This window comes from Solanum dulcamara, chromosome 10 (genome assembly GCF_947179165.1).
Source record: "Solanum dulcamara chromosome 10, daSolDulc1.2, whole genome shotgun sequence".
NCBI lineage: Eukaryota > Viridiplantae > Streptophyta > Magnoliopsida > Solanales > Solanaceae > Solanum > Solanum dulcamara.
Window position 1 is genome coordinate 67,040,732 of NC_077246.1, and position 72,089 is coordinate 67,112,820.

At 32.4% G+C, this 72,089-nt stretch overlaps 5 protein-coding genes and 1 pseudogene across 5 annotated transcripts; 1 reads left to right on the forward strand and 5 right to left on the reverse strand.

Moving 5' to 3' along the window:
- Window positions 1-2,593: 2,593 nt before the first annotated feature.
- On the reverse strand, window positions 2,594-3,342 carry LOC129870873 (kunitz trypsin inhibitor 5-like; annotated as a pseudogene).
- A 1,832-nt stretch (window positions 3,343-5,174) lies between these two features.
- LOC129904924 (pterocarpan synthase 1) lies at window positions 5,175-5,768 on the forward strand. Its single transcript, XM_055980338.1, has one exon. It carries the CDS (start codon window positions 5,211-5,213, stop codon window positions 5,766-5,768), a length of 558 nt encoding a protein of 185 aa, XP_055836313.1. The 5' UTR covers window positions 5,175-5,210.
- Window positions 5,769-12,713: 6,945 nt separating this feature from the next.
- Window positions 12,714-15,697, reverse strand: LOC129870683 (protein RGF1 INDUCIBLE TRANSCRIPTION FACTOR 1). The gene is made up of 4 exons (XM_055945530.1): window positions 15,630-15,697; window positions 15,224-15,496; window positions 13,069-13,224; window positions 12,714-12,965 (listed from the first exon to the last, which is right to left on the reverse strand). Exons 1-4 carry the CDS (start codon window positions 15,630-15,632, stop codon window positions 12,756-12,758), a joined length of 642 nt encoding a protein of 213 aa, XP_055801505.1. The 5' UTR covers window positions 15,633-15,697; the 3' UTR covers window positions 12,714-12,755.
- A 2,335-nt stretch (window positions 15,698-18,032) lies between these two features.
- On the reverse strand, window positions 18,033-20,730 carry LOC129871717 (uncharacterized). The gene is made up of 3 exons (XM_055946689.1): window positions 20,511-20,730; window positions 20,261-20,367; window positions 18,033-18,576 (listed from the first exon to the last, which is right to left on the reverse strand). The coding sequence occupies exons 1-2, from the start codon at window positions 20,601-20,603 to the stop codon at window positions 20,266-20,268; spliced, it is 195 nt and encodes a 64-aa protein (XP_055802664.1). The 5' UTR covers window positions 20,604-20,730; the 3' UTR covers window positions 18,033-18,576; window positions 20,261-20,265.
- Window positions 20,731-22,351: 1,621 nt separating this feature from the next.
- On the reverse strand, window positions 22,352-23,906 carry LOC129871660 (U-box domain-containing protein 21-like). The gene has a single exon (XM_055946617.1). It carries the CDS (start codon window positions 23,785-23,787, stop codon window positions 22,453-22,455), a length of 1,335 nt encoding a protein of 444 aa, XP_055802592.1. The 5' UTR covers window positions 23,788-23,906; the 3' UTR covers window positions 22,352-22,452.
- A 4,156-nt stretch (window positions 23,907-28,062) lies between these two features.
- On the reverse strand, window positions 28,063-37,723 carry LOC129870417 (histidine kinase 4). The gene is made up of 11 exons (XM_055945203.1): window positions 36,755-37,723; window positions 35,748-35,981; window positions 35,483-35,652; window positions 33,904-34,122; window positions 33,622-33,808; window positions 33,480-33,531; window positions 33,145-33,374; window positions 32,834-32,932; window positions 31,797-32,500; window positions 30,313-30,804; window positions 28,063-28,637 (listed from the first exon to the last, which is right to left on the reverse strand). The coding sequence occupies exons 1-11, from the start codon at window positions 37,085-37,087 to the stop codon at window positions 28,376-28,378; spliced, it is 2,982 nt and encodes a 993-aa protein (XP_055801178.1). The 5' UTR covers window positions 37,088-37,723; the 3' UTR covers window positions 28,063-28,375.
- Between the last annotated feature and the right edge of the window lie 34,366 nt (window positions 37,724-72,089).

The following is a 72,089-nucleotide window of genomic DNA, read 5'->3' on the forward strand; positions in this document are numbered from 1 at the left end:
TCTCCTCTATTATCTGTCCTCAAGCACTTGATCTTTTTCTCAGATTCAAGTTCCACCCGCCCTTTGAACTCTTTAAAAATAGGAAAAATATTTACCTTTCTCTTGATTAGATACACCCAACTTCTCCTGGAGTAATTATCGATAAATGACACGAAATATTTCGCTCCTCCTAGGGACTCCACTGGTGCTTGCTAGACATCAGAGTGGACCAAATCTAATATTTCTTCACTTTTAGCAGAGGAACTGCTAAACTTCAGTCTATATTGCTTACTGGTAACACAATGCTCACAAAAGGGTAGTGAAACCTTTTTGAGCCCCGGAAGAAGCTTTTGCTCAGCAAGAATCTATGGCCAAGTTTACAATGCCACATCATCGTTGATTCTTCAAATGAACTTGCTGATGCGGTTGATGTTTCTCCTTCTTGGTGTGTTTCACATTTAAGCACATATAGATTTGCAGCAAGTTTTTCCGCTTTCATCACTACAAGCGCTCCTTTTGATATTTTCATGATTCCACCATGAGTCTTATATGAACATCCATTATCATCTAATTATTCCAAAGATAATAGATTATTCCTCAAGTCTTTTAAATGTCGTACCTCCTGGATGGTGTGTACCGTATCATCATACATCTTTATTTTAATGGACCCAATACCGATAATATCCAAAGCATGATCGTCTCTCATGAACACAGATCCTCCTGAGATAGGTTTATATTGATGGAATCATTCTCTCCGGGAAGTAATGTGCCATGTTGCTCCTGTGTCCAAAATCCAAACATCAGTGAAATATTTTTTGCCTTTATTATTTTATATTATTTCACTATATAAAATATCACCATCATCCGAGGTACTTGCAACATTCCCTTGAGCATTTGATGACTTAGGGTGTTCACTCTTCTTCTTGAACGAACAATCTTTCTTGATGTGCCCTTTCTTGCCATAGTTGTGACACTTGATATTTTTCTTACTTCTTGATTTATATCTACCATGATTGTGACTCCCACTAGGGCTACGTTCTGTTGGTCTTCCTTTCACCATCGTCAAAACTTCAGCTTGCTGCGAACTTGCTTGTTTGTCTTCCTTATTTTTGGGTCAATTTTCTTCTTCTAAGACAGCAGCTGCAACTTCATCAAAAATTAGACTGTTTATATTTTTCGTCAGGTTGATGATGAGTTGATCATACGAGTCAGGCAGACTTTGAAATAGAAGCTCTGCACGTTTAGTCCTCTCTATTTTGCAGCCCATTGTTGTAAGTTGTGAAAATAGAGTATTCAAAGTATTGATGTGTTCAGTAACCGACATGGACTCTGTCATTCGAAGAGTATACAATCTTCTTTTTAAGAAGATTTTATCATTCAAAGACTTCGCCTAGTACAATCCCAAAAGAGTATCTCATATTTCCTTCGTCGCCCGTTTTTCAGCCATACTAGACAACACTTGATTAGCTAGTGTTAACCGACATGGACTCTGTCATTCGAAGAGTATACAATCTTCTTTTAAAGAAGATTTTATCATTCAAAGACTTGGCCTAGTACAATCCCGAAAGAGTATCTCATATTCCCTTCGTCGCCCGTTTTTCAGTCATACTAGACAACACTTGATTAGCTAGTGTTAAGTGTAGATCAGCAACTACGTTGCTGTCTATGTCATTCCACTTTCTGTCATCAGTAAAATCTGTGGGTCTTCCTTGAATTGCAACTAAGCAATTGTTTATTCTCAATATCGCTCTTATTTTCAATTTCTACAATGAGAAATTAATCTCATTGAATTTTTCAACGTCAAACTTTGTTGTACTCGATATTATTATTTGTTTCACACCCTTCTAGATTGTTTTTGAATATTTTTGCGAACAATCGTGACAAACTGTACCATTACCGAAATTTACTATTCACGTGAATAGTATTTTTCACCAAATTTTACTATTCACAGATAGTACTTTCGCATAAAACAGACAGAATAACCGAGGGCTCTGATACCACTGTTATGAGGAGGAAGCACCACAACTAAAGTTTGATATGATAATAAATAATAAAAATAAATTGGACACGAGAATTTTACGTGGAAACCGCTCAAACAGATAGAGGAAAAAAACCACGGGATAGAAGAATTTTATTATGATAATATGAGAGTACACTGCTCTCATATACAAGGAGAAAACAACAATAAATACTTCACTTTTGTATAAGGAATAACTCACTAAAGAAGACACTCAAGACTACAATATTTATCTTAGTGTATAACTCTTTTTGTATTCTTACTCTTTTGCATTTGTGGGATGATCTATATGAGGGCAAGAGACCCTCTATTTATAGGAAACTGAAAACGAATAAAATACGCGTTTTCGTGTAAAATACGCGCTTTCTTATCAAAAGTAGCTAAAGGAGGCAACAACTTTTGAAACGCGTAAAATACACGTTTTCTTCTTGGACGGTGCATGTGCACCTTCCTTTTTGACTTTCTTGTAGAATCATGCACCGATCTCATTGACTATGATAAGGTTCTAAAGATTAATCAAATAAACTCTCGAAAAGTAAAACATGACAAGTATTTTAAACAAGTATTTTAAACGGAGTATATTAGAAGAGGAACTAAGAAGAAAAATGAAAAGTTCAATTCTTTGGTACTAATTCAACACTTTTTTGAACCTAACAACAAGAGGTTCATCATTCAACCCAAGCCACTTCTTCCCATTCTCATTAAAAACACCAACATTCCCACACACAAACTCCAGGACAATACACAATTTTATAACTCTCATTCCCGTACCTTTCTATTTTAAACCAATTGCTTATTGTCTCAATCCCCGGCCGGCCAGTAATGCCATCACTCATGACATACTTCCGTCCCGTTCTCTCATCCGCGCCACCGACCTTCCACGCTGTGGATTGTACACAAATTGTGGCAGCAAAAAACACAATGTTTAAATCAGTAGATAAATTTATGACTTGTTGGTTGTTGTCAATAGACAAAAACCTTGTTGGAAGTCCATTTGATGATTCAAGATTTTTTTGTATGACACAAAATGGACATGGCCTGTTTTTAGCTTCTAGAGCTAGGCCACCACCAATACTATTTCCATTTTGATTGATAGGTAAAATGGTGTATTTTAAGCCAATTTGTAGCTCATGGCCATCAGTGTCTAACACTGATGTGGTGGTAATTGGTGTTGTTATGGTTGTTGGCTAGTTGTAAGGTAAGATAAAGAGAATAAAATTATTTGGAGTATGAGTAATAGGTTTAGGTAGTTTGTAGTACTCATTGTGCCTTTCTTTTTGTTCTTGGACAATTTGAGTACTAAGTGATCAACCATGTTTATATAGACTATTTGAATACAATGACTGGTCGTAGTAGATTGGAAAGTACTTCTTCATATTTAGTTAGAGATCTCAAATTCGAGTTCAGGATGTAAAATCGTCTTTTGTCTTTTATAAGAAGTGCTTTATCTTTAAAATAAAATTTTCGGATACATATGTGATTTAGTTGAGCTTCAAAACGAGGATCGGATAGCCAGTAACAAAAAGGAAAAGACTATTCTGAGTAGTTGGAGCCTTAGAGGCGGAGGTCCTTTTAGAATTGACTTCAACAAGTCTGTATTATTATCATAAATACATGAAACTACTGATATTAATTAGAACTACTCATCTAAAATTAAGGCAAACACTGCACCAAAAAATCTTTAGCGTCAATTAATTAATGTTAATAGTTTTTTTAATCAATTAATGGTAATAGTTCAATTGCTGCTAAATATATTTTTAGAGACAATTACTAATAACAATTATATTTTAGCATCGTTGTTAAAGTCTGCAGCGACATTAGATCTAATGACAATTAAATAATGTTAGTAAATGTATTGCATTTTTATTAATGTGCATATTTATTGTTGGTGATTGGTAGTTGGAAAAAGAGGTTCACGAGGGGAAAATCATAGTGTCTTTTTCTTTTTGTTATTTTGTACAATTTCTACTTCTATGGGGACCAAAAAGTGACTTGATCTCATGAAGAAAATGAAATAAAATGTCATCACCTTGACTTGCTTACAAGTGTAGATGCATGTGCATGTGACATAATGGACAAAATGAATGCTTTCAACATGAAGAAAATGTTGGTGGATTAATTTTTAAGTTGTTCTTTCTTCATTAATAAGTTGCCCCATATGCATGTGGACTGTAAATATGTGTTTTATTTTATCATGCTATATAATCTATATGTATCCACTACACAAACTTGTTTGAGTCATGATGCTACCCATATTCATCTTCTAAAAGTTTGTTATTGATTAATTGGTTTTGACTAATTAGTTGGTTTTTAAGATCTTTTACATAAATGATACTTACCACTTAGAAGAAATATTTGGACGTTCACATAGGTTCGAGGAAAGGTTGAACTCTTAGGATGTCTGATATAAACAGATAAGACTTATTTGACAATTCAAATTTGTAATTTCTATATATCATATGTAAATAAATTTATCGTTACTTTAAAGTTCTCAGTTATCCTATATATAGTTTGAACGATACATAAATGAATGTCTTAATGATCTTTATCAATCAATTTGTTAATTGTGGACCTACGCTACCTCGAAAATCCATTAGAAAAGCATTCCTCAGAAATATTTTCTACGAATTTCCCCTTGGGATTTCTAATCAATTCTCGATGGACATCACAATGTGTAAACAAAGAACAAGGACAAAAACATATTTAGTAAAATCCTATAAAACGGGGTTTGAAGAATCTTTGTATATAGACTTTACTTTTATCTGATTTTTTTTTAAAAAAAAATCTTGTGAAGTTTAAGAGACTAATTCTAAAAGACCCTCTGCTTAAATGTAGCAAAAACAATGTGAAAAGAATGATAGAATTATGTAAGTGAAAAAAAGAAAAAGAAAAATTAACCAAGTTCCTATTTAACAAGCAAAACATGATCAATTTTTAGGGGTAAATTAATTCCTTGGTGCACAAAAAGCTCATGATGCATCCTATGATGAATGTATGCCTTTTCATATGTATATGACCTATATGGTTTAGGTGGAAAAAGCAAAAAAGTGGATTAAGTAACCAAAACCTTTAAAATTATAACAAACCCCTAAAAAGGAACAGTATTAAAAGCAACACTCCCCAAAACAATCATACCTCAAAATCTTATTCCTCAATCAACTTAATTTCTCTTTTGAAAACCAAACAAATCAAATATATACCATTTGTTATAATCATGATAGCAAAAATCATTTTTTGCCTTGCAGTTTTATTAGCAATACTTTCAGTAATTCTCCTTGCAATATTCTCACCAATACCCCAACAAAACAAATCAAAAAATCCCCCTTGGCTTGATTTATCCCTTTATATTCAACAACCTCGAATTCCCGCTTCCAATCTTCCCTTCGAAAAAGCTCCAACAGACTTTGGCGCTTTAATTTTCCATCGTCTTCTAACAGAAGGTCCGGAAAACACGTCTCGTGTAGTTGGAAAAGCACAAGGTTTCATCATCCCAATTCAAGATTTCGCGAATTCCGCATTTAATATTATTTATCTTACGTTTAATTCAAAAGAATTTAGTGGGAGTCTTAGTATCGAGGCAAAAAGTTTGACAAATGATAATAACAAGTTGAATGTTGTTGGTGGTACTGGCTATTTTGCCTTTGCTCGTGGCCTAGCTATTTTTGCACAAACAAAAAGGGAAGTTATTAATAATTATAATTTAGAAGCTAGTTATTATCATATAAAGCTCCAATTGAAATACCCTAATAAATCCAAAACAATTCCAAGATGAATTATTAGCAACTTCTTGAATCATTCTTTTTTGGTTCTTTTTATTTATATATATATATATATTTTACCTTTTTGCAACTCCTTAACTAGGAATATAGGTAGTTTACAAATTCCCACATGACTATGATAGCACTCTCGATAGCTTATTGAAGCACCAACATGGATTGTGGTGCAATGGTAAGACTGCTACATCCTTAATCAGAGGTCTTCGATTCGAGCCTTGGGTATGAAAAAAATCATGTTGGGAGCACCACCCCTGAATGAGCCTGCAGTGCACGATCCGAATTTAATCGGGACTCTACGAATTTCGGACAGTGAATAGAATATCCAAAAAGAAAAAGATATCTTATCGAAGCTTTGTAACTCGTGGCTAGTTTTGCAAGAGTAGTTACATTTCGTTGGAAGGGAAGGAGAAGGTTGTTCAACTAAAGCCCAACCTCTATGATCTGAAATAAATACAAAAATATCTCTTTAACAAAAGAATATGAAAAGAGCCCATAGGTTTAGAATCTGTTTGATGGTCTAGAATTTAAGACTTATAAGTCAAAAGTCAAAAATCACAATTTGTAATTTAATAAAAAGGGCAGCCCGGTGCACTAAATCACAATTTGTAATTTAATGATTTTTGATATTCTTTAATCAAAATTTTGACTCCGTCAGTGTTTATATCACCATGTATATACCACTATGTAAATCCAGTTAGCTCATGTTGTGCACAGTGCATGAAATCTACGTGTGATATACACCGATATACAAGATATATAAAGTTATATACACATACTGAAGTGACGGCTATGCATGTAATGTACACTGATATACAGGATATACACCTGAGATATGCACATATCACAGGTGCATTTTTAGGTTTGATTATTTTCTTCGAACTAATTCAATCACCTTTAACCTTCCTCAAATTAGATATATATAATCAGCGATGTATTTCAATCCATTCAAGTTACACTCACTCATACTCGTTCAATCAAATAAAGTGAATTAACGAACCAAAGGGAGAAAATATATGTTTTTTCTTCCTTACCATGGTTAATCCGGAATTTGAAGAACTGTATCAATTTCAACATAAAAATGGGGTATATATCGATTTGATTAGGGGTGGGTGTGGATTCCTTGCCTTTGGGGATTCTCAAATACAATACTCAGAACATGGAGTGTATATATATATATATATATAATTTTCTAGAATTAACATGATGTTATAGTCCAAATAGAAAAGTGCAACCCAAAAGACTAGTCTATTAACTAAACGGAGAACCCATTTAAACTATAAATCTATTAGCAGTATTTTTCTTTTTAATCAACGAGAGAGAATTGGCAGCTAACATAAATAGGCATTAAAATAAAAAGGAAAAAGTACAAGAATGTAAATTTGGACAAATATTAAAAAAAAAGTTTTTTAATTTAGACAAAAATTATGAAATTACGTTCACTTGTAGAAGGCTCACATAAATTATTGTGTCTACTAATTGATACAATTTAGTACACAGATTTTTAAAAAATACTAAACTAACCAAAACCACCAATTTATCATTGGTTCTTTTTTAAAATGAAAAAAATATATAGAAAACACCATTAAACTTGGCATGAATTTATTTTAATCTATCAACTATTGACAACCTTAAAAACACCTCTCTACTTGATTAAATGAATTTAAAACACCCCTTTTACGTTCACTAGGGAGGTGCTTCACGTTATGCCTCCTTAGTTCATTTTGAGCCCACGCTTGCATTCCTGAAATGAAGTTATGTAGCTTGTCTTCTTCGGACATATTTTGTATGTCCAGCATCAAAGAAGAGAATTCTTTGATATAATCCCTTATAGACCCCATCTGCCTTAATCTCTTCAACCCATCTCTAGCAATCCACGACACATTGCTAGGAAGGAATTGGTCCCTCATTTCTTTCTTGAGTTTGGTCTAAGAATCGATCATAGGCCTGCTAGCACTTGCATCGTCCGCATCTCTAGTCCGCAACCACAGTTTCGCATCACCCATCAGGTATATCATGGTGATGTTCAACTTGTCCTACTCAGAGATACGATCAGTAGTGAAGTACTGCTCCTTTGTCGATCTTGAACCTGTGAAGGCCTTAGATTGGGAAATTCTAACCTTGGAGTGTTCTACGGCATGACCTGCACTCGGACTAGCAGTCATCGCCCTCCGTAGAATCGTCACTTCCAAGTTTAAGATTTCGCTAGCCTTTTTCAGATCCTCGATCTGAACCAAGGCTCCATTTCAGAACTCATCATATTCCGCCATCTTTATAGATATGATTTCACGAAACCGAGCAAGTTCTGTGTTTAACACATGAACACGACTCACCATAGACGTCGTCTCATCGTCTTTCTCAGCCATTTCCATGAATTTTTCCAGGGCAGCAACTCTGTCTTTCGTATTACCTCCGTCAGCCATCGTGCTATGAAGCGTAATCGTGTCACTCTGATACCAGTTGTAACAGGGGTGATTTTTGGTTAATTTTTTCCACCTCAAAACACCCTCGCTCGGCAGTCAGCGTCGCACAATGACTTCAGCCTACCAACGCGTTTGACACTTAGTTTGAATTTGTGACAAACACACACAAAAAATAAATAAGACACGCAGTGTTACAGGCAACTTGCCCAACCTTTATTAATCTCTCGCTCAGATTATACAAAGGAATCTCGTGTCTTAGGAAAGGCTCACAACTCTTGGTACTTGCCTTAGCCAAGCTATATGCCTATATATATACAAACTGCCAGGGAGTTTACAGCACTAAGGGGGAGGGACGTGCATGGTCATGTGCCAGCACTTATAAGGGATCATGGGGAAACATGATAGGAAACGTGCCCTGAAATTTTGGAGCTCATGGGCGAAGTCTTCAGAAAACTCCCAACTGTCGCATGTGCCCCGCACACTGCTCAACCGTCGCATGTGCCGCACACGTGCCTCGCTCGTGTGCCTTGCACCTGCCTGGTTCCTTTACCTTGGCCGATTTTCCCTTCACAGCTTTGCCCCAACACTTAGCGAAATTGCCCATGCCATCACCTTGCCAATGCCTTGCCCACACTGCCTTGCCAGCACCATGCAAATGTCTTGCCCGCACTGTCTTGCCAGCACCATTGCAGTGCTTTCCATGTCCCTCTGCCTTGGCCTCAACACACCTATGCCAATACGCATGTTTGCTGATGCCAACCCCTTGCCTGCACGCATGCCTGCCCGGTGCCATGCGCTTATCTCGCGCATGCCCGCCAGATGCCATGCTCCTGTCCATTTGGTGTCAAGCGCCTATCTCACGCATGTCTGTGCCTGATGCCATCCTCCTATCTCGCGCATTCTTACTTGGTGCCATGTGCCTAACTCACGCATTCTCTTGCCTAATGCCATGTGATTGTCTCGCGCATACCTGGTTGGTGCCATGCGCCTATCTCGCGCATGCCCTTGGCTGATGCCATGCGCTAATTTCGCGCATGCCTGCATCTGATGCCCTGCGCCTATCTCGCATCACTGACATCCGTCAAGCAGCTTGCCATCACCCAAGCGCCTTGACTTGGCTGCACACCATGCCATTGGCATGCAACTCTGCACATTGCTTGTCTCACCCGCATAGGCCCATGTCAAGGGGTAATGTACAAGTCCTTGGCACTGCCTTTACCTCCATGCGCCCAAGTCCAAACTTGAGGGTCTAACAGTGAGCTAAGGCTAACAAAGGTGGCAGACTTCTATTCTATACGTGTCTCCAACTATTTATATTTAGATATAAAATTTGGCATTTATTATTTGTGTGAATATATATAATTAGATAGAAATATTGTATACACGTGAATATATTTATTAAACATACGGATACAATGTATTCACTACTTTATGCATGAGGATTAGAGGTATTTCGATATTGAGATATTGTATATGCACATATACATTTATTATATTCACGAATAATATATCTTAATATTAATATGTGTGCGGATACCATGTATTACACTTGCGCGCGGATACAAACTGTTGGTACATTTTGTAAAATCACAAACTATTCCTATACGTTTCGTAATTACGAACTACAACTATATACAAAATTTTCTCTATTTTTTTTTTCAATTGTCCCCCTAAAATAGGTATGTTTTAAATTAGTAGTCAAAAATAACGTCTGTCGATTATTATTTTTTTGTCCTCTAAATGATAAATAGTTATTATCATGTAATTTTTAAATTACACATCTGAAACTCCAGAATATATTTTAAGATACAAACCATTTGTCTATGGAACTTTTTTCTTTTGAAAATCCAAAATATAGTTTGATTATACATTGAATAGAATTTTTGAAGATGAGTTTGAAAACTTTGCATATCCAAATATAATTTATTTTTAATTATTTATTTTTCAACTTATATTCAAATGCTAATTTCTCAATTTATTCTCAAATGCTATATATTTTTCAGTATCACATTTAATACATCCAAAATTCCAAATTGACATTTCTTGCTTTATTAAATGTAAATATTGACTGTTCTTATCTTATTAAAAGGCAAATTAAAGTGGATTTCAATGTCACTCCATATAAGGATAATATTAGATTAATATATTAATTACTAACTCCATTATTGTTTTACTATTAAAATAAACAGCACATGCTGTTTTGTACTTCTAAAACCAAAAAGAACTTCATAAAAGTAGAAAACTAATCAAACATCACAAAACCCTAATCCCAGAAATTCAGAATTTCTATTCTTTATGCACCCTTTTTGTCTGCCACTTTCAAATGAGAAGAATAAGTATGAAAAAGACATTGTTGTAATAGCACATGGATGATATGGAGGTCTAATTTATTTACACATAAACAAAATCAAATCAAATAAAATTATATGCTTTATCGATATAGAAATAGCTATAAAAAGACAACTCGATGCACAAAAAATCTTGCATTAAGTAGGGTCAAGAAAAGCTGGGTCGCAATCCAAAAAATATAACGTAAACAGTCTACCTTAATAAAGCACAAGCAATTGCTGCTCTGATTCGAATTCCTAATCTATAGGTCACAAAAGGCGATTTTACCATTATTGCTCTAAATTCCCATCTTTATCAATAACATTGTCTATGCCAAATATATCATTTTAAAAGTGTTGAAAAGAATGTAGTAAAAATAATTAAACCATTTTAGGTGATATGTTTTTCTTTTTAATACTTAAAATATGATATTTTATTGGAAATTATTTAGTCTTAATATATCATACCCTTTATAACATGACTTGTTGAGACCTTCCTTGAAAAAGATACGTAGAACTCTTATGTGTTAGTATAAGTATTCTTTATTTCTCAAGTATAAAATACTATTGCCTCTTTTTCTTTTTTAATAATCAATATTATTTTGTAATAAGATATTGACTTTAATTAAAATAGCAATCCATTCTAAAATTTTCTTGTCACCTGGCTCTCATGGAATGGGAGTAGCAAAAGGCAATGAAATTTTTATTTTATATATTGAAAAATTCATGTTATTAACAAATTAGAAAGGAGGAAAATCCCATATCATGAGATAAGAATTTCTTCCATCATGATATAAGTACGCAATTATTATTGCATTACCTCAAAATCTCACTAAATGAACGTGTTCAAAAAGATGATAATTTTATTCGATGTGTTATTTAAGAAGAATTTTGAACGCCGTATGAACTAAATAAATCAATGAGAAGCCTTAATATGAATTAAAAAATGAAAGATTTTGAAAATTATTTAATAAAACATAGTTCGATACAATTAAAATAAGGAAAAAGGCTCAAATATGTCATCGAACTTTTAGAAAAGGCTTATTTATACCATCCATTAAAAGTTTGGCTTATCTATGTCATTTCCGTTTGAGAAAAAGGTTCATCCATGCAATTATTTGTTAACTGAAAACAATTCTATTTTGCAAAATCATTTTTACACGTGGTCAATTATGATTCAGTCACGTCATTCATTAAAGTATTATTTTTTTAAAGGAAAAAGGCTCAAATATGTCATTGAACTTTGAGAAAAGACTCATCTATGTCATCAGTTAAAAGTTTAGCTCATTTATGCCATTCTAATTAACAAATAATGACATGGATGAACTTTATCACACAAAAATAACATAAATAAATATTTTTTCAAAGTTCGATGACATATTTGAATCTTTATCCTTAAAATAAAGTACACCAATAGAAAAAGATATTCAATGCGCAACAACTGCTGATAACTTGAGGGTTCCAAAAAAAAAAGTCTATGCTATAGATACACAATAAAATTGCAAAAAAGAAACCAATCTATTAATTCACACTCGATATTAGGACCAAATAATTACATGCATATCATATATTTAAATCTAGGGTCTTTTTATTTTTTAATTTAACTATGATAAATTGTATTAATGTGTTTACACCTTTGTGCTGACATTATGAGAATCATATGACAGATCCATACAAGGAAATATGGCAAGAATAGTATTATAATTAAAACTAGAATTTTTCAAACTAAAATATTTATAATACTAAAAATTTAATGATGCATATAGATATGCAAAAGGGAGAATATTAAGCCTGTCAAGACCCCATCTTTATGCTATACAACCACTAAAACTTGATATTATTCAAACAAAAAGGTGGGATCACCCCACCGGCCAATCCAACTAAAACCCAAAATTGTGGCCTATTTTTTCAAAATGATTGCCTTTCAATATATATAATTGAATATTTTTGGTATAATAGATTGACATTATTCATATCATATATGTTCATGTACATTACATCCCAACTAAAAACAATACTTAAAATATATAAAATAAAATTGAAAGATCGTCGAATCAACCACGATCACTATTTGTGGTCAATTTTCATACGTTCTTAGCTTACTTTTCTCCCAAATGAATGCCGGATGATATAATAATCGATCTTCCTATCGAAATGCTTTCTTAGTCGACAAGCATTTTTTTTACTAGTAAGATACTAGTAAGGATGTAGTTTGTGACTTTTATTAGACCGATATTTAACATATAGGAGCTCTTCTAGGAACGCCTTTCCTTTTGTGCAAATTCTTCTTTGGTTTCAAAGTTGAAATGAACCATGTTTGAATTACCTCCGATGACTCATTCAAAGAGATACAAGATTCGTTTTCATTTGAGTGATCGAATTTCGTAATTTGATTGGAGATGTAGTTCTTCTGACGTTCTTTGCAAATATTTGCATCTATAGATACCTAAAATGAATTTTCATGAAAATGAATTTCATTAATAAGCAAATAAAATTGACAAATATAAAATAAAACATTAAAAATATATGGTAAAGTAAAGAAAATTTACTTTGCAAGCAATGGAGCAAAATCGATTTGGCAAATCTTGAAGGTGTCTCCCACAAGATTCACACATTACACTTCCCTTTAACTTTGAAGTTTTGTTATCTTTAGATTGAGGACGTGGATTTAAATGTATAGCTTTTTCACCATTAATTTTATAAGTCTGCAAAATCAATAATTTTAATATAGTTAGATAATAACCAAAACAATAAAATTACTAAGAAACTTCATCACTAAATTAATTGTCGAAAACAAAATTTTATAATAATTTATTGCTAAATAAAATTAGTGACGAATTTTGATATTTTGCTACAAAATTTATATATTGCAAATTCTTATTTTTCAATAGTGATATAACAATGTAATTGCTTGAAAAAAACATATAATTTCAACAAACGAAATAACTGAAATGATTATCAACATTCATATGCCATTTAGATTAATTCCTTTCCCATTTAGATTAATTCCTTTCCGATGGGTGAATAAGCATATATAATTATTGTGTAAAATTTAGTAATAATTAATCGGTACATTATTTTGTTCCCTTTTTATTGAATAAATAATATTTATAGGTTATGTGACAATGAATTCATATTTTTTTCATGTGTAAAGGACAAAATGCAATCATTCACACTACTATTAAAATTTATTTCTTCGTTATAGTAGACAATATCCAATAAAAGATAATTTTTGCACAATATCTACATTATAATTTTTAAATTATTAAGTCCAACATAACTAATGTGTGAACCAAGGACCTCCTAACAATATATCAAACATAAAACATTATTCTTTTGATATTTAAGTTATATATACTAGTTGAGTGACCCGTATATGTTTTATTATATAACTTGTGAAAGATTCTTTCAAGTTAATAAAATATTATCCATTTATTATAATACAATTCCTAGGTTCTTATTTTGAAAAATCTTATAAATAGATAACAAACTTTAAGTAGTATAATACAAAATTAAAAATATCAAACAAAATTTAACGGTTATTTAACTAAAAATATAAAAGTTTGAAAAGAAAATTCAAATACATTTCTAATGTCATGACTATATAAGAAAATAATATTTTTTTTCTAAATATTAATTGTCCCTTTGTAATTATATAAGTAGTAACTTTCTAGTGGTAGTAAGTAGACTCTTAGTGCAGAATTAAAATGAGTTGTAATTGAGATATTGAACAAAACTTGATAAAATGGAAAAACCTAATCCATTACTAAGTTACTATACAAGAAAATTATAAATTTTATATATTAAAAAGACTTGAAAAAGATATTTAACTCTATATAATATATTTTTTAATTAACATATAATTTTTTTTGTATATTTTAGATTTTAGCTAGGGCTGTTTTGTGAGCAAATTAGATTAAGATTAAGTTTCTGTCTCCCTTTAATTAATACATATACCTATTGCTATTTTTGAATATTTGTTATATTTCCTATTAACTTTATGCTTTGCATCTAAAAAAAAAGTTAAAATAGTGAATTGTGAAAAAAAATAGCAATTCTATTTAAAATGTTTATAATATCTTATTAAGATTTGGACTTTCACCACAGAACAATATCGGTTAATTTTGAATATGTGATAGTAAGTTAATTACCATTTATTATTTATAATAAGAATTTAGATGTAATTATTCGATAACTTTTTTAAAAACTATTAGTGAACTTTTAATATGTGATAGTAAGTTAAATACCAATTTAAACCACCAATCAAAATCTATCACAGAAATTTACCATTTACCATAATTATTAACAAGACTTGATGATTCTACGAAAAATTTTAAACTATCAACAATTTTTAATATGTGATATCAAAGTAATTATCATTTTAAATCATCGATCAATATTTATCATACAAATTTACCTAGTTACCTTATAAAACTTGATTCTATAAATTTTTTTGGGGATTTTTTTTTAAAGTGTCAGTGTACGTAGAACTCAAATTCTCATTTTTACCACACACAAACCAAAAACTACTAAATCAATAGCAAAAGAACATGCATAATTTGACTAATTAATTGAACTTTTGCGTTTTTCAAAAGTTAATTTAATTAACTATTCTCTTATCAATATTACGAAGGAAAAAAATACGTTGTAAAATCTTAATCAAAATTTACGTAAATTGAATATGAAATTAAACAAAAAACATACCTGAATTTCAGAACAATTTATATGTTTCTGAATCTCATGGAGTCTAACAACGTCATGATAAACATATTTGCAGATTTGAAGCCATTCATGAAAGCAGTGCGAAGAAGAAGATACACAATGCTTGCAGAAACAGAGATTACAATCAATACAAAACATGTTCTTCTCATTTCTTCTTAATTCTCTGTGATATCCACACGATTCAAAAAACTTGATGTTGAGCAAATTCTTAATCCAATCTGCTCTATTCATCACTCGAATTTTTCCTCCAATTAGCTTCACAAAAACAACAATCCCGTCATTGAAATTGAAAATTTAAGATCTGATAACAGTTTAAAATCTGAAATAATAATGAATATTATCAAATTGAAACACATATAATATAAAAAAACTTAATTGATATACTAACCATTTTTTGTGTAGTTTTAGTGAAATGGGAGAAAAAGAGGATTATTTTTTTGGGGAGTAGAAATGGAAAAGAGAGTTTTTTCTTTATAAAAAGCAGTGGGAAAGTGAAGGAATCATGGCCGTCAGATCATTGATATGGGGCCCACTTGAGCGTAATTGTTAGGTCTCTACTGTCGGATTTTCCCCCCAATTTCGGCCACTGCTTTCGGGAGTCATGGAGGCGGCCGTCTTTGTCTTTTGAAATTTATGTTTATAATAATATAATATATATATATATATTTTGTTTTGGAGATTTTGTAGTCAACTTAAAAAGGAAAAATAATATTTGGGGATAAATATCAAAGGTCATAGTTATAAGCTAGAATAGAATTTGAATATTATGGGTTTAAAAATAATATACAAAAATATATTGAAGTAGTTATACCAATTAGTGATTTTTAATACATATACAAAACTAATGAACCTCAAATTTAACGGGAAGCAACAATTTTTTATTAATCAATTTCAATATTTTAATTTAAATGCATACTGACTTATTTGTAAATAAATTTCAAACTTCTATCATTTTATTATAATAGCTATTTTAATCGGTTAAACCAAATGAATTATTGTTTTATTAAGAAGCTAAAACATGAATAATTACTTTATGAAATGAAATCTTGACAAACAGAGTTTTGTAAGTTTTCAATATTGACTTTTTTAATCATTTGACTTAATTTTGCATGCACGTTATAACTTGTGTTACCCAAATTTACTGTTACAAGACACAATTTACAAATTGTGTTACACAATTAGAAATAAGCTTAGTAATTATTAGTCAAACTAATTTAGCATTTCAATTGAGCTAATTATTACATTTTGTAGAAAAATTACATGTTTTAAATGTCTTTGTCGTACATAAACAGATTTGAAAAAACATAGGGTAGTTCTTATTTAGATTCTTATGTAATTTAGTTAAACACATTAATCTTTAATTAATTAAAATATATATTTTTGATTCCTTTTCTAGTTAGTAAATATTCACAAATTTAACATAATTAATAGTTGTTCCATTGATTAGTTATGTGTTATGATAAATTTATGTTCTTAATTTCTATTCGACAGCAATATTGTTCTAAAAATAGTACTAGTACAAATATAATATACTTCAACATAAAGGGACTAAAAATCACACATTTCAATTAATTAAACATTAAATGTATTAGTCTAATAGTTCTCTTTTTTTTTTTCGAAATAAAATAAAGATTGTGTCTAGCATAGCTCATTTTCTGCCGTCCTAATAGGACAATTCATTATGGTACTGAATTTTAAAATGAAATTAGAAATTAATTAAGAATCTATTTTCCCTTTAAACATTTCATTTTTACTATTTGTTTTTGATTAATGGGTCATATAAAATCCAGCAAAGCAAATCTTGATAAATGATGATTTTAACCCAAGAAAAAGGGGAATGATCCTTAGCAATAACAGCTAATTTTCATGATTAGCATTTGGTATGATTTTCTTGATTGGATTTGATGGGATTTTGGCCCCTTTTTCTTTCTACATTTTTTTTTGGCTTCAGCTTTTTCTTGTTAATTAACAGTGGGGAATCTTGGTTACACAAAGTGACGAAATTTTCATCAAATTGCTTTTTTAAGTAATTATTAGTGTTTATAAAATAAACGATCAATTTATACCTTTAATGGTTTGAAAAAATGGTCCATATGTCGTACAAACTTATTGATTACGCTAAATAAAACAAATTGTTTTTGTCTATAATTTTACAGAGATTTGAATGACCAGTTGGATATCATTGAGCTCATGCCTTTTATAAATAGGGCCAGAAAAATTTGATAAATTCAAGATATATTAAGAGTTAATTATATGAACTATGGTTAATTTAGATTATTATAAATTGTGCAACTAAAAGTTTTACTCGTTGTTCCATTTATGCCGCAATCAAGCTTGTTGATAAAAACTAAAATTCAGGATATTTTTTCATATTGGTGATATGAATAAAGGGCTAAGAGCAAAAATTAAGGACATTCACCATCTTTTGTCAATTAAATATGTATAATTTACCTAAATCTCATAGTCTTAAGAGATAATTACATTATTTCTCTATTTTTTTACAAATTATAAAAATTCCTTAAAATTTATTGACTAGACTTCCAAATACATCAACAAACATCCGAATACATAGAGGAGAAATGTATCCGAGAGGATTTTTTTAAAAAAATGATAAGGAATTTTAAAATTTTTGATAAAATAAAATGTGTATTTAGATATACCATATACACCGAGTTTTTTTTCAAAGTTATTGGGTGCACGTGTACCTCCAACCCACCACGTGGGTCCCTCGCTAGTCTAGATAGGATAGGATGTATTCAAATCTTACGCCATATAAATTCCTCGGGGAAGAAGAACTAACAACATTGTTCTTTTATAACTAATGTCTTACATAAATTGCTTGAAGGAAATCATTATGCCAAGCCCAAAATAAGAAAACTACTGATAATGAACACACCATTAAATAACAATGCTTTCAATTTTGTGAAGGGGAGAACTTATTTATTACAAAGTAAATCACCTTGAGCAAAGAAAAATCCCCAAATCACCCAAAACATTAGATAACAATATCCAATTTTGGTTCAGCAGAACATTGTAGTCCTTCATTTACATATCAAAGTAGACTACTTCATAGCATCTTAGAAGAAGCAATTGATACCATTAGACGAACCAAACGTGAGTTCATAAACAAGTGACCTGAAGATTGACAGTCTGATAAAACGGTACATTGAAGTAATTAATGAGAGCTCAGAATCCAAAAAGTGCCGATCAACAGTTTCTCCTATTTATCTATCATCTGTGAGTAGTAAGCAACTGAAGCTTCTCTTTGTGGTACCTTTTCCAGTATTGCTCTCGACTGTTTTTTCTAGGACGTTGTTGTTGTTGTTGTTGTTGTACTGCAACCACATAAAGGAATATAGATAAGAATCAATGTATGAATGATCTAAAAGCTTGCTTCTGAGGAACTTACGCTTGAAAGAAAGATGATGTTGATTTCTGAAGGACATCAAGTCTTGTGGAACTATATGCTAATGTTTAGAAACCTAAAGTGTTGAGGTCAGACTCTTCTAAATTGAGACTTTAGAGCAACCATTTGCTGATATAGAAAACCAGTAAAATAAATAACCCAATTTGAACAATAGAAAGTCTAATTAATGAGACCAAGAGATTCAAATGACAACATTTTTTTATCAAGAACACCCACAGCTTGTCAACCTAAGCAAGGAACTCAAGAAGAAATTCTACCACATGCTGCAAACTGAACAAACTCCCAAACTGCTATTCTCAGTATTTCAAGAATATTACCTCTATATGCATAAAGGTAAATTACTCTGTACTGTCGTTGCTACCACTGCTTTTGCTGCTCTTAATTACTGGTTTCTTCCTTTGTATGAACAATGACATTTTTGTTATATTCCAGCTTCACACTTCCTGTGTCACTTAGAATGTAGCTGGTTTTTTCTGTTTTGGTTGAATATAGTAGTGCTTTGCAGCTTTTTGATTGAATGTACTGATGCTTTGAAACTCTATGGGGCTTTTGAGTCAACTAGGTTAACTAAGGAACTTCCCATCACTGCTTCTGATGTTTTAGTTGGTGGACAAGAATATTTATATGTATGATTAAGGTGTCAAAGACATTTTGGATTTGAGTCAACATGAATATAAAGGAAGTTTTCAAGTTGCATCTGAATGTGCTCGTTTGTATATACATGGAAGTCGAGTGTGGTTTTTCACAAAATTTCACTTATTTACGTTTTTATGGTTTCCCAACATGGCAACTGTGACTTACTTGGCCACTTGACACATGTATCCAAACTAAACTCGACTCAACACAACTGGAGGCCAAGACTGTTTAGAAGGAATATGGCTTCCATATTCTCCCACACAATCTCATATAATCAGCATTTTTCTTCAATAAACCCACGCTTCAGTTGCGTTTTGTGCATTAGGCTCCAACATGCAAGTTGTAGCTTTTTACATTTAACAACTCTACTAGAAAGAATCAAGCACGAGTATAAGGACAAGTTGGAGTTATGTACAATTTAGATAGGCCATTGAGAGAGTTATCAACTTCATCAATAAGTTCTTATTAGTGATTCCTATCCTTAGAGAATACAAATGTTCCTTTCACAAAATAGTACATCATTTCGCGTCAATTTCATGACAAATGAAATCACAGACTGGAGGTGCCTTAAATGCGTAACTTTATTAAACCATCGATATGCAATTTAAGTTATTCCATTCATATTGATACTTCATTCAAAAGGAAATCGCAAAAATGCACTCATAAGAGTACAACAAAATCAGCATCCAAGGAAGCAAAAACATTAGGTGATTTCTTTTCATCTGTCAAAAACTTGGGGACAGATTTACCCGGTACTTGTGCTGGTGGGAGAGAGCAGGTATCCTATGGAATTAATGCAGGTAAACATAAGCTGGCCCAGACGCCACGGTTATTTAAAAAAAAAAAAATTCCTCTCACTCATCTCGAACAAAAAGCTCAACATGTCATAATCCAGGACAAAGAAATATCAAAAGATTGAAAACAAAGTATCCAAAATCAATATTAATAGTAGTTACCGGGGTCATTGATTATCTGCCAGTTTCTGTTGATCTGTGCCTTCATCATTTAGGTTTCCAAACTTGTCCTTGAAAGAATCTTGCCTCTGCAACCACATCATGTGCCCCTGCCAGTCAAATTACACAAATTTTGATCTTTTAAAATCAAAAAAATTGGTGGTAGTGTATTATAAGATGGGGAATCGATCCCTCGCCAACAAGGTGAAATTTCAGTAATCAATCAACTGAGCTTACTTGAAATTGAAATTACCTGGAGAGCAGCAGCCCAGACAATGAGGAATGAAGCGAACCACAGTTTCTTGTCCTTGAGGAGTTCCTTCACTACGAATTTCCTCTTCTCCATTGATGAGTACCTCAAAACCCTTGTTACCAAAACACTATAATTTGCATATTGAAAATTGGATATACTCGAGTTGTGTTACTCAAACGGGTTAACTCTTATGTTAATTGTACTTCACACCCACAAGTTTTATATTATATTTTCACCCCAATTTTATTTTTAAAATCAAACTCTCCTCAACTTTGAACAATAATCAAACTCTCCTCTTTATCCTAATTAAAATTTTAAAATGCCTATTATACCCTTTCATTATCATTTTTTTAAGTATTCTATTTTAAAAATAAATTATAAATATCTATGTTAAAAAATAAATTATATATAATATAAAGATATATTAAATAGATGTGATATAACAAGGATAAAATAGACAATGCATGAGATAAATGGGGAGTTAGATTTTAAAAGTAAAGTTACATGTATATCCTTTATTATTTATTGGGGCAAAGACATAAATTCACCCTTGAACTTGTTCTGAAAAATCAGTTATACACTTAAACTGTCGTAGTGACCTATTACCCACCTATTTTTGTTCTAAGTGTAATTAATACCACCCCAAAACTGACAAGAAAATAAAATTAAATATAAAAATAAAATAGGCGCATTTAAATAAAAAATAAACTCAAAAAAATAATTTTTTTAACCCAGCCTCTATATTCTCCTTCTTCATGCTCCTCTTTTCTTATTCTCCTTCGGACTTTTTCTTCTTCATTTTTTTCGTATCACAATTCAATACTTTGTCACTCAATTTCCACCATTATCAAGAGACTTTTCACTAATTCCACACTAATTTGACTCATAATTAACACACCAAATCATATCAAGATGACTCACTAAAAAAGAGAATTCTTTACTCCAAATTTCACAACGTATTAGATTCTAGAAATTAGTAATTTTGTCCTCCTCATCTTTCTACTTTCACCTTCAAATTTCCAGCAAGATACTAGCAAACCCTCCAACCTTAAAAACCCCAAATATACTTGTTGCCGGTAGGTATGCATATGCATACATCCACTTGCCTTGTTTGGTTGAAAATTGAATTTTTTTTTCATCTAGGTATTCATATAAATGTGCAGATTCACATATTCACTTGTCTTATTTGGTTAAAAATTATTTTTTTTTTCATCTAGGTATTTATATAGATTTGCATATTCACACATCCACTAGCCCTTTTTGGTTTGATTTGGCTAAAAGTTACATCTTTTTATGAAATTTTTGTATTCTTGGTTGTTTGGTATTCTTTATAATCAAAAGAAATGGTCGAAAATGGAGTCCAGATGAAAAAGAAGAGAGAAAATAAAGACAAAAATGGTATCATTCTGGTGAGGAAGAAGACAGAAGATAGAGGCAAATATGGTTTGAAAAAAAAAGTGAAATAAATAAATAAATTACACGTGTAAGCTTTTACAGACCTGTCAGACGCATGCACACCACTCTAGATTGTGTGACTGATTTTGTACTTTCGAAGGTGGTATTAATTACACTTTGAACAAGAATAGGTGTGTAATAGGTCACTACGATAGTTTAAGCGTGTAACTGGCTTTTGAGACAAGTTCAAATGAATGTATGCCTTTTCATATGTATATAATTCAAAAGAAAAAATATATATATGTAAGAGTATAACAATTCTAATTTGAGAAAGTTCTCAAAGATCAAAGTCACAAGGACAATAGGCCATTTCTAACTACATAAATTTCATTTATCTTCAACATAAACTTCAATAAGTAAAAAAAAAAAAAGAATACTCCACAAAGTTATATCCAAAAGAATAGTCATAACTTTTTTATCCTTGTTCAATTTTGTACAATGATATGACACATGAATGTATACACACACTATAAACTAAACTAATGTTTCAAAATGGCCTTTTTAGGTTCTTCAAGTCCAAAGAATCAATACACTCTACCTTACCTCTATGCAAATTCAACAATTTCAACAAATCACTAGCCTTCTCCTTAGTATTATCACTACATCCAACTTGTATTAGTAGCAATAGCTTTTGAAATGCACCAACTTGAAGTGCTTCATTAATAAGCACAACATTTTCCTTTCTCTCATTCTTCACAATTAGTTTCCATAAGATTGAGACTGCAAATTCAGTTGCCAAATTTGACACTCTCAACAATTTCTTGATCAAAACAGGAATAGTTAAGGCATAATTATTAGCCCTTTTTGTCCCTTCCTCTGAGTTGCAAAGTCCAGCCAAAATTCCTAATGCTTTTTCACATATGCTCTTTTCACAATCCACAAGTGTCTCTAAAAGCAATTCCACTAACCCCAAATCAACAAATTTGGATCTTGCTTTCTCATTTGATAATTGTGATGAATTAACCATATGGTAAATAGTTAATAAAGAAGCTTTTGTGGTAGTAGGACATATTGGCTCTTTCACTAACTTCACTAAAGATTCCAAAGCTCCATCAATCTTTAATAACTCTTCTACTCTCCATGTTTCCTCCATTCTCATAATTTCTTTTAGCAAAAACACTGAATTCCTTCTGCTTGATAAACTACCACATTTCAAGAACCAAACCATGCAATTTAAAGATGATTTTGATCCAAGAATTGACTTGGACTCACCATCTAGAGGCAATAAAATTGTCAAAGTTGATAAAATTTCTTCCATTGTTTCAACTTCATAAACGGATGATTTCTCCATAAAACCAAGAAGTGTAGATGATAAAATCTTCCCTGCCCCGTTTGCAATAAAACAGCGTTTATTCCTTGTACTTTCCTTTATCATCTTCCTCATTTTCATTACCAGTTCGCAACCAGACTCTGAGCCTTGCTGCAATTTGCAGGAAGACTCGATCTTCCTAAGAATCACCGTTACCTCTGATGAGGTAACGGGAATTCTTGGAGTTGGGATCCTCTCGATCCCATGATCTTTATTCAAAACACACCATTCTTGGATCATTTTCCTCATGGTATGATTAGGAATTGGCTCAAGTGTCTTCAACACTTTTTTAGTAATGGGACATGTTTGATTCCCACTTTCAATCCATGTCTCGATGCTCACTCGATCATACGTTATCCCCGTTGATAAAGTCACAGGATCCTTCATCAAATCTAATGAAATTGGACACTTGAAATGGCTAGGAATCATCAACAACTCCATGTTTTTTTCTTCAATTTGTTTCTTTGAGTTGCTCCTCCTTGATGCTCTTCTCTTCCTCCATGTTGAAATCATTGTTTGTTACAACAAAAAGTAAAAAACTTAACTTGAACTAGAAATCTTTAGACAAATGAGTTTGGTTTTATGATTTTATTGTTTGCAAGTTATATGATAGGTAAAGAGTGTGTAGGAGTTAATGTGTATATATATGTGAGTTTGTTGATGTCACGCGGTTCAACTTCCAATATTTAATATAATTGAAGTATAGTACTATGTATTATAGTTTTAATAGTAAAAAGATATTCAAGAACGTGTGAGCTAAATTGAATATTGACTAAGAAAAATTACAAGTGTTGAATAGGAATGGGGCAAAAAAGGGGTGCTAAGGAGGTTTGTTTAGACTAGCTAGAGGTGTTTTTTTTTGTTTTGCTTTTTTGACTAGAGATGTTAGGTATAAGGAATATTGAAAATAATAAATAAAAAAGAATACAAAGGTTGGTTTAATTTTGACGGGAGAAAAGAGACAACACAAAAAACTGGTCGCTGGACTAACCTCATTCATTTGATTTTATTATTGTGTATTATATTAAGGTATTAGATTATTTTTTATAGTTAAAAAATTACTTAACTTTGCTTAAATAACACAAAAATCATGACTAAAGTATTTTGTATTACAAAATACCATTGAGCTTTGTATAAGTATTAGGGCTCGGTTCGGATCGGTTTTGAAGTTTATGGGTTTGACTTATCGGTTATCGATTTATAGACATGTCAAACCGTTATAAAACCATTTGATATTGACTTATCGGCTATTGATCATTATCGATTTAACCGTAGATTTGATACAAAAAAAACATTGAAAATTACTTAAAAACAAAGTGACAAACCAAATGAACCATGCAAATAAATTGATAAATTGTGTCTTGCTCAAAAACAAATGTAAAACATTGTATAATAATCAATAGTTTGAAACAACAAGAAATAAAAGTATGAAAACTAAATACTAAGTGAAAGACTTTATATACCAAATGGTAATAAATATAAATTATTAAGTTATTATCGGGCTATCAGGTAACCTGTTAAGAAAATACATTAAATCATTAAGAACTTATAACCCGATAATAAAAAAAAATTAAAATCATTATCGAAACTGCTAAACCAATAACCCATTATCAATAAATCAATAACTTTTTTTCGATTCGATTTATTGGTTTCGGTTCGATTTTGAACCACCCTAATAAGTATAGTAGAAAGTAGCTAAATAATTTTTTTTCTAATAAGAAAAAATTTTAATTTTGCCTATGTATCAGATAAAATATCTCATTTTTTTCTCCTAATGACTCTATGTGTTACTTAAGCAAAGTTCAAATATTCTTTTGTTATAGAAAATTAATAGTTTAACGGCTTTTGTGATATTTATTTAAAGTTGAGTGATTTTTTATTATAAAAATAATTTAGCAATTTTAGTGCAAATAAATATATTTTTATTGAAATTAAATCGAAAACAAATATATATAATGTCTATTGTTTGATTAATTTCTTTTTTGAGCTAAAAACAGTTTATCTCTCCAAGTTGTGTGACATATGACTAGTTCCATTAAAGTTCAACGTGATCTCATCGATTTTTTTTATTTTTTTATTTAAGAAATGAATAATAAAAAATATTACTCCTTCCCTTCCATTTTATTTGGCCACATTTGATTCAGTATTGAGAACTTAAGAAAAAAAGATACTTTTAAAATATATGATTGTACATACTTGGTGATATTTATATAGTTGTAAAAATATGTCATTAATCGAAGAATGAGAAGTTTAAAGTTAAAATATTTTCAAATAAGATTAACAATAATTTTGTCCCTTAGTTATTAATAAATTATAATTGCATATTTAGAATTCAGTTACTTGAAAATGTGCATCATTGATTCTTATATTCACAAATTTTCATAATTATTAACTGTTTCACTATTTAATTACTCATATAGTATGTTAAACTTATGCCATTACTCTATGTGTGAGTAGGGGTGTACATGGACCGAGTTGGTTCGGATTTTTTATAAATTAAACCAAACTATTTGTGTCGGGTTATTAAATCTATAAATCAAACCAAACCAATAAAAGTCGGTTTTTTCGATATCAATTTTTCTCGGGTTTTTTCGGATTTCTCGGATTTTTCATAGTATCTAATAAAAAACACAGAGCAGTGCTTCTTAAAAAGAGTTCTAGTACAAAATATCAACATATAAAATGGAGCCAGAACACTGTTTGAAGTTTTAACTTTATAAAATGGGATTTTTTTGTATATTATTTAGATGGGCTTCTCAAGTCCAAATCTAAATGTAAGAAAGAAAACAAAAATTATGAAAAATTTTAAAAAAATATTTATAAATTATATTTTAATAAATATTTTTATGTATAACATAATTTAAAAGTAGTATATTTATAATCGGGTCGGTTTGGGTTCGGTTTGACTTTTTTTAGTTAAAACCAAACCAACCCTATAATGGTCAGATTTTTTTTTCAAACACCAAACCAAGTCAAACCAAACCACTGGTAGGTTTTTTTTTCCGGTTTGGTTCGATTTGTCAGTTTGGTGCGGTTTATCGGTTTGCCCTGTACAGCCCTATGTGTGAGGATAATATAGTACTAAAAATAATTTAAATATAACCTATTTCCTATGTTAAAGAAACCAACAAATACACACTTTAGTTATAAAGGTAAAATATTGAATTATTATATCACAAAATCAAAACAAAAATTTATTAATAATTGAGGGACCAAAAATCCTACTCTACCTTTCAAATGTAAAAGCATGGGCGGATATAGGGGATTGACAGGGTGATCACCCAAATTTTTTGGCAAAAAATTATAATATATATATAAGGTAAAGATAGTCCTTATGCTGAAGACCTGTGAACACAAGACTTGAATTTGCCTCAATGAACACAAGACTTGAATTTGCCTCAATGATTTAGGGGCTCAAAATTTACCTTGAAATTTTATATGCAAATTTTATGCACTATATTTTTATTTTTTAGACTTGCTTAATAAAAATCCTAAATTCACACCACTGTATAAAAGGTACCAATATTTTTTTACTAAATAAAAAAGGTACATAAATGAAACATATGGAAAACAAAAGTTTATATGAAAAGAATAAAAATTCAAAGGAAGCAAACGTGTATACGCTTCATTTGGTCTACACGGACTCGTAAAATTTGGTTGTTGCAAGGCTTGCAGCGAACCTAACGCGCAAGCTATGAAATAGTAAGGTCAAATATACTAGTAATATTTAACAACTATTTTCTCCGTCTCAAATTATATTGTGATACTTTTTTATAATTTCTTTATTGATATTTGAATTATCGTAACATTATCGTAATTGAGGTTCTTGTAATCTTCAAAAAAAACTATTACAGATAAAATGAAAATAAAATAATAATTTTATCTTAAATTTTTAAGATAACAAATAATTTAAGATAACTATTTTTAGATTCTACAAAAGATAATTTGAAACGAAAATTGTATATGATTAATGAGTAATCATATAATTGTTATGTTATTTTCTGTGAAGGGTCCCAGCAATAAGGAATTTACAGAAATTCATTCATCAGTTTTACGCGTAACAACGTGAGGAACAGATTACCAAGTAAAGGAAAAGGAACACATTGTCAATATATTTTCCTTTTTTTCCCCTCTGACCAATATATTTATGAATTTTCAGTTCTGTGATGAAAGTGTGAAAAATATTTATATAATTTAAAATATACGTATATAGAAAATTAGGAATAGATTTCTATAATAAATGTTACTGTAATTGATAACCTGATTAACAATTTGAGTCGTGTCTCATCGTGTCATGCATGGCTAGCCGCTCAGCGCCTAATGCAATGAACGGCTCAGAACACGACTCATATTTATTTTTTAAAAAAAATATTTTCTGGAATTTGGGACCCTTTGGATTTTGCCTAGTATATGGTGGCAATGTCTAGAGCCACCTTGAGTTCATCCGAACTCCTTTGGTAAAAAATTATACTATTTATACATGATTAAAATAATTTTTTTTGTATATATAATAAATGTTAAACCCCTTCAACTAGTTCGTATGTCTACTTCAAATTTTGAACCCCTTAATCAAAATCCCGACTCCGCAACTGTATAGTGGACATAATTAGCAGGATCAGTATTGGTGCGCTATTCAGACCATGATTTTCCTACCCTCAGAGGAAGAGGAATTTGAACCCCCGACACCGTGGTTTGTAGCCACAAAGTGTAGATGCAGAATAGGAAAGTTTTATAAGAAAATAGTCAACATACAAATTCAGGGAAAGGGTAGCTTCTCAGTCAAAAATATCAAAGGAAACCATAAAAAGCTATCAAGATTATACAGCTTTGACTTCTTCCTCCCTTTAAAATGTACATACAAGCCAGGGATAGAAGTTCTTTTGCAGTATACATACAACAATATATACTTAAGAAGCTAATCATGTCAAAGATCTAAATTGGTTAGAAGCTAGTCACTTGCTAAATGTGTCATTGTGGCTAATCATGTCCATTCACTAGAACAAGTCAAACAAGAATGCACCAGCAGGATGCTGAAAATTTGCTGGTAGTCCGTTTCAGCAGAGAGGTGCAGCAAAATTAGTAGAGTAGGAAAGGAATTTAGTTATTCATCCGAGTTAGGCTTGGATTCAAAGAACTTGGATACAGCTTGATAAAGATTCTTTTCCTCGAATGGTTTTGAGACGTAACCATCCATCCCACACTTGAGGCATTTCTCTAACGTGGCATGAATTACATCAGCGGTCATGGCTAATATTGGCATGTGCCACCTGTGCCTCTTTGTACCTCCATCACAGTTCAATACTCCATTCTGTTGTTCATTTGCAATGCCCTCTAGTTCTCTAATTCGACGTGTAGCCTCAAACCTGCAAAATTTCAAAAGAATTAGATTTAATAAACATTTGTACTTCAATTTATTTGGATGTTCGTGTTTAGTTACTCTTTTCTTTCCCTTGGTACAAAAGCACATTCTCCTACAGACAATCTTTTCATTTAGTAAAACCTGCTTTCCCACAGGAAATGAAGTTCAAACTGCACTGAATCTCAACACCCAAAATTGCAGTTTTGGACAAAGAGATGCACAAATGAGTGAAGTAGGATTTCCCATTCAAGTGAAATCCAATCAACATCACTGTCTTGGGAAAGTAGGTCGACAATCACCAACCACTAGCAACAGTTTCAAAGAAGTTTATAAAGCTGTGATAGACACAGAAGCTATGCAGACACTAGACGTGGTCAAATACCTATATAAATTAATATTTGATCATCTCTGTTGCTATGTACACAACAAAGAGAATCAGACTTCTGGAGTATATTTGTGAGCATATTCTTAAATGTTGGAACTCTCAAATGACAGTAACCATCTGAGGTATGGGTAAACAGTTCCGAAGAGATCCTTAGTGGAGCTGAAAATGCATAATGAAAAGAAAAGCAAACAACTGAATTTTGCCATGGTGAGATGATATCAAATGATACAAGCCTTGACAGTCTTGTTGGGACTAAAACTCCAGAAAATACTAGTTAGCAAAGATGTTGTCCGTTCAACTCTGTCTCCTCAAGAGTTTTTTTTGAATTTCGAATCAAATTCAAGGTTTATTCATTTTTTATGTGAGGTAAGTTCGAAATTTGTTCGAATTGTTCCAATAGCCTCAAAGATTTTTAGCTACTAAGCAAATGTTAACCTTAATTGTCCCAGAAATCTCTATGGTTCCTACATTTAGTAGTTTTCTGGCAATTCAGCAACAATTAGTCTTATTATACCCTTTTGAAATCCATTTTCTTCTTTAGCACATTATGAACACTAGTGTCATTCATGTTGTAATCACATGGTAAAAAGAAAAGAAGCAAAAAGAAAGCATCATTCATGTTCACTAAGGTCAGGATGTGTATTAAAGAAGAGAGCTAAAACTGATTAGCAACAATATGTGACAACTTATAAAGCTACATTATTTCCTTTAAAATCCTCAAGTTTTTTATTAGAAAGCTCTTTCACATCATTTTGAAATCCGAAAATATCCAACTATTATCAACATTTACATCATTTCAAATTCAATGACCAGTCGGTATATCAAAAAAGTTGTCTATCAGCAATTATCTTATCTCAGACTCGACGATTAAAAGATAAAATCTGTCAATATACTACAGCCAGGGACTTAAATTCCGATACTTAAGGTGTACAAACCAGAACTTAGGTACAAGAATGGGTATTAGTTTAAAACTAGTGGTACTTTATAAAGCTAGAATTGAAACAAAGACCAGTTTAACTGTGGATAATTAATACATTAAAATCATTTCAGCAATCAATAGCACCTTTTACCGTCCATAAGTCCAGTAGAATTATATTTGGTTTCAATATAGAACAGAGTTTGAAGACTGTATTGACAGTACACATTTTGAATTTTCTACCGCAAACCATCACACAGTTAAACTGATGCTTCAACTCAAAGGTGGCATAATCCAAATTTTCTCATCACAAACTCGCAAGTGGAACTACTATGAAGAACATCACTAGATAAGGAAAACGAAAAGTTCTGAACATACCCATCCATTTCTGGCATCTGAATATCCATAAAGCAGGCATCAAAATTGTGTGGTAACTGAAGCAACACAAGAGCAGCTTTCCCACTCTCAGCACACTCTACTTCGGCCCCAAACTTTTTGAGTGCACCAGCAGCAACCCTGCGATTTACTCTATTATCATCGACCACCAAAATTTTCTTACCACATAATAGGCCACGAAGGGAAGAAGATCCATTGCACATATCTTTTCCTTGACTCTTGTTTCCCATTCCAATTAGCTGCTTAAGGCATGCAGCCATCATACTTGCTCTAAGAGGTTTCATTATCACCGAAAAACCTACTGCTTTAGCCTCTTCATGTTCAGTGTTGGTGATATTACTCGCCAGAAGGATCATCTTAGGTAACTTATACACATGTCCAGTTTGTTTGACGTCTGGAAAGTGTAAATTTAGATCAACATCTTCAGATATCCACAAGTCCTTCTCGACCAGAATCATGTCCAGCTTCCTGTCACTGAGACAAGATAACAAATGCTAATCTAAATTAATGCATTCACTTTGAATCATGTATCCTAAACAACGTTTCTGTACTATTCTAGTTAGTTGTTTTCCCCCTTTTTTGAGGGGATACCAACATGTTATTTAGGCTATTCTCTGATAGATTTGAACATCTTGCTAAACACTGAAATTCCTAATGCAGGGAACTGAATAAGAAAAAAAAATGGCATTCTAGTGGCATTTTGAAGATCATCATTCCATAAATGACAGATTGGATATATTTCTACATCTAAATATTTTCCTCTATGTTGCCTTCTGCTACTACATATTTTAGGTGATAATAGCTGGCAGGTGAAATGTGCAGAAATACAAGAATGAAATGATACTAGTAAATATATGTCTGGAGCAAATGTTTTTTTTATTAGTTCTGTGGAATTGACCTCCTTTTTCTCCTCATCTTGTCGATCAGTATAAGAAAACAAAATTCCATTTTCACTAAAAAAGATTATAAAGATATGGCAATTGAGCCTAACACAACCCCAAAAGCCAGCTCCCATTCCCCAACCAATGTGGGACTCCAAGACTCCAACCCACTCTAACCTCCACCCCTACCCCCCACCCCCACCCTTAACGCCCAGACTGAACTGGATCCTGGACCAGCACAACCTAAATAAGGATGAACCTAGTTCCAATACCATATAAAGATATGGTACTTGGGCCCAACTCAACCATAAAAATTAGCTCAGGAAGGGAGTATTATCCAACTCCATATAAACAAACCACCAGTCTTCCCCCACCGAAGTGGGACCATAATCCACTCTAACAAAATCTGTAGAGGGCCTAAAATGGTCAAAGGAATTAGCTTAGACTGCATCTAACATAACAACATTAATAGTAATGTGTCCTTGCAAGCCTAAGAGTTAGATTAATCTAAGTATTACATGTTGCAGTTCTGAATCAGTTACAGAGTATAAAAAGCAAAAAGTTCGCCAAAGGATGAAAACTTACTTGGAAACAACAGAACCATTTCTTCCAAGAGTGGCTGCTGCTGTCTTGATGCTACTGACAACTTCTGCCCGAATACCAAGTCTCTTCAGATGATATACTGTTACAGAAGCTCTTACGGGCTTTTCATCGACTATAATAGCATTTAGACCTTTGAATGAACTAGGCAAATCATCAGACTGAGATTTTTTCAGATCGCCAACAGCATGCTTCTCGCATCTTAGGAAGCCAACACTGAAAGAAAATGTGCTTCCAATCTTGGGACGGCTAATGAAACTTATATGACCACCCATCAGCTCGACGAGACACTTGCTAATGCTTAACCCAATACCAGTTCCTCCATAGTTTCTAGAAGTTGAACTGTCTGCCTGCATGAATGGTGTAAAAACTCGATCTTGTGCTATTATAGGGATCCCAATCCCTGTATCCTCAACACTAACCATTACAGTGACACCCCGAGAGAGATCATCGTTCACCACCTTAGTTGCAGATTCATAGTACAACCCATTGTCAGCAATTATATGCTTGAAGGTATCCCAAGTCTTCTGGCTATCAGCAGTTTCATAACCACTTAAGGTCTTGAAATGAAAAGCACTAGAAGAAATAACACTTTCAGATCCTCCATTCAAGCAGGTGTCATTTTTGGCACCATCTTTTTTTTGTTCAGCCAGATGAACTTGAACAAAAATATGCCCTCTTTCAGTGAACTGTCAAAGAACAAAATTTCGGTAATCATAATGATTCAAGAACAAATAGCAAAGTTCTAAAGGTTAGCATTTCCTGGTTTGAATGCAACATTAAAAGAGAAAGCAAATAAAAAAGAGGAATGTTTCTCTCTCGTCTACTTTTCTGTACAAAGAAGGTAAATCTTAAATTTCTCTGAACTTTCGCATTCCACTAATTAAAGGAAGATTTTAAAAGTTATTTCTCCATTTTGCCTCTTTTTTTCCCTTCCTTTCTTTTTACCTCCTAGTTTCCAATAGTGTATAGAGGAACTTGTGCTTATGGTTCAGGGATGAGAAGATTGCCTGTTTACTTACTTTGACTGAGTTGCCCACCAGATTTGTTATCACTTGTCTGAATCTTCCTGGATCCCCCATAACAATTTCAGGCACTTTATCAGAAACAAAGACAGCCAACTTCAGTTCCCAATAAATCATTTCGTGTCAGGAAGAAGTACCAGGAACAATTGAAATCCAGAGGTAACAGGTAGCAGAAGCCGAAAAGACAGAAGAGAAAAATTAGTAGCTGAAGACATAGTGGCTCAGTTTCATGCTTAAACCAACGGACAACAACAATAAATTACTCTGTGTATGAGAATAAAGGAACTTATGAATGTTCAAGAACATACCTCAACACCTTTGCGCCTTGACTCGTCAGAGAATAAAGAGAGAACATCATCCAGTATAGAGCGAAGGTCAAATGCAACTGCCTCAAGTTCCAACTTGCCAGCTTCAATTTTGGCCCGATCAAGCACTTCATTTATCAATGTTATCAGTGACTTCCCACAAGCTTGAGCAGTTTGAGCATAATCTCTTTGAGTTGAACTCAGATCCGTATCTAGGAGCAGAGCCAGCATTCCTGAATTCACAATCATACAGCAGGTATTCAAGAAGTAGAAATAGTGTGTTGAGTTAAATTACTATTGAAATAATTCTGCAAATTAATACAAGAATAGCTCCTTACCTAGAATTCCGTTCATAGGAGTTCTTATTTCATGTGAAACAGTAGCCAAGAACTTATTTAGCAAAACAGAAAATGCACGTCAACATCTTAAGATCAATCAAATGGAATAAAGAACTCAAAGTGGACAAAGGTATTAAGAAACCTGGGATTTGGCAACATCAGCTGCTTCAGCTTGAACCTTTAGCTCCTGCATTTTATGGAAATCATCCTCTACTTTATTAATGTGGCTTGCAGATTTGTAACCCGTGTAGCCAATTAAGAGGAAGATGGTAAAAATAAAAACTGCAGTGGTCACTGCACCCCAAGATATAGGGGCCTCATAAAGATACCTGCAAAGGTATAAGCATATCAAGGATCCATGTCAAAATTTAAGCTTTCTTACACAGAGCACTTGCTACCAAGTCGAAGAAGGATGAGCACTTACCTACAAATCATCTCATGCTTACGAAACGGATCACCAAAATCAAGCTTGCTTACATGCTTTAGTGAGGCATCACCACTGGGGTTCTGATGTCCGTACATGATTAAAGGATCAGAAGAGTTTGTAACATCATAGACATTTACAATAATTGGATGATTTGCAGCAAGTTGCCCAAGTAGACACTCAACGAGAGACTCAACATCAAAGGCACCACCAAGATACCTGTGTGGAGTTAAGAGCATACGCTAGCTTCAATTTTCAGAGACATGAAAAACAAAAATTTAGAAAACAAGGTAGAACAAGTATCCATTATCATGAGATGAACTAAAACACTAGTAATAACTAAGCAAAAGAAAAGGTTTTACCTAAATCAATAATCTATTCAACAAACATTAGTTCCATTTGGTTGTAGATTAATGTAAAATGAGAACAACGAAATGCAGTAGTTGCAGATAATGTAGGCACAGAAAGATCCACTTGCGAAGAGGCGAGCTCCTGTCAATAGCCTTACAATAGGAGGCATTTGCGAGAAGGTTTGGCCAGGAAAGACCCTTCCTCGTGATGAGGCTTGTGATATAGATAGTTTGCTGTAAAGGGACTGGGGGAATTCTTTTTACAGAACAAGGGCCCCTGCAACGCAAGGCCAGCCTGGTATTGAGGCTAGGACTTCTCGCGAAACGAGCCTGTCGCAAGGGGCACCTGGAGCCTCTTCCTTGCCTCTTTCTCCAACTTTGACATATTCAAGTCCCAATACCAAGACCATACAGTTCACACTATACTCTATATATACCTCATGTCCAAATGATGTCCCTCATATTATCAGCTATCATTAGGACGTGAAATGACATATTTAGCACCTAGTGTGTACTGAATGGACTTGCTTACTTTAGAAATTAAGCGGCTTTAGACTTAAAAAACATAGAAGTATACTATATTTTCATCGCTACAGTAGTCATATAAAGGGGAAGAAAACCTAAGGATTGAATCGTAACAGCCAGAAGTAAGTGCAGCTTGACAAGGCTACTTACAAATAATTCCATTTTAGTTGCTAATATAAAACTAGACACTAGTTATAATGACCCAAATGCGGAGCTGGCATTGACTAAAAGCTTCTAGTCCATAGCTTCGTTAAAGAGCTAGATGAAACTATTATCAAATAGTAGCAGAACCTGCCCTATCTCACCCCGTCACCTATTAATTGACCAAAAACATATCTTCAACTACTATTCACTAAAACAAATGCACATGAATAATGGTTACTGGAGAGAATCTTGCAACACCCAAATAATAGAATGAGTCATCCCTTTTATGTGGTTAGCACGGTGAATAGGCCTACACCTTTACATCTTTAAGAAATTGAACCAAGCTACATATATTTCTGTTAGCTAGCTTGTGGGAGCGAGAAGTAGAAAGAACAAATGCACTAAGTTAGAGACCAACAACGATGATTGGCATTAGGCGGCCGCGCAAAACAAATGAACTGAACTTTTCTAACGCAAAAAAAAAGGATAAGCAAATATCTTCAGACCATCGAGCATGCAAGAACTCATCCAATCAGAAAACGACATTGACACAAGCTTACCCTGCAGTGGCTTCAACCCGTTCATGCTCCGTCGGGTTTTTGGGAAGCTTGGATCTGTAAACAGGGAATGTCAAAACAACACCAAGGTGATGAGAACCCAGAAGCCTGAAGGGGCTTGTAAGAACTGCCTTCCCGCTGGCCCTAGCTCTCAAGATGTTTTCGCGATCCTCCTGAATGAACCAGGCAAAAGAACAGTCCAATAAAATAAGCTAGCACAACTAACAAGAAGCTTAAATCCATTGAACTTTTGAAACTAATTCATTACCTCTCCCGACATCATGTCAAGTGATTCTATGTAGGAAACAGTTTCTTGAGAAAATATAACTGGAGAATACTCATCTCTGATTGGTGAAGGCTCTCTTTCCATTGTTTTAATAGTCCATCCATGTTCTCTCTCAAATTCTTCCCTCTCTGAATTTAAAACTCTCTCTGCATATGCCACCCCACTTAATAGTGGCCTCTCAAAGGCTGTTCTAGCAGTGTACTCAGCAAAAGTATTCTGCATTTTTAGTAAAGAGAATCAGAGTCCCATTGGAGCAAAACAAATATTGAAAATTCATACAGCTGACACTAAGTTGTTTAGAACTGAGGCATAGTTGTTACAACAACAAACACTAAGTTGTTTAGAACTGAGGCATAGTTGTTACAACAACAACAACGTAGTCCACAAAGTGAGGTCTGCGGAGATTAGAGTGTACCCAAACCTTACCCTTGACTCATAGCTAGAGAAATTGTTTACCATAGACCCTCGGTTCAAGAAAAAAAGTCCAAAGCAATCCACAAAAAAAAGTAAAGGAAGTACAAGAAACAAACGATAGTAACAAAAAACAACAAATAGTAACAAAACAATACTACAGCAAAATAATACGATAGTTGAAATACAAATAACAACATATAGTAACAAAGATCAAAGAACAAGAAACTAGAAGAGTAATACTACTACTAGTAGTATGGATGAACAACAAGACAATGCATGCACTCCTACCTACTAACCTTCTGCCCTAATCTGTGTCCTCCGCAACCTCTTATCTAAGATCACATCCTCGATACGGCAAGGCATAGGTGTTGTCGTTGGTAAAAGATAGAGCCAACCAAAGACAAAATATTCACACGATACAACAGGGAGACAAATAAAACTCATCACAATTGCAAAAGATAAAGCAATACCACCAAGACTAACAGAAAATCAAATCATCCCTCACTAAACTAAACCAATTTCATAACTTTTTTTCAGTCCAAAATGAGAAATTACGACCATTTAGGAGCACAAACCTGATCAATTGCTGATGGATTCTTCTCATAATGGAAAGTTGATACAAGTATAGCAAGAGCATGTACATGGTTCACACTAACACTGAATTGATCTTGTAACATTCTTGCCCTTTGATCACACATACTCACAAGCCCTTCTTTTCTTTTCTCCTTATGATTAGCATCCATATAAAAGTACAAAGCAATGCTAAAGAATGTACAAAATATAATCCATAAAGCAAAAAGCTTAGGAAGATAACCCTGGGGAGGAACAAATCTATGCTTTCTCTTTGTGTTAAATTGCTCATTCCCCTTCACAGCCACCATATGGTGGCTTTGCATCTTCTCACCCATCAACTCCTCAATATTCTTCAAAATTTTCCTAACCACAAAGATACAAGAAACCCCATATAAATAAATGAGCTAAAAATCATTGCTTTCTGCAAAAGGACGAGCAGTTTCTTGAAACCCCACTATTTTAAATCATAGGGAAAGGCAAAAAATTCACTACAAATGTGTTAAAAGGCAAAAAACCCACCAAGAAAATGAACAAACAAATCATTTCCCCCCACCCCCCTCTCTCCTCACACTATCATGAGGATGGAAAGAAGAGAAACCCAAGAAAAAGAAAGAATTTTTTTCTCTCATGGAAAAACAAGCATGGCCTTGACTGCAGTCCTAAAAAGATGAAAAAAAATAATAATAATCCCAAATTCCAAGAACTCCTCACACAGTGTCTGTCAATGGGGGTTTTTGGAAATGGAATAAAAAAATGAAAAACCACTCTAATCATGTGCCTTTTTTCTTCTCAAGCATGGAGTTTAGTTGAAGAATCTAGACAATGAAGAGCATGTTCACTGTTTTTTCTTCATTATTATATTATGTACACTATAAAAATATTGAAGTCCAATACTGAACTCAAAGAAACCAGAAGAGAGCAATAAAACCAGTTAAAGCACAAACATACAAACAAAACCAACCAAGAAAGAGAAGAGAAGGCATTTTTCAATATTTAGAAACTGAGAACTGAAAGAATATATAATTTTCTTTTAAATTTGTCACAAGGAAAAATGTTACTGTATTTTATATTTAAAAATTTTATTTTATTTTTAATAAGATGATGTTTAGCTATATAGAAAAGAAATCTCAATGTAATTGGTAACGTTATTGTTGTTTGTTTCGAAGGTTATGGGATATGATCGGTTATAATAGACCTTTGTAGTCCAGTTTTTTCAGACAATGATAAGGGCTGCTATTCCGCATGTAAGTTCGTCCGAATCTAATAGACATTGCTTAAATAATATATTTATGTTTAATAATTCATTAAATATGTATAAATATTAAATTTAAAATTCAATTATTATCATTTAAAATCCTCTTCATAAAATTAAAATTCTAGCTTCACTTTTATTTATAAACCTTACTGATAGTAAGAATTTAGTGCACTAAACAGTCCAATTTTTGGCTATACAAAATTTATTTTGAACCATATTTCTTAAAACACATACCTAATTAAATAATATCACATAAATTAAATATAATTATGAACAAACCTAATACTTAATAGCACTGAGTAGGATGTATAAATGTACTAGTACTAGTTCTATTAGACATTAAATTTATAACTATATGTTATACTAAATTTTAGTACCAGTATTGTTGTACCTAATACACCCAATAAAACAATCTATTAATCAAATTTGAGGATTTTTGCAAATGTATATGTCCCATTCCAATACCTTACAATATTTCTTTTTACCTCTTTAATTGCCCCAAAAAAAAAGGTATGGACCCAAGAAAATAAAATAAGTAATTCAAGCTTTTGACAATCTCAGATAGACATTTTTTTTCCTTCTCTGTCTCTTAGACTTTTCACCTCCACATGGGTCTCCAGTAACCTTTATTATTAAATAATTATATATATATAAAATTTTAAAAAAAATAGTGTGAGAATATAAAATTGTGGAGTGATGGGCTTTCCGTTATTTTCTCAGGTTGTAGGGGCAATGAAAGCATCAGGTTTCAGAGCAGAGTTGAACACTAGAGCAGGAGATGATTAGTTGGACTTGGGTCAGTTTGAAAATGCATATGACATCATAATTAAAGGGGTAAATTACCCTTTTACACATATTCCCCTAATATATTTACTTTTATTCCCATATACACCAAAAAAATTTCAAATTCCCTCTTTTTCCTTTCTCTCTCTATACCTCTCTGATACATCCGCCTATTCCTTTATTCTTGCCCTAATTTGCTCTAGTTAATTTGTTGCTCTTCAACTGTTAATCAATTTCAAGGTTCCAAATAAGGTATATTTCAATCTTTCCTTATATGGAATTTTACTTCATCCTCATTCAATCTGATTTCTCCTAAAATTTGTATATTTTGATTTCTTCTGAAAATCTTTGAAAAATCTTCTAAATTTTTATCATTTGTTTTCTTCTGTAAATCTTTCTGTTTTTGTTTCTCATTCCTTCAATGGAATTCGTTCATGGTCTCAAACAGTCCACTAAAAATCAACGAATTCTTGTTTCTCCTGGTTCTGATTCGTCTTGGGAAGGTTACGACGAAGTTAGATCCACACATCGTAACGATCCAACAGTGATGAATAAGCTACGTGAGAAATTGAAGTCAAAAGCTACAGTTAAACATGCACCCAAAGAAATAGACAACAAGATTGAAGGGGTTACAACACGCCCTAATCTCCCAAAGGTATGTGTTCAATTAAGTTTTTTGTTTTAGAATGAAAATTTTGTGAAGGTTTTAATGATTCTGATACATATTATTTATGTATCAGATTCATAATGTATTTTTAAAAGGAATTTTTTTTGGAGATTTTATATTTCTGATACATCATGTTTAAGTGTCAGTTTCTGTTGTTTTAATTTTTAATGATTCTGATACATATACATTTATGTATCAGATACATAATGTCTTTTTCAAATGTATTTTTTTGGAGATTTTCTATTTCTGATACATCATGTTTAAGTGTCAGTTTCTGTTGTTTTAATTTTTAATGATTCTGATACATATACATTTATGTATCAGATACATAATGTCTTTTTCAAATGTATTTTTTTGGAGATTTTCTATTTCTGATACATCATGTTTAAGTGTCAGTTTCTGTTGTTTTAATTTTTAATGATTCTGATACATATACATTTATGTATCAGATACATAATGTCTTTTTCAAATGTATTTTTTTGGAGATTTTCTATTTCTGATACATCATGTTTAAGTGTCAGTTTCTGTTGTTTTAATTTTTAATGATTCTGATACATATACATTTATGTATCAGATACATAATGTCTTTTTCAAATGTATTTTTTTTAGAGATTTTCTATTTCTGATACATCATGTTTAAGTGTCAGTTTCTGTTGTTTCAAGTTTTAACGAAGCTGATACATATTATTTATGTATCAGATACATAATGTCCTTTTCAAATGCAGTTATTTGAGATTTACTATTTCTGATACATTATGTTTAAGTCTCAGTTTCTGTTATTTCAAGTTTAATGATTCTGATACTTCTATATTTATGTATCAGATACATAATGTCTGTTTCATATGCAATTTTTTGAGAATTATTATTTCTGATACATCATCTTTAAGTCTCAGTATTTGTTATTTTCAAGTTTTAATGATTCTGATACATATACATTTATGTATCAGATACATAATGTTTTTTTCAAATGCAATTTTTTGGAGATTTACTATTTCTGATACATCATGTGTAAGTGTCATTTTTTGATGTTTCAAGTTTTAATGATTCTGATACTTCTACATTTATGTATCAGAATATAATATATAATTGTTTCTGATACATCTTCTGTATGTATCAGATTCTCATCTCATGAATCAGATATTTTAATGCATATGATACATCGTATTTATGTATAAAGTTCAAGTTGTATTTAACCATTTTCATGTCAATGCAGGGAATGAAATACGTCATCAAGAAGATCCCGTCCCACCCATTGAGATTCGGAACGGCATATAGGGCTAAATTTCTTGATGATTTTGAATCATCAATAGGTGGAGATATTATTGTCAGAAGGCCATGGATGGTTGTGTTAGCGATAACGACGATCCAAAAAAAAAAACTAGGAGAGACATCTCTCCAAACCAAGGAGAACTGATTGATGTCCAGTAATTTTTTTTTGATAGTAAACATTTTAGGTGATTCTGATTCTTTTAATGTATCTGATACATAAACTGTAATGTATCAGATTTAATATGTAATTCTGATACATGAATCAAGTTTTATTTATTATGATACATCATGCACATGTATCAGATTCTCATTTCTCAATATTTAATGATTCCGATACATTAATTTTTAAAATTCACGTACATAACTGTCGCCTTCTTTAATAGATCAGTAATTGATATAAAGAGCCAATCTTTTATCCATAAATAGCTGATGTGCATTAACTATTTTATAGCTAAAGTTATGTATCAGCAAAAGTGAAAAAATAACTGAAATCAAATTCGGTATGAATTGATGCTCTGTTTTTTCCATTCGAGACGACGCTCTGTTTTTTGGCTTGAATCTTCATGTACATAACAATTGATTTTTTTAACAATTGATGTATCAGATACATAACTTATGTATCACCAAAACTGGAAAAAAAATTGAAATCGAAGTTGGTTTGAATTTATGCTCTGTTTTTTTGGCTTGAATCTTCAACTTCACAACCGTTATTTTTTTAATCAAATTAATCCCATTAATTAGATTAATAATTGATTTAAAGAACCAATCATCCCTTATATTAAGATATTATCCATAAATAGATGATCTTCATTAATTACTCATTAGATAATTGATGTATCGGATACAAAACTAATGTATCAGAAAAGTTGAAAAAAAAGGGGATATCGGGTAATTTTGATACAATGAGGGATGTATAGTAATTAGACTTTTCCATTATGGGATTTAGGTAAAGTTTACTAATTAAAACTGTGTGTTGGCATAGAGGAAATATTTTTCAAAAAATATTTTTTAATTTTGTTATGTTTGATTGATCAAAATGATTAAAAAAAAAATTAGAAAAATAAATTTTTTAAAAATAAAAATAATGACTTTTTTAATGAAAATAGAAAAAATAAATTATATAACTGATATTCTAAGTTTATTGTCTCCTTTCAACCTGACCCACTAACCCCGCCATCGTCAAATCCCACTTTCAATCCCAATCGGCATTCATAACGTTTTGTTAGATAACATATAAATACAATAATATTTTCTTGCTAAGTTATCAAACACTAGAATATAAATAAGAAACTCATATATTTTTCAAGAAAATATTTTTTACAAAATTATTTTCCATAGAAAATATTTTCATTCATACCAAACACTAACATGTACAATTATGTTCAAACATGTAATTTAATTTTTTTAAGTTATATTTTGTTTCATATATGTGAAATTTTTAGAAAATGTGAAATTATCAAAATTTCTTCAATTCTTATATAATTTTTTTAAATGAGCAAATCATAATTCATAAAATAAAATCATAATATCCTAAAGTACCGCATTAATAAATAGTATATCTCTATATTCCTTTTATAAATAAATATTTGTAATTATAATTTTTTTAAAAATACATATTATTTTATAAGGATTCATTAGTCAATCATAATAGTAACTAGTTATTCTTTAATATAATTTTTCACATCGAACAATCTCTTCACAGTGAGTATTAGTCTTTTTCACAAAATTTAAAATGATGTGTCTTTTTTTTTTTTACAAAATATAAATTTATAGGTTAATTTTATATTTTTTTAAAATTTGAAACTGTGATTTTGAATCCCCAATCACATTCTTTTTGGAGAATTTAGAATGTAAAATCATGACTTCATGCGGCACATACAAACACAAACTTAGAATCCTCTTATCATCAAAGTTAATGTTAGATAAATTGATTATAGATCTCGAGTTTAAACTTTAAAAATAAAATATTATTTTAATAAAAAGACATTTTAATTTAATAAAATTTATACAAAACGAATCTAAAACTAGTTGACATCCTTAAATGCACATCGAACATCATATAGGAAACTAAACAAAAGGTTGTACACTCAAAAAAACAAGAGAAAGAGAAAGGCTTTATCCCAATGAAATATTCATTTGTGTGTAGTGTTTACGTCAAATCAAGTACGTAATTTTTTTTTATGTCATTTAGACTGTTTTCTTCTTTTATTGAAGTTTAGGACTGATAATATAAATAAGTTCATATAATTAAATTTCAAATCAAGTAATTATATTTAAATAGTTAAAAATTAAGGTGAATATCAAAATTATATATATTAGCAAATTTTAATAAGTTGAGTAAATTAGTTTGGATAATGATGCTTAAAGAAGAAAAAATGAAGGAAAATGTAGAAGTAATAATAAGAATCATATGATATCATATATTAAGAAAAAAGAAAGTAGAAATCGCTTTCACATATCTTTGAGAAAATGACATTGCGACAAGGATCAGATCTTATTCCTGATTATATTACGTCAATGTCAAACTCTTCTTGACCGAATTTGCATTTTGAAGGGATAAAAAAAAAATATCTTATAAATATATAATTTATGTTATTCTCTTCCATCTCTTTTTTATTTTTGATATAGTTTTGTTTTATCTTTTCTTGTATAAAGGGCGTGGGGGTGAAAGAATAGGTAATTTATAAGAACAATCTTGAAAAATGAACAATAACAATAATAATATATTTAGTGTAATTTTATCGATATGATTTGAAAAGAATGGTGTTGTATGAACCTTTTTTCCTATCTTGTGAAAATAGAGATTATTTTCGATAGACCCTCGATTTAGAAAATGAGTGATCTTTAAATTTTTTATCCTGTTTGTTATATAGATAACACTTTGGGTTCGTTTGGTACGAGCGATAAAGGATAATTAATTGTGGAATTAATTTTAGGATAGTTTATTCGATGTTTGATTAGGATAAACCGTGGGATTACTTGTTCCCCAACCAAACGAGCACTTCAAGTTTAACGAATTTTGCCCCATAAACAATATTTTTTTGACTTTTGACCTTGAGGATTTTCTCATGGAGAAAGTTCAAAAGTTTAAGACCGTCTATTTTCAAGGTGATTGAGTGTAATTTTTCTATAAAAGAATGATGGTATGTTGATTAGTACTTCAAAACTGATCAACTTAATTCCTAATTTTTAGGCAATAAAAAGTAGTTGTTTGTTCAGTTAATTAGCATAAAGTTGTTTGCTATTTTCTAGTTGATAGGGTAGAGTTAGTGAGCGTGTTTATCCACTCTCTTTTTTAGTTGCTAATTTTTAGCTAATGTTAGTTAATTGTAATCCTATTTAACAGGCCACTTCTGTAGCTATTCTATTGCAATTCAAAAAATAACCCTCTCTGTTTTCTATGTGCTTTTAAATCCCCAACAAGATTGTGGTATCAGAGCGATAGAGAGATAAAACCATTTCTCTCAGCAAGTGAGGTCAAATTAACTGGGCAATAAATTGAGAGCTTTCCATGGCAAACAACGGTTCCAATTCTTCTTCTCAACCCCTGATTCCAATATTTAAAGGGAAAAAATATCATCTTTGGAGTCTCAAAATGAAGACAATGTTCAAGTCCAGGAGCTATATATGGAATTTGATGGAGACGGGGAATGTTGAACCAAATTCGTCACCCACTCAACCTGACAATCAACTACGGGAGACTCGCAAGAAAGATGCAAAGACATTATTTCTCATCCAATTGGCACTAGATGATGAAACTTTTCCCAGAATTGCAACAACAGCAAATTCCAAACAAGCATAGGATACTCTAAAGCAAGAATATTTGGACGACAAAAAAGTAATTACCGTAAAATACTTCGTCGTGAGTTTGAAACTTTAGCCATGAAAGAAAAAGAATCTGTCAGGAATTTATGTCTAGATAGTCTAAAATTGTTAATTACATGAAAATATATGGTGAAAATGTTAGTAATGAAATTGTTGTGAGTAAGGTATTGAGAAGTTTAACTAAAGGTTTTAACCATGTTGTTGCTGCAATAGAAGAATCTAAGGACCTATCTACTTATAATTTTGATGAATTAATGAATTCACTATTAGACCATGAAGTTTGAATCAGTAGGTCCTATGAAAAGGTGGAGGAGAAGGCTTTTCAGGCATAGGGGAAGCCTTTTAACAAAGAAAAATCAGAATATTCAGGTGGCCGCGGCCGAGGCAGAGGTGGTTATCGAGGTCGAGGTCATGGCAACGACAGAGAAAGAAGCCAATTTGGTGACTAATGTCAAAACAGAAACAACATTCTATGTAGATATTGCAAGAAGTTGGGCAGCATAGAAGTTGATTGTTGGACCAAGCAGCGAGATGACCAAAAGCAAGCAAATTTCACAGAGGAAGTTGAAGAATGAAGTAAGTTATTCATGACTCAATCTTCTACTAATAATTGCCCTAATGGAGAGTGGTTCATGGACAGTGGGTGCTCAAACCATATGTCCGAAGCAAGGTCACTGTTGACGAATCTCAGAAATATGAGGTTCGACTTGGAGACAACAAGTCAATGAAGGTTGAAGGGAAACGTACAATTGCCATAAAAACCACCCAGGGTAATGTAAAGCTTTTACATAATGTGCAATATATTCGTAATTTATCTCATAATTTGTTAAGTGTTGGGCAATTGATAACTGGTGGTTACTCTATTTTGTTTGATGATTATTGTTGCGTTGTTTATGATAAGAAATCTGGAAAAAACATTGTCAACATTTCCATGACACAAAACAACATGTTCCCTTTAGAAATCTCTAGTGTGCAAAATTGTGCTTTAATTGTGAAAACTAGTGATACCAGTTTATAACATATAAGGTATGGACATCTGAATGTTAAAGGATTGAAATTGTTGGGTCAAAAGAATATGATTGTTGAGCTGCCTAAATTGATGGTCTTGATTTTTATGAAGGGTGTGTCTACGAAAAGCAAAGTAGAATCTCATTTTTCGTAAACAAGGCTTCGAGGGCTTCAAGTTGTCTTGAATTGGTGCACACTAATTTTTGTGGTCCGATGAGTATTGAGACACAAACTGCCAACCAATGATTTGGAGAATCAAGGCTTCATTCTTGTTTTGGAGAGCATTGAGACACAAACTGCCAACCAATGATAAACTGATTTCTTTTGGGAGAGAAACTGCAGAGTGCTCATGCTGCTACAGGCCTGGTTTGGACAACATAGATCACATTTTTGTCTCTGGAAGCTTTGCTAAACACATCTTGACATATTTCTCCAACTGAGGGGGAATCATGCAGGACCACAACTCCATTAGAGGTATCTTGATGAGATGGTGGACCCACAAACCAAACAATGTTGTACATAAACTCATGTTGCAAGCCCTCCCTATATTTATTTGCTGGAATGTCTGGAAGAACAGGTGTGCAAGTAAATATGGAGGAAAGAAATCTAGTACTACTAGAGTGAAGTTCAATATAATCAAGGAAATATACATGCTTATCACTACAGCTTTTCCATATATCCCATGGCCACTAGCTTGGAAGGATCTAATTATTTGGATAGAAAACTGTAAGCATGACATGAAAGTAATCCAGGTTAAATGGCTCAAACCCCCCTAACATAGTTAAACTTAATACTGATGGGAGTGCCATAGGCAACCCAGGAAAGATAGGAGCAGGAGGCATAGTAAGGGATCATAAGGGTAACCTGATATATGCTTTTGCCTCGCCTTTGGGAGTTGGAACCAATAATCAAGCGGAAGTGCAGGCAACCAGTTTTGGCATTAATTGGTGCATTCAACATGGTTATAATAGATTAATATTGGAAGTAGATTCTGAACTTGTGATCAAGTGGCTGAATCTGGACATCAAACCACCCTGGAACATTCAAAACTACGTTAATGAACTCCAACAACTGGTCCAACTGCTAGAATTCTTCCAATGCAAACATGTTTTTCGGGAAGCAAATTTTCCAGCTGATACATTATCTAAGTACAGCCATACACTTGATAATACACAACACTTCTACAACCTTCAACAACTTCCACAAGAAACCAAGGGCTACATAAAGCTAGACAAGATAGGAATGGCAAGCTTCAGGAGAAGAAGATTAAAAAGGATCAAACAACCTCCTTGAACTTTTTTTATCTCTAATGTTCCTAACTTGGACAAAATCGGTATGACAAAATTGGGAAGAGAAAGATGTAGCCTCGTATACTTGATCTTCTTCATTTAGCTATGTATAAAATGTAGCTTATTTGAATAGGACTAGTGTAGGTATCTTTCTTGTATTCACATGGAAGGGGAGAGTCTCCCTCATTTATGGTTTTTCCTAGTCGCATTGTATCGAGAAGAGTCCTCTCATAGGTTTACTGTTTTTCTAGTATTTAGGAAGCACTTTCTAGTATCGGAGATGAGTTAGCCGACCTTAGTAGGCTTGCAGACTTATGAACCACCTTAATTCGGAGGTAAGGTTATGTCCCCCTCCTTGTATCTTTATATTTTATGTATGATAAGGCTTGGGGGTGCTGCTCAATCCCTGACTGTGCACGAGAGGTGAGAGCCTCGTGTAGGGTCCCTTCCCGTAAAAAAAAAAAAAAAGAAAATAACCCTTTTTATTTTCTACGTGCTTTTAAATCCCCAACATGATAATTAGAATTTTAGAGTACAATTATTTAAATTTTGGCCTCGTAAAAAAATAGATGTAATAATAATATGTTCTCTTGAATCTAGCAAACTCTTGACAGTTTGTTGGAATTTCTTTTTAATATTGAGCAAGACTTGTCTTAACAACAAGTAACACAATGATAGTCATCATAATCTTCGTCGGAATTTCTAACGAAGTGTCAGAATTATAGCCACAAATGTTAGGAAAAATTCCGATGATTCATAACTTCTTGTTAATGGAAATCTTGTAACTGAAATCCCAGCAATCAATCAGATCATTATCACATGTTGTGTAAAAATTTCAACAACATATTTTTGCTTTTAAAATGATTCAAATTATTCCAAATTTGATTAAGCTTTCTAATACAATTCCCAGCAATTTTCAATTATTATATTCAACTCAATTCTTGAGAAATTAATAAGCCCACCTTATTTCTTTAGTGAAGGTTTCTTGCCTCATTTTTTGTTGTGTGTAAAAGTATGTATAAAATAAAAATAATGTTTTCTCGTTTAATAATCTAGACGCAATAAATTCAAATTAATGAGGTACTAATATAAGAACTAGATACCGAGTGAGAAGTAAAACAAAAAAACTCAAATGAAGTGGCAAGCAAAGTTCGAATAAGTAAGTTACAATCTATATTTATATATAAATATAAAACTGAGCATAGTAAAAATGATGTAACATATCTCTAAAGCCATCAAATCTATTTTTTCTTTTAACTCATCCTTTTTATATTCTTTCTGTTTCTTTTTTGTTCAAATTAAGGAGGTCAGGTCCTACCAAACTATTCACACATCTATAGAAGGTCAAATATTAGTTGAATTTAGAATTAATTATTTCATTAATTGATTTTGATTTTCTGCCTCTAAAAGTCAAGCTTTATGCCCAAAAGAGAAGTTTCTTTCATACTAAATTTGGATGTATGCATGCATACATATATATATATATGTATTAAGAGATTATTAATTTGACTTAGTAGGAAAATCCAAATAGGTTGTTATCTCTTTTTTTTAAACGGATTTTTAGTGTGTATTTTATAATATCTATTTTTTAACTCTAATAACAATGCGACATATTGATAAATGGACTAAATATCTCATTATAGTTTATATTCTATTGTTAGTTTTTGCTTTGGCTATCACATGAGTAAGGCTAATTTTTTTTGGTTCCCATATGATGTTTGATATATACAATGGAGCCTGATTAAATTTGAATTTGCTCCGAAAAGTCTCACATTGGGAGGTAAAGCGATTTCTAACAAAGGCGACTCCGTATCCAAGGGGACTCGAACCTGAAATGTTTTGATTAAGGATGAAGGAGTACTTACCACTCCACTACAATCATTGTTGATAAGGCTAATTGCTTCTTGGTTAAGAGTTATATGAGAGATAAGTACGACTCCGTAAAAAATACTGCGGACAAAAATAAATTGATATGAAACTAACCATCTTCTTCCTATGTATGATAAGAAGGAATCTCTATTTGATCTTTAATTGACTAAGTTAGAGATTTGATTCAGTATATAAGATGTTTAACAAAAAGCACAATTCTATTATATAGGTTAAATTATCATATATTTTTCATACTTTTTCTCTGTGTATGCCCTAAAATATTCTTTTTTTCTTCGTAACTGTGAAAACCTACACTAAATTGATATGACATAATTAATCAACTTTTTCCTATGTATTATGGAGAACTTTGTTGAATTAGAGCCCGTATGATTTGATTTATAAGTTGTTGAAAACAGCTTATAAGTTATTTTCAATTTTTTTGGTGTTTGACTTCTCTACTTTTAATATTCTTGTGTGACCCTTTTCTTTTCCTATGTTTCTATTGGGTCGAGGGTCTTTCGAAAACAGCCATCCTACATTGGTAGGAGTCAGGTCTGCGTACACTTTATCCTCCCCAGACCCCACGATGTGGGATTTCACTGGGTTGTTGTTGTTGGTGGTGGTGGTGTTTGACTAACCAACTTAAATTCATTTTGTGCTTAAAATAAGTCAAAAAAATTGTTAAGAAACTCCATTAATGGAAGTAAGTTAGAAGAGAAAGAAGATATTGAATGAAGAGAGTGTTTCGGAGAATGAAAAGTATATTTCTTCACTGATTCTCAAAACAAAGGCACTATACATGTGAGATATATATACAAAGATATTTCCTAACTAACCAGGAATCTTATGCTAACAACCTCTAACTAACTCCCTAACTGATTTAACCAACTACATGATTTAACTTGTACAATTGATTTATTTAAATACCTTCAACACTCCCCCTCACGCTGAGAATTGAAAAAGACATTTTTCATTCCAAGCTTGCCAATAAGTACTTGATGTTGAGGTTTGCAGAGTCCTTTAGTCAGCAGATCAACTGGTTGTTCTTTGGTTCTTATATGTTGTGTTTGAATGAGTCTTTCCATGATCTTCTCTCTTACAAAGTGGCAATTTATGTCAAAGTGCTTAGTTCTCTCGTGAAAGACATGAGATGCTGCTATTTGGATCACAGCTTTGCTGTCACAGAATAATTTAACAGGCATTTTTACTTCTACTCTCAATTGTTTGAACAATCCTTTTAGCCAAACAATTTCAGCAATTGTACTTGCCATACTTCTGAACTCTGCTTCTGCAGAGCTCCTTGATACAGTGCTTTGCTTCTTCGATTTCCAAGATACCACTACATTCCCAAGTTTCACTATATACCAGTAATTGATCTTCTGGTCTCCACACAAGCCCCCTAATCAGAGTCACAGTATGCCACTAGCTCTGAACATGTTGTGCTTAGCATGAACACCCAAGGCCTGTTGTTCCTTTGACATATCTTACCACCCTGCGTGCAACTTTCATATAGGATTGTTTTGGTGAATGCATATATTGGCTGAGTACTTGAACTACAAAGGCTATATCAGGCCTAGTCATAGTTAGGTACAATAGTCTTTCTATCAGTCTTTGATATCTTCCATAATCATCAAGTGGTTTATCTTTATATTTGGATCTCTGCCTTTGCATTAATCAAACACAGTGGATGTGAGCTTGTGATTAATTTCCAAGGGAGTAGTTGCAGGCTTACATTCTACTAGTCCCAATTCAGACACAAGTCCAAGTGCATACTTTCTTTGGTTCATAAGAATTCCATGAACAGTTCTGGAAAACTCAATTCCAAGAAAATACTTCAACTCACCCAAGTCTTTTGTCACGCCCCGAGAGGGTACCCTAGACGTAACTGACACTCAGAAACCATTTCTGGCTCCTAAGCGAACCACATAGCCTGATCACACATCCATTCATTCATTCAATCAGTGGAAGACAAGAAAATAAAGAGAATATTCGATGGGCAAATCAAACATCAATCTAACTCAAAGAATAAAGGCCACGGGCCGACAAATCAACTCTAATATTTGTCATTATGAATAGTTTGATAAGAATAATTTTAAGGAAAGAAATACTCAATCGACGCATCACTATCTAGTCTATGAAGCCTCTATTACTACTATCTAATTGGTGCCAATGACATGTTCATGGCTACCTCAACTCAAAATAAAAAACAAAGGCCAACTCGACACAAGAATACACAAATGGTGTCCTCCGAATGTAGGGAAGGACTCACCAATACGCCGAGAGTGGGTGTGGATCTTCAACGGAGCGCCGATTGATGATCTCTAGTACCTGTTTCTGCATCATGAAATGATGCAGGCCAAATAGCGTCATTATGTGGAATGTACTGGTATGTAATATGGCAGAATGAAATATACCTCAAGGAAGAGTAACGCTGGTTCAAATATCTCAACTCAGGAAGATAAGAGAAACTCAAATAAGGCGTCATAAGTCTAAAGTAAGAATACATTTTAGACAAGGACCAATCACACATCATACAATCCAATCCAATCATACATAATACAGTCCAATCAAATCGTTTATCATCCGATTCAATCCAATCGTATACAATCGGTTCAATCCGGTCATATACGATCCGATCTGATCCAATCCAATCATATACCCTTCCATCGTACACTTATCCAATCACATATCATATAATCTAATCCATCACACATCAGCTAATCCGATCATAAAAATTAACTCAATAATCAACTCAAAGGACTCAACTCAATAACTATGCAAATTAGAATGTGCAATATTTTACAATTCAACTCAATCATCTACAATCACATTCAAACCAATCATATCAAGCACAATCCATTCAATTGGGAGTTTCTCTAACCGACAACCATCACCATATGAGTGAGTGATAGTACAACAAGCCAACATTGTTGCCACGTCCGTTCATACCTTGCCAGGATATGAACGAATTAATCAATCATGGATCCAATCCAACGAAGTCCTATAATGTCAGGACAAATATGTCGGGGAAGCATCCGACTTTAACGGTTCAATCCCCTCCTACGTTTGGCGACGTAGTTTATTGGTTCGAGTATGGACTGTACTCTTACCCAATTCGGTGCTCGATACTCCTCCCAAGACTCAATATGCTCATATCTATCAAGTGAGTAAAATACTTAAAATGCTCATTTAGTCTCATCGGACTCTTTCAAATCAACTCATTTAGTCTCATTGGACTCTTTTCAAAACTCAATCAAATTTGGCCTTATTGGACCTTCTTTTAAATCGACTCATCTCAAATCATCAAACTCTTCTCTTTAAAATCTATACAATCTCAACTTAATGTATGTAGAAAATATTAAGTACATTTAAAATATAATTCCAACTTCTCAACTCAAACTCAAAATAGATACTTTAATGTAACAATACTCAACTCATTTAGAGTCTCCTCAAACTCAACTCATACTTAAACTCCTTTTTAAATCAAAGATAAAAATAATCATTCTTTAGACTCAAAATAGTGTATAAATAGTTTATGCAAAAATGGTTCCAAAATCATTTATTTTCAAAATGCTCATAAGACTCCAACCACATTAAATTAGGTAAATCACATATCACATAATCACATTAGACTCCAATCCACTTTATCACACAACATCCTCATCAACATAACCTCTTCATTCACATCATCGTCAAATACAAGTATTCACATCGTCATCAAACATCATCATCATCATCAAATATTATCATCACATAATTGTCAAATGTTATCATCGCATTATTATCAAACATCTACTCCACAATCTTCATTTTAGTCCTATGTTCAAATTATAGAAACAAAGGGATATTCTTAACTATCCAATTCATTCTTTTCATTCCAATCAATACATATACACACAACTATCCATCTCAACCTCAAGACAATTATGACAAAAGAAATCTCATCTTGGGTCCATGTGAATAAAACATGAATCCTTACTCTCAACAAAACTCAACTCAAGAATATCGTCAATACCTATAAATCTATATATAAAGGTACATTTGTAGTCGATAATATGAAAAATAACTATTTAGTAACTCAAGTCATTAAAATCATCAATCAACCATTAGTATCTAAAAATATTCCATAGTTTAGGGAAAACTTTCAAGAAAACCTTTTTAGAAGGTGCAACTCTTTCACAACTCCTAACCAACACATATATGGGCATATGGAAGAACTCAATCCATATTTTAGGTTAGCCTTACATACCTTGTTTGAAGACTTTGAAGAAACCTTGATGTTAGGTCTTCAATGGAAGGCTTGAATTCTTGAAACTCTTGAAGGCACCCTTTGTTGGAGATGGATTTGGAGAAGAAGAAGAGAGAGAAAATTTTAGGGCTTTTTAAAGAGAGAGAGGACTGAAAAATGGTCCCAAAACGTTCAAGGATAGGGTATATATAATTAGGGAAAAGTCCAAGTTACCCCTCTTCAAAAATCTGAAAAATTGGGCAAAAACCTTGCTGGAGCTATAGTGGCGCGTCGCGCCACTGCAGCGCCAAGCCAAAATAGGCTTAAAACCCTGCATATCTAATAGTGGTGCGTCGCGCCAAGCCCCAAACAACTGAGTCTATTTTCTGGCGCTATAGTGGCGTGGGGCGCCACTGGAGCGCCAAGCCTAAATTTCGCCCAGGCCTGAAATTCCTGCAGTACTAGTCTGTAGTAAAATAGCCATAACTTTTGTCTCTGAACTCCAAAAATTTCAATCTTGGTGGCGTTGGAAAGAAGACTCAAAGACCTTTAATTTGGTAGGTAATAGGACACCCATTTATTTATATCCTAGGAGATATGGTCATTTGAAGTTCACCCTTAAACTAACTCGTCCGAAAACTTAATCGATTGGAGTTCTTTGGACTCGACTTGGTGTTATAGATCCCTTATGACCCCTAAAAACATCTAACACACTTAAAATACTTAGAAATTAATCCTAACTCATGTGTAGAATTACAAGTCCTCCAGTCCGAGTCTACCCATACGTGAAGAAATATTCGAGTCTTTGCGAAAACATTTCTGGGGTATCACATCTTTTATTTTGAATCTCTGTTGTAGGTCCATCCTAACACGCTGTATGAGGCTCAGACTACTTGCAGTGATCAAGAGATCATCAACATACACTAGGATAATAAGCAGCTCACTTTCTATTTTCTTTGTAAACAGTGAGTAATCATAATGAGATTTTAGAAATCCCATATCAGCCAATGCCTCAGTAAGTTTCAAATTCCATTGTCTTAGTTCTTGCTTGAGTCCATACAATAATTTGTGAAGTTGGCGAACTATGTATTTCTCCTCCTAGTTTGCAAAAACCTCAAGAATCTGCATATAGACCTCTTCAAGTAAATCACCTTAAAGAAAAGCATTATGAACATCTATTTGGAATATAAACCAACCACAAGAAGCAGCTAGAGCCACCATCGATCTCACAGTAACCATTTTGGCAATTGGTGAGAAAGTCTCAGTATAGTCTAAGACTTCCCGTTGGTTGTATCCCTTGGCCACTAATCTGGCTTTATATCTTTCAACCTCACCTGAGGATTTATACTTTGCCTTGAATACCCACTTACATCCAAGAGAAACTTTATCAGCATGCGGGGGAACAATAGACCAGGTGCAATTATCCTTAAGGCTAGTGATCTTAGCCTTCATAGCATTAACCTAATAAGGATCTTGACAGGCCTTTTGATAAGAATGTGGCCCAACAATGGTAGAATATGCAAGAAGAGAAGTTCTATATGAAGGAGATAAACCTGAATACGAGACAAACTAAGAGATAAGATAAAGACAAGCACTCTTGGAACTAGGAGTAATGTAATCATCCAGCCACACAGTAAGTTTGGAGGATCTAGCAGAACTTCTAGGAGGTGCAGTAGAAGAGGAAGGAGCAATAATGAAGCTAGACTTAGCAATAGTAACATACAGATGTAGGCAAAGGCATGACAGTATCAGAAACTATTGGAGATATAGTAACACATGATAGAGAGTCACCTTGAAGTGAATCTTCAAGTAAGCTAAGTACTAGAAAGAAAGGGCCAGGAGAGAATTTGAGATCCTTTAAAGGGAATACCTCTTCTTTGAATATAGTGTCCCTGCTAACAAAAAAGGGATTTTGAACTTAAATCATACATAACATAACCTTTTTGAAAAGAGAAATAACCTAAATGCACAGCATGAACAACTCTGGGAGAAAACTTGCCAAGCCTCTTTGGATCAGTAACATAACACAGGGAACCAAAAACTCTAAGATGATGGAGAATGGACAAATAACACCTCAAAATGAGACTTACCTCTCAGTAGCATAGTAAGTAGTTTATTCATGATGTATACAGCTATGGAAACACCAAAGCCCTAAAATTTCAAGGGTACATAAGATTGAAATCTTAGGGCTCTAGCCATGTCAAGAATAGTCTTATGTCTCCTCTCATCTATTCCATTTTATTGAGGGGAATAAATACAACTTTGATACATAATACCATGTTCTTTTAGCAAACTCTCTACTTGAGAATTAAAGAATTTAGTGCCATTATTTGTTCTAAGACATTTTACATTCACACTAAATTGTGTCTTCACCATACAAAGATATTCTCTCAAGTCAATGAGAGAGTCAGATTTAGTATGCATTAAGAAGATCCAAGTGTATCTAGATTTATCATCCACCAGTATTAAAAAAATACCTCTTGCCATCATAATTAGGAATTATGTAGGGGCCTCATATATCACCATGCACAATATCAAAGACAGTAGTAGATGTAGAAATACTAGTAGAAAATGACAATCTTGTTTGCTTAGCAATATGGCATACAGTACAACTATAATCCTTCAAATGTATAGTATGTAAACAATCAATTTGACATAGAACTTTAAGAGGGGCATGCCCAAGTCTCTTGTGCCATAGACAAGTTAGGGAACACTCTTTATTAGAGATAGAAGTAAGGCTAGTAGACCTAGGAGTGTTGTCATTACAAGAGCTGCTAACAGAAAATCCATTATGACTCTTGTTTTTTACTTGTTGGAGGTTTTTCTTGAGTTATGTGTTCAGTAGATATAGTTCTTGATCTTCTCTACCAATTCCCAAGACCATCCCATTGAAGAGATCCCGAAATATACAAAAATCTGGGGAAAATAACACAGCACACCTAAACTTCTTTATCAATTGTGAGATAGAAAAAGGTTGTATTTGAAGTCTGGTATAAACAGAACATCCTTCATTAGTTTATCTTTATGAACCAGTGATTCACCAACATTACTAATAGGAACTTAACCTCTAGTAGGTAAGTTTACTTTTACATCTGTCTTATCTCCAAGTTCCTTATACTGATTTATTAGTCTTAAAGTGTGAACCATGTGATTAGAGGCACCTGTATCAACAATTCAATTAGTGTTAACCATATTAGACATAAGTGTTGTGATAATACCTGAGGCACTTGCAGTAGTAGTGGCAACATTAGCCATAGTGTTCACTTTCCTTTCTTTGTTCAGTAGCTGCGGTATCTGATTATAGTGCTCTAGTATAAAAAATCCCTATGTACCTGCTGTAGGGATGTTAGCTGATGAAATATAAGATCTGGCATTAGGACTTACAAATTGATCATAGGCTTTAGCATCACTTGGCTGAGGACTAGTGGCAACAATATTGGCATGAGAACTAGGTGCTGCCCTTTTCTTGTTAGGATAACCATGTAGCTTATAACAAGTATATTTGGTGTGTCCCTTGAAATGACAGTACTCACAGTAAACAAGAGACTTTCCATAGTTCCTTTTCCTGTAACCACTACTTCTCCTAGTCTGTGAGTTGTAGCCACCACCATTACCAATGCTAGAGTTATAGCTATTACCTCCTCCAAATCCAGAGTTATTACCACCTGCATTTCCAGATTGATAGCCATTCCTAGCATCATGACTACGAGACATTCTATTACTCATAAGAGTAGTCTCTAAATGTGGTTCAATGGAAGAGAAACTGTTGCTAGCTCCATTTATCCTCTGACTTTCAATATTGATTATCATAGCATAAGCTTGGTTAAGATTTGGTACTGGAACAGTCATCAACACTTGACTTTTAGCATGAGCATAAGACTCATTAAGTCCCATAAAAAACTGCCACAACTTTTGAAACAAAAATGTTCTGCATATTGTTTGGACTCAGGACAAGCACACGAAGGAGGGGGCATCCGAGTTTCAAATTCATCCCAGAGCTCTTTCAATTGAGAGAAGTAATTGGAAACAAAAGCAGTACCTTGAGACAAGGTCACTATCTCCTTATGCAAGTAAAATGCCCTAGATGCATTAACCTTATCAAACCTTTCATAAAGATCTTCCCAGACAGTATGAGCATCAGATCCATTTATCACAGTACTAACTAGACCTTTGAACATAGTGTTCATAATCCAACCTAGAACAATTGCATTACACCTCTCCCATAGATCATGCATGGAAAGAGGATACATGTCATTTTGTTATGTTTCTAGAAGGAATCCTAGCTTGTTCTTTCTAAGTAAAATTAATTTCAAGGATTTACTCCACAATGCATAGTTTTCAGAACATAAAAGCTGAATCAAGATAAGAACAGAACCTTGAGTGTCTGAAGGATGAATGAAAAGAGGATGATTGTGATATATATGATTAGTTTGTGTACCGGACAGCTGAACTCCAGTAGTTTCAGTTACGTCTTTAGGAATCACCATGATTAGGCTTCACTTGAGCTTCAATTTAACAGAATTTGAATTGTGAAACACAACTTCTCAAAATGAAACTCAAATCAACTTTTCCTCTTGACTAAACTTCGATCTACACTATTCAGACACAAAAGAATCTCATGTGCTCTAATACCATGTTAAGAAACTCCATTAATGGAAGTAAGAAAGAAGATATTGAATGAAGAGAGTGTTTGGGAGAATGAAAAGTATATTTCTTCACTGATTCTCAGAACAAATGCACTATACATGTGAGATGTATATACAAAGATATTTCCTAACTAACAAGGAATCTTATGCTAACAACCTCTAACTCCCTAACTGATTTAACCAACTACATGATTTAACTTGTACAATTGATTCATTTAAATGTCTTCAACAAAACTAATTGGACATGTTTGGCTTAGCTTATCTAAAATGGCCTATAAACTGAAAGCAGTTTATAAGTTGTTTTAGATAAGTTAAGCCAAGCGGGATCTAAGTTAGAGATTTGTTTCAAAGTAGTATAAGATATTCAACAAAAAAAATACAAATATGTTATGCAGGCTGTTATATTGTCTTTATTTTTCTTTTTTTTCTTGATAACTTTGAAAACATACGCTAAGAATATGACATTAAACTTCTTTTTAGTATGATTATTAAGGAGGAATATCTATTTGATCTTAGTTGAATAAGTTAGAAATTTGATTCAACATAGTAGAAATATTTAACAAGATTTAATAAGAACAAAAATAAGTGTGCAACATACTCTATAAATGAAATAAATAAAAGATATTTGATTTTTTTTCTAAAAAAATACCCCTTCTTGTGTAACGACCTATTCCATCGTTACTAAAAATATGTGGTAAAGGTATACAAATCTCATTCGTAATAAGATTAGGATCAATTCTTTGATATGTGAGCGTATTAGTTGTGAATTAAGGTCCTACAATGCTCCTATGTCAAAGTTGAGTTGAAAGTGTCTTTTCGATTTAGTTTCAGACTTGAGTTTAAACTAAGGTCAACTCCAAACGACCATATCTCTCAGCTTATAATGAATTAAGTGGTCCATAACCATCAAATTAAATTTCTATGAGTCTTCTTTCCAACGTCACTGAGTTTGCCTTATTTGGAGTTCGAAGTAAAAAGTTATGCCCATTTTTACTGAGCACTACCATGCTGAGGCCGCTGTGGCGAGAATTAGGCCGTCGTAGAAGGATTTGATGAGCTAGAATTAAAACGGGGTGAATTATTTTTATCTCCTACTTCCCTTAAGTGTCAAAATAGATGATAGTTATCCTAGAAACTCCCCAAAAGTTGCTCTAGGCTTGGAGGGAAGGGACGAAGGGAATTCTAGCACAAGGAAGGCTACAACCCACAGATTTTAGGCCCATCTCCATAGTTTCTCATTTCGAAAGTCAGGGATCGTGCTATAATCCTTCTACATTAATTGTTTTGTGCTCAGGTAGGTTATGTTTTTATAACACCTCTTGTTATCCTAGCCTAAAACTAAACTCGAGGCCAGGAGAAAAAATAATGAATTAGACTGACCAATGGACCATGAGGGCTATTTACGATTCATAGACTATTCTACAATTCATACGGATGACTCGTAGATCTCCTCAACACTTAGTAAAATTTTGGGTTATGAGAAACCTTCCTACAACTGCCATTGCAATTCACAAGGATTCCTACGAGTCATAAAAATGACTTGTAAAACCCCTTGACACTTAGCCAAAATTCAGAACTCGAAGTCACTTCTACGAGTGAATTTAACGGCTCATCAAAGATTCTACTAGTCGTAAGAATGACTCATAGAAAAATTTCACAGACTCAATTTTCTCTGATTTCCAAAGACCTGAAGGATGAGTCGAGTCTATGAATCATCGAGTGGTTGAAGACTCATAAACCTGAGTCGTAGACCCCTTACCTTTTTCCAGCCATGACTTGTAGACAGCCAAACTCAGTTTTAAAGAAGGGTAGATTAGAATTTTTCCACCTTTTCCAAGACAAAACCCCGATGTTTTAGGACTATTTTGAGTTACTTAAAATACCTTATATGCCAAAATCTCTCATTAACAATTAAACTATTTTGTGAGCAAGGATTGGAGGAGAGAAGGAATGTTAGGGTTCAAGGTCTTCAAATGAGGTCTTTTATTCGATTGTTCTTCGAATTCCAGGTATATATGGTTGAACTAAAATATGGACTTTGTTCCTCCATGTGCCCATGATTGTGATAGATTGATTGTGATTGGATTGAGTAACCATGATTGTATTTCTTAAGAGTTTCTTTCTTAAAATTAATATGTTTTACTAATTATTGATAAATTAATGTTTTCCTCAAACTGTTTTTTTGAACAAATAATTTGAACCACATGTATGATAAACCTTACTAGCATGCTAATGGATATTGAATGTATATGCTAATGATTACGTCTAGGGTCTTGAAATTGTGAATACTTGATTGTGATTTGGATATGAGCGTGATGATAATGTTATGAACTTGATACTCCTTTATATTTTCATAATTGAACCTAAGTGAATGATCTCAACTGAATGTTGTCCCAAATGATGGTCTAAACTTCTTTAAAATAAATGATGTAGAAATTGATTAGTTGAAAGGATTGATTTTATAGAAATGATGAACTGATAAGAGTCCATTTGAGACTTATTGATTTGATTTGATTTGGGTTGATTGTCTTATGAGCTTTGAGTCTTGAAAGGAGTATCGAGCATCGAATTGAGTAAGAGTAAGTAATAACTCAAACCTAATAATTATGTCGCCAAATATAAGAGAGTATTGAATCATTAAGTCAGATGTTTCCAAGTTTATTATCCTAACATGATAGGACTTGATTGGTTTTGGATCTATGATTGATTGATTCATTCTTACCATGGCAAAGTATTGAACGAACATGGCAACAACGTTGGCTTGTTGTACTATCACTCACTCATAAGTGATGGTTGTCGGATAAAAAAAACTCTCATATAAGTCTTGATAGTACTCTGATTGGATTGTATAGGATTGTACATATGTGGTCACTGTCTAAATCTTATTCTTGTTTATACTTAGGATGTCTTGATTGATTTGTTCACCATCCGATTTGAGATCTCTGAATTGATTTGATTCTACCTTGATGCATGTTTCATTTTTCTATTTTATGTACTCATATATTTCATGTGCTGACGTCTATTTGGGAATGCATCATTTTATGATGTAGAGACAGGTACTAGAGATCATCAACAGGCGTATCATTAAGGATCTATCCATATTCAGTTGATTGGTGAGTCCTCCTTACTTTCGGCGGATACCACATTTATCTTTCTAGCTTTTTGAGTTTAGTTTTCTTTTTTTGATCTGAGCTAGCCATGAACTTTTCATTGGTACCACTTAGATAATTGATAGAGGCTTCATAGACTAGATTGTTGATGTTGTTCATTGGTTTTACCTTTTTGGCTAGTTTCATTCATACTAGTCTTGTTGATTTAATTAATTTGAAGAATTATTGGTCTTTGGCCTTATCTTATGAGTAATTTTCTTAATGAGTTAAGTCTTCCCTGATAAAGTGTTGATGAATGAATGCGTGATTGGACCAAATGGTTTGCTTAGAGACCAACAATGGTCTTCGAGTGTCGGCCACACCTAGGGTGCACTCTCGATGCGTGATAGTTTTCTCAATTAAGTAGTTATAAATTCATTCCCATTATTTAATATAATGTAGATTGACGAGAGATTTCATGCCTAGGCCCGGACACAGGTTTGGATGGTTAAATAATTGTCTGTTATTTAGAGTGAAAATGTATATTATGGGTCATGATTATTATGTGACTAATGATAAAGGTCTAATCTTTGAATGTTAATCTTGGTGAAACTATTTAGAATGCGAATGACTCTTGTAAGACTAAGTGTAGATAATAGTTGGGTCATAATGAAATCCTAAAAGTTGGGGATTATGGGTTATTGATGCATATAGAGATAGGCTTATACAATAATTATGTGTGTTTATGATGATTATTCCCTGTGAATTACTTAAGTAATGCATATCATGAACTAAAGGGTGAATATGAATGACTTAGTGTTGATAAATCACATACCATGAACATATTTGATTACTTGTGGCTGTAGATTATGGTTTAGTATGTATCATAGAGAGACTCTTAATAGTGATTGAGTAATGATGTGATGTTTACCATTCATTGTTGTCGTTGGGTGATTGATATGTTTTTCTTATTGGTCTACAATCCCAAGACCGTGAAATCCATAATCTTGAATTTGCTCTACCAAAGATGATGTCGTGAATAAAGAAGACTTGATGAAATATTGTTAATGAAGGGAAAGATAGAAAGAAATTAATGAAATGACTATTTGTGAACAATTGCATGCAATGAACATATTATTTTATTGTGCAAGTATGTGAACTAATCATTGTGGACTATGATTGTGTTTGTGATTATGATATTGGATCGGGTGTCACATTCTGACACATATATTGAAATAGATGTCATGTTTCGACACATATATTGGAACGTGTGTCACGTTATGACACATATATTAGATCGGATGTCATGTTTTGATATATTTATTGGATATGGTGTCATGTTTTGACACAGACTAATTATTGGAGCGGGTGTCAAGCTGACACACCTAATAGCTTGGGTAGGAGTTCCATGAGAGAACCATTGTGTGGCTGTCATCTGTAAATTGATCTTGACTATATGTGTGATGATAGAGAAACTGATCCGATTATAATTAAGCATGTCCATCATTTGTAATAACTGGTATGAAAGGGCCGAAGGTCCAAGTGTTACCATGTTGACAATTGTATTTGTGATTTTCACTTTAAAATTGTATATTTCCCTTGAAAGGGTAAATTGATAGTGTGCTTCTGTATAAGACTGTTCGGATTATGTTATGTTGGCTAAATGCTTCCGTATCGTAGATGTGAAGCTGGTAAACAAGTGGAGAGTAGTTTATGTGTGGTCTAGTAAGATTGGTGGCTTAGAGTCAGATATTGATGTTATCCTATTGGTACACATGAAGAAGGAGGATCGAGAGAGAATTCAAAAATTCTGTCTCCAGAAAGGCCGCCCTGGCAGAAGGAATTCTGTTGTGGCGAGGCTGTCAAAGCGGGTTAGGTCCCGCCATAGCAGGCCAATGCGGTTAGAATATGAGCCTTAGTCCACCTAAATATTTCTCTCTTTCAAGTGAGATGTTAATTATTCTAGGACCAGGTATTGGTGTGAAAGCTAAAGGCAATAAACTGGTTAGACAGAGTTAGATGTAGTCCGTAGTTCGAAAACTTCTCTATGTGATAGAAGGGCTAGGCATTAATCTGTATCAGAGTTGGCAACGGACCAACTAGAAGGGATGAGAGTTAGTCTTGACTTTTTGCATAAAGGTTTGTCGATGTATTTCCTTAAGAGCATATTTTCTTCTTGTTGATTTCTTTATATTATGCGGCGGGTATCGGGTCTACTGATAATGTCTACCAGTACGTGTTGTTTGTACTGATACTACTCTTGCGATGCCATTTGACATAGTCTGATTACAGGGTCAGTGATGTTTCTTAGGTGAAGACGAAGATGATTCTCCAACAACTTCTACTCTTCCTTCGTTATGGTTGGAGCTGTGTCATTACTCTACTTATACTACGTATCTTTAGAAGCTCTTGTATCTGTTTAGACCAGTAACCTTGGGGGTGTTAGAATATTTCTTGCAATAAACCTTAGAGTTTTGATAATTCAATTATGATGTATTTCTGACTCTTAGGGCTATTATTGGTATTTTATAAACTTCCGCATATTATTTCCATTTAGGGGATTGAGAGTTCTCCTACTTAGATATTAGAGTTAGTGCCCACATGATCCGGTCGGTTAGATCATGACATCTTATGTCCTACATAAGTAAGTTAAATATCATTGTCTGTTGTGGTATGATGGATACGATGCCTCCACACTCTTAATTAGAAGTTTTGAATTTGAGTTTGAGTATGAAAAATTCATTTTGAGAGTGGTCTCCTTTTTAAATAGTCTTACACAAAGCAAATTCAGATTAATCATCGACCAATATGGCCTACGGATATCGAATACCAAATTAAAAAGAAGAAGTTAAATGTCACTAACAACAAAAAAAAGAAGATAGAAGTATAATATATTTTTCCATAAATTAAAATCCTTTACGAAACAAAACAAAAATAATTGTGGCCTCAAAATCGAATTCCAGAGATCAATCTGTTGCTCATATTCAAATTGGTAGTCATACCATTCTTGACTATTTTTTGCTTGATTTCTACTATTTAATTATTTTCATTTCAAGAACATATTATCTTGTCGATCAAATAATCATTTCATTTTATGTGCTTTACAGAATATGCTGGTCCAATCACCAAAGCTGGTTTAAAACTTGTAAATCGTCATAGTCAAAACTTTATATTTTCGAAAAGAAGCAAGTGTTTGGTGCGAAGGAAAATGGTTTTTTATACAAAATCTTTTTTTGATTTTTAATTTTTTTTTGTGTGTTTGATAGATGAGCAAAATTTATTATTCTTAAAATATTTGTATATAATTTAGATAATTATTATGGAAGATGGGTGTGGAAAGGTGGAAGGACATAATCATTGTGGAATGTCACCAGTAGAGCTTGTTTTCCGTACTTCTGTTAGGAAGATTTTTCTCATTTTTAAAAAAATTATTTTTTCAGAAAAAATAATATTTGAGTAACCGAACACACCCTTAATATGTTACTCCCTCTGTCCATCTTTACTTGTCCACTATTAACTTTTTATAATTTTTAAGAAACTATAAATATAAAGATAATTTTACCATATCACCCTTTGAATATAATAAATACAATGTCTTGAAAAAGTGTAATAGGAAAATGACTATTAATTAATGATAAGATTAAATTAGGAACTAAGGATAAATTATCTATTGATTTCATAAATTGGACAAGTATTGTTGGATATCTATTTTTAATATAGTGGAGAAGTAAAGATGGACGGAGGGAGTACATTTTTTATTTCATATTAAGTGAATTTTTAATTTATTTTTTTCATTATTCAAAATAATTGAATTATTCAAAATTTAAGATAAATATTTGAATCTGTTTTCATTTTGAACTTTCTTTTAACGAACTTTTACATTCTTTAGGAGATAAATTGCATTTATTTTTAAAAATAGCTTAGCATTAATTTATTAGTTTACGTGAATTTTAGACATAGCCCATAAATAATTTGACCATCCAAATTTATTTGTTTGAAAATGTTGGGGCTGGATTTCTAAAAATCCACCGTCATTAAAGAATAAAGAAGTTGAGTTTGAATTTAGATATAGAATTGATAGGAGCTTATTTGCACCAATTTTTAATTAGAAATTACAGTTTCAAACGAAGACGACATTGTTATCTTTTCTTTTCTTTTTCTTTTTTCTTTTAAAAAAAATAATAAACTAAGCATTTTATTTATCTTCCAAAACAAAAAAGGTACGCTTTGATTTGAGGAAGTTGTACAAGTTACAACCTCCCTATTCAATCGTGGCATGACCTAGAGAACTTGTCTAAATTTCCTATTAAGATGGAATAAATAACCGAGTGTCACAACTCAAATCAGGTTGTGAGTGACACCACACTAACTCTTCAATGAGAGAACTGATATTATACCCCGACTAACATTCTAATACAGAAAAGACATTTAAAAATGTGAAAACATAATTTTTATATAAGTTTTAGATTGAGTTTTCATAAACTCAGAAATTAAATAGACAATCATAATATGGTCAAACATATAGAAATCAACCCGCCTAGAACCTGAAAGTCATTGTACCAAAACTATTAAGTATCAAGTCTAAAAGCAAGGGGATGCAACCCCTAAAACAATAAAGTAACTAAAGTCTGAAAGGTCCAAGTCTGAAAAGATTGGATTAAGAGGAATCAACGGCGTCTTGAAAGAACTGGCTCACCCTTGAATTCAAACGGTCATTGGTCTCCTAGCTAAAGTCTATCAGCAGCCGCCTGAAGATGCCATATACTCAACAAGAAAAGAGCAAGTGGAGTATCAGTACACAGAATCAAAGGTGTACTGATAGGATCACGCTGTCAATCCAGTAAGTGCAATATACACAAGTAACAACAACATAGTAAAGACATGCATATACATAAACATATTACCAATTATTATTTCATGAACAATAAACAGTTTCACGTGTCAATCTCAAATACAACAGTCAATCATGGTCCTCTCATTGAACTCATACCTAAACTATTAGTTTGTAACGACGTGATATCCGATTCAATATGTGTCGGTATGGCATCCGATCCAATACGTAAGGGTGACGACCCTAATGAATCAACTATGAAGGTGGGGAAGGCAGTGGAAGAGAAAGAAAGTAGTTGCGTTTGCTTGAAAAAAATCCGTGTACAATCATCTGATGAATTCTCATCAAATAGCTTATCAAAACGACTTCTGGAATCACCAGAAGGATCGGGCTCAGATTTAATTCAAGAATACCTGACATAAATGCCTAGTTCTACAAGAGCGTTATCAGGAGCCTTTACTTGATGAAAGGCGATTTTGATTTCCCTTTTACTTTCCGTTGTTGCGCTTAATTCGCATTTTATCGCTTTGTTCGTTTCTCCTCTGCTGTCTCGTTCGACGCAGAGCTTTTTGGTTGTTAAGTTAAAGCAGGATTGAGCAACATCCAATAGCTCCAGTCCTTCTGGTTAACCCAATCTTGTTCAGTTTCATCCAAGCTCGGTTACCCGATCCAATTATGTGTTGGCGTGACACTCAATCCAATATGTACCGATGTAGTACCCGATCCAACAATCACAATCACAATGATAGTTCACAAACTTGCACAATCAAATATCCAATTCATTGCATGCAGTTGATCACAATAGTCATTTTATTAAGTCCATTACATATTTCCCCTGTCACATATATGCATGCAATACTATCAATTGCAGTTCACTTGCACATATAACACAGACAAAAAATAAACCATCATCTACCTCGAAACGAAGCCTAAATGCTCTTAAATAACTGGAACTTTCTGTTTCCAGCGTCTCTTGGCTTGTTCTTGGTCTAAAATTAATAATTAATGCAAAGAATCATTAATGGCCTAATTTATTCGATTTATATCAAATTACCAATCCTTAGCCGAGTTTATGATCATATCACCCAACTAGGGCTATTGCCCATAATTAAATTCAGGTCACGAACCTTTCCCTCAGATATTTATCATGGATTCTAGGTTGTAAGAATCAAAATACAAGTTAGAAGAGTATTTGACTTACCTTTGGCGCGAGAATGAGGGGAAAACTGAAACGATAGCCCTAGGTCGTCCCTTTGCTCCCCAAAAGCAAGAATTGCAGAAAATAACGTGTTTGGAACTTTTTTCCGTTTAAATTCGCGTCTGTCCCACCATGGCGCCACTTATCCCACCATGGTGGCTCCGCCATAACGGATATAATCCCGTCGTGATGGGTTGAACGGAGAAAGAAACTCAGAACTTGCATCCCAAACCTTCGTTTCGCAACACACCCTCAAACCTTGACGTTCCAAAGCAACTCTTTCACGCTAAGATCAATTACGGGAGCTTTATTCGCTTGAATTCGATTTCATAAGGCTGTACAAACTCCTTAACGTCTTGTTATCAACTCAATTGATCGAATTCATAATTAAATCCCCCATCTATTACCGAATTACTCACACCTCACCTGACTAAAATTTCGTCTAAGTCTTGCTTAGTTCCAAAATTTTCAAGTTACTACTCAAAAGTTTTTTTGCCCAAATTTCTTCTCCATTGGTTTATCCATAATAACGAGATCAGATCATTACATAGAACCAATTGTTTTGTCAAGAAGATTCAATTTTTTTAAAAATGCACACACGTGAGCTAAAAATATTAAAAATTATGGCTAGCAATAATTGAACATATGTTGTCTAAGAGAATTTGAACACCTTTTACATTGAGTCAAGCCTTTAATTTGTAATAAGAGATGAGACTGGATTCAACATATAATATATTTATATAAAAGAAAAAATTAACTCTCTCTATATATACATAGTGTAATTTCTTGAACCCCCTTTATCCACCTAAATCCGCCCATGACTACAAGGATCAATTCAACACACTAATTAAAGAATCAAATATGTTGTTTCATAATTTTGCTAAACAAGGTGCATTTTTAACTTAAGCCATTTATAGTATATTAGGGCACTTTTTTTGTTATCCTTTTCGAGTAAAAAGATTTACCTCATGGCCCTTTGAATTTCATTAGAAAATGAAACATCAATCCTCTCAGATTTATCAAGAGACATCTTGTCCAGATACTTTAATAACTATATATTTGAGCTTTTTAGAAAGCAATTATAGTCTTGCATATAAATATTTTCGAAAATAGTTTCCTATGACAATTGATGAAATTTTTAAAAAAGATGAAATAGGCAGAACAATTTAAACTAAAAAATGGAGAATAGTTATTTAAGTGCTTGAATGGTATGTAATTACGATAGATTAGATTGTTTTATAGTTGCAACAATATACCAAAAACAAGAATCTACAAATAAATTAAAAAGATAAAAAGAAAAAGAAGTTATGTACATCAACATGTATGAGAAAGGAAGGATTCATAGACAATTTGCTTACCAGTGCGCTTCAATTTTGAGCAAGTTAAAGATTGATTATATATATTTAAAAAGTTATTATTCATATTATTACATTTAAACTCATTTCAATTTAATATTATATATAAAATAAAATCCCTCAAATGTTTATTAGCAAAGGAAAATTGTCATTTATAAGGTTTTCTAATGTTTTTGTCAATTAAAGGTCTCTTTAACTTTGTAATTAGTATTAACTAGTAACTAGAGTACATTCATGAGTGTTTCTTTAATTATTTTGAGTTTTTTTTCAATATTATTATGGTGATTTTTATAATTCTCTGAAATCATTGTTGGATTACTTCTCAAAGATTGAGCCATCTTTTATGATTATGAATAATTAACTTTTCATAGTGACCTTCCTTTGATAATGTTTTTATTATCCATCGACTATTGTTATACTCAAAACAAGTGAATCAAAAAAAATAAATGAAAAATGCTTAAATTGCCAAATCATTCATTTAAATATATATTATTTCAAACATAAAAAGTAGAGTCGTAAATATAGATCTGGCTCATTGGATCGGTCCAGTCTAATTTATAATTTAAAAGGATTGGATTAAGATTTCTTGAATCTATTTTAGTCAGGTCTAAATAAGTCTATCGATCTGTGATGTTTAAGTGAAACTAGCTACATCTGCTCGTGGATTAATTAAAAAAAAATAAAAAATAGAGTACTAAAAATAGTAAGAGAAGCCCATACTCAAAATCTCTCTGTAATTGACAGAATAATATCATTTTTTTGTGTGTTTTATTGTAAGATTGAAACAAAGCTAAGTTAATATTCATAATGAGGTATAGTTGTATTGTTATTGATTAACCATTTAGTTTTCTTACTATTACCTTTATTTGATTCAAATGATATAAGTTATTAATATTTTAACAATATTAAAAGTTATTCAGTTTTGTAAAAATCTTATGTTTAACCAAAAAAAAAATAATCTTGAAGGATTGTCCCCTAATATATTTTCATAGAATGATAGAGATTTCAATCAAACTTGAATTAAAACCCACCAAACATGTACTAAGACCATCTAAGCAATAAAACGATACCATATGCTAACTTAAATTGTACTGAAATCACCAAACCAACTTGAAAATTTCCAATGTAATATGCACTATTAGCAATCAAAAGTTTTTGATAATTAGTACTTAATAAGTATTATTAGCATCATTTTATTTGAGGATTTGAGATTTGGTTAGCACATAGAGCAACATCATGTAATATTGTCTTATAATATTTATGTTAGCATTATTATATTAAAATTTAATTTTTTTAAGAATATTTTTTTATGGTCCATCAAAATGGTGGGTCAACCCAACCCGTCAAAATTTACAACCTAGGGGCTAGTCGTCGTGTAGCATCCAAGATAAAATTAATAATAATATTAGATATTTATCGTTATAATCATAGTTATGGTTTTAACTTATTTGCTTATTGCCATGATAACATGAAAAGTATCCAAAGTTAGTGACGTGTTCAACTTCTCTGTCTAATTTTCACTTAAAGGTATTATCCAACCTAATTTGTCGTTTAATTAATTTATGTGCTTAACACAATTTAAGATGTGGTTTTGCTTTATCAGCAAGTCATTTTTTCACATAAAGAGTTCAGTTTTAATTTTCACACGCATGTCTAAAAAGGGTTTGATTTGGAGATAATTAGCCCTGCCCATGAATTACCACGATAGCGATAGGGGATCACGATCACGCCTGAGAAATTAATCTGAATAATAATATAGTTAGATAGAAACACCAACAAATTTTAAATTTAATTCTTGTCATTTTGGAAAAAAAGGAGGAGTTTGTGGAGGTTGATATGATAAAGTCATTTCCACCTACAATACTATTGAGATAATTAGTTTAGAGTATGTGTTTTGTATGTGTGGATCGTGATAATTAATAAAAATATATATATGATGAATAAATTATTACGTGTTTGACCCATATTATTGAGTACACAATTTTAAATAAATACGTAATATTAATAATTCATATCATCAAGTTTATAAATACGCTATTGTTTTTACCTTTTAAAATAAATTTCACATTAAAAATATACTATTTTAATTATTTTGTAATATTTGTGACTTTGAACTAATTCCATATGACCATAAGACAAATGAGTATCAAATACCAAATAAAAAATTAAAAAAAATATCAAGTTCAGACCAAAACTTATTATAAAAAATAATAATAATATACATAAATCTTTATCCATTATTGTTATCCTTCCATTCTCAATTTATCAAGCAAACTCTTTTAGATCAAATTAAGTAGAGTGAATATATTTATGACGTTATTTAAAAGATACAAAAATAAAAACAATAGAATCCTTAAAAATAATATGGTCTTTCTAAAAATAACTCTTTGTATCTAAATAATGTCAATTTTTGCAAAACTTTAGCTCCACAAAGAGAGGAAAAAAAACTCTAATTGCAAAATAAAAATATAGTTGTGGCATACAAAACCTATCACAACGACGCATAAATAAGTCAGTTGGTTCTTGATAGATGTTGCTTACTCTCTTCAAGTGTGAGTGCTATTTCAAACGATTGTCTCATTTTTTGTGTCTCGTAAGAAAACGATCTTTAAATTAGGTACATGAAATTATTCGTTGAGAGAAAATTCAAATGTAGTTATTAATTTTTTTTAAATTAGTTATAGTTATGTGAATATTTCAATTATAAATATGACTTATTCAAATTGAATGTAAAAAAAATGAATGACATTACTCACCAGCAAGCGAGGAATTTGTTGCAACTTTTAATAAATCATCAATTGTCACACTAATTCTTTTCTAATTTTTTTAAAAGACAGAATTCATGAATTATAACTTGAATATACTGTAACATAAATCAAAAACGTATTATTAGAAAATAAGTGATCTATATAAATAAATATAAAACACAAAAAAAAATATATAAGAAAGTTAGATTAGGAAATAAGTGGTCTAGTCATAACTAAATACAAAACACACACAAAAGAAAAAAGAAAAAAGAAGTAGAAGAAAACGAAGTGACATAAAGAGGCAAAATGTTCCAAAGAAGAATACTGCAGATAAATAACAAAAATCATATTAGAGTTTTTAAAAATAAAATAAAAATAAAGGCTATATATACATATTTTATCACTTAGAACCCTCTAATATGCTTATTAGGATTCTCCTTCCGTGCCTACTACTATTATTTTTTCCATAGAAATGAGGAAATTATTAATATACAATATTTAATTAATTCCAAAGTCCTTATACATAAATTGTAGCACTCAGAGCCCTTTGCAAATTAGGATTAATTTTTAAAACTTATCATATATTTTAGAATTTTTTATTTTAAAATATTATTAATATAATTTTTTTAAAAAAAATAAATGAAAAAATAATTTTATCTAAAGTGGAGTTATTTAATAAAAGGCAAAAAATTCAATCAAAATTTTAAAAATCTTCGTACTTTTAATATAGTATAGATTCTGTTACTTAAATTTGATGGATTTTAACCATTGGATCATGAGATCCAAGTAGCTACATTGGAGATTGGACCTAATTTTTTAATTAGGTAATTTTATTATTTGACCTAACAATCTAGTCAAAATCAATATTGGATCGTAGAAGTAGAATCACGAGCTTATGGATAATCTGGTTCTATAACTTGTTTAGGGTTTTATTACTTTATTAGTTTGATCAAGGATTGGCTTTTTGTTTATTTTTTGTTGACTTAGGCTTGGTCTAAATTTCTGAGGGTTGACTCATTTTGGTTGTTGGATGTAAATTTGACATTTCAGGCTTAGGTTTACCAATTTCGAAACTTTTTCTTTAGTTTTCTATTCAGTGTCCGGTACATTCACATCAAAATTCGATTAAATTTGAATTTGTATTGAAAAATCCTATATTAGAGATAAAATGTTTTTTAACAAAAACAACTTCATGCTCAATAAAATTCGAATTCGAGATTTTTAATTAAGAATAAAATGATATTTACCATTCGACCACACCTCATTAATAACAATTTT

What these genes read in the sequence shown, in the direction of transcription:
- LOC129871660 (XM_055946617.1), bottom strand. Translation starts at nt 23,787, where the DNA reads ATGATTTCAACATGGAGGAAGAGAAGAGCATCAAGGAGGAGCAACTCA.
- LOC129870417 (XM_055945203.1), bottom strand. Translation starts at nt 37,087, where the DNA reads ATGGGTGAGAAGATGCAAAGCCACCATATGGTGGCTGTGAAGGGGAAT. An exon ending in TTGACATGATGTCGGGAGAG is followed by an intron (nt 35,653 to 35,747) that starts GTAATGAATTAG and finishes TGGTTCATTCAG; the next exon opens with GAGGATCGCGAAAACATCTT. An exon ending in TGGTGGGCAACTCAGTCAAA is followed by an intron (nt 32,501 to 32,833) that starts GTAAGTAAACAG and finishes GTTCTTTGACAG; the next exon opens with TTCACTGAAAGAGGGCATAT.
- LOC129871717 (XM_055946689.1), bottom strand. Translation starts at nt 20,603, where the DNA reads ATGGAGAAGAGGAAATTCGTAGTGAAGGAACTCCTCAAGGACAAGAAA. An exon ending in TCTGGGCTGCTGCTCTCCAG is followed by an intron (nt 20,368 to 20,510) that starts GTAATTTCAATT and finishes TTTGACTGGCAG; the next exon opens with GGGCACATGATGTGGTTGCA.
- LOC129870683 (XM_055945530.1), bottom strand. An exon ending in TAAATTGTTCTGAAATTCAG is followed by an intron (nt 13,225 to 15,223) that starts GTATGTTTTTTG and finishes TTGATTTTGCAG; the next exon opens with ACTTATAAAATTAATGGTGA. An exon ending in TTTGCTCCATTGCTTGCAAA is followed by an intron (nt 12,966 to 13,068) that starts GTAAATTTTCTT and finishes AATTCATTTTAG; the next exon opens with GTATCTATAGATGCAAATAT.
- LOC129904924 (XM_055980338.1), top strand. Translation starts at nt 5,211, where the DNA reads ATGATAGCAAAAATCATTTTTTGCCTTGCAGTTTTATTAGCAATACTT.